Source organism: Lycium barbarum, chromosome 3 (assembly GCF_019175385.1).
Source record: "Lycium barbarum isolate Lr01 chromosome 3, ASM1917538v2, whole genome shotgun sequence".
Classification (NCBI taxonomy): domain Eukaryota; kingdom Viridiplantae; phylum Streptophyta; class Magnoliopsida; order Solanales; family Solanaceae; genus Lycium; species Lycium barbarum.
Window position 1 is genome coordinate 9458984 of NC_083339.1, and position 72089 is coordinate 9531072.

Genomic DNA, 72089 nt, shown 5'->3' on the forward strand with positions numbered 1-72089 from the left:
TAGAACCCAAAGGGTTTAAGTTCAATTTGAGGTATAGAAATTGGTGAAAGAAGAAAACCATCTAAGCAGTAAGAGAGCAAGCTACAGAAGAAGAGCCTTTAAGAGTTATCAGAAAAAAGTTTTCCCCAAGACTGACAAAGCTAATATGCCAGTTATGTACATTAGAAACTCGTTCATTTAAGTAATCCAATTTTCCCAGTAAGTAAGACTTGCTTGTAGTAAGCTGAAGAAATGAGTCGTCAGTATGCTAGAGGAAATTAGCAGAACCATTAGATGACCACTTATCGCTAACTCAAGGGATCCACAGGCTTTAAACGTCAGCTTTTGAACTAAGGGGGAGATCGTGTGATAAGGTGCCGATATAAACTATGTGTTTTGTAAGTTGATAGGTGTTAAAGAGATTATGTTAGAGGGTCACAGTTTCATGTAGCCAAGATAAGGTGCGTAGAATTTGATCTTTGTCATGCTGTTGAGATCAAGTACTAGGTAATTATGTTATAAGGTAAATTTCTAGAGCGAATAGCGGGTTTTAAGGGTATGACGGTTCCAATTCCAAAGTAATTCATGCATTATGTGGTACTAATGCCCAGATGTACTCTACTCGTGCCTTTCGTACCCATATCATGTCCATGTTAGAGCTCTACACTCTATGTTTAAGATACAAGAATTAAGACTTCATACGATAGTAAGCTATGCAAGGGAATGTCCTTTCATGTTTCGCACATTAGGTGTGCTCATGTCTAAAGTTAAAAAAAAAATGCACTCCTGTCTCACGTATCTATCATGCTTTTATACTCATGTCCATGTTTTAGCATCCAAGTGCTTTTCAAATCTGATGATGATCTTGACGACTATGATTATCTTATCCATGTTACCACATACTTGTGCCCCAATCCATTTCGCTATGCATCCCACTTATAGCGGTATCGTAACAATGATGTTATTAGATGATAATGAAGGTGAACCAAGATGGATGTCCTACCCATGATTCTATGTAATTCGTGCTTATGTTTCTTTGGCTAAGGTTTTAAACCATCTAGTAACTTGGCACAAAGGATGCCCTTATCTTTTTCGAAGTACCTATGCCATTTTTATGTCCAAAGTGACTTTCTACCCATGTCTTAGATGTTCGAGGAACGAATTATTCATGTCTATAATCCATTCTTTCATAAGTCACATTTATAACAAGGGAGTTTACTCACGGTGATAAGAGTAAGCCATGTTGAATCATGTCCCATTATTTTAGTATATCTAAGTTCTAAAGGTAATACTTTATCCATGCCTTATGTCTATGAGTACCCAAGAGTGATCCTACAATTGTACTCCACGCAAGACACACTTATGCTTTAGTCTTACTTCAAAGCTCATGAACTCCAGTCTATACGCCATGGTATGCAGATACTTATGTGAACGCCATGTTTTTATTGTGCCCATGTCCCACGTCATGCTATTCACGCATTCACATTTCATGCCATATGAATCACGTTCCCATGTACGCATGTTCCACGTCACGTCCTCCATGTACAATGCACCATGTCATGTCTGTGATTTAAAGAGAAGTATCTCATGTGATTAGTACCTATAATTCCTTTTCTCTCAATCCTTCATAATCCACTCACAATAATAAGCAGGGTATGCCAAGGTATTCCTATCTATGTTTCAGAGCAAACAAAAGTTCCTTTCCTGCCCCCTATGGTGCTTATCTCAGGAGTATTCTACTCAGATTCGACGTATTCATGTCATGCCTATGCTAGAAATTTATGAATACCTATGTTAGGATCATATTCTTGTTATATGACTCAAATCTGTCGCATTCACATTGAGTTGTGCTTACATTCAAAGCCTAAGTCATACTCCTATTTCATATTACCATGGTGACATACAAACGTCTGTGATCAAGTCTCTAAGTATCAAAATCCTACCTGCGCTTGGTATTCAACCCTCATGTTGTGACAATCATGTTTACGACATTCAGCTCCCATGTTACGATATCCATGTTTACATGTATTCGTATCTCATGACAGTTTAGCACTCATGTATTCATGTCATCCAGTCTTCATGTATTTATGTCCCACGTCATGCGTCTCACGCCCAGGAAATCATGTCATGTTCGTGCCTATTTCCAGTACTCATGTCATTCATGTCTACGGATTTTCTTCCAAACCACGTGTATAGTGATCATGTACTCATTCAGCCAATGTCCGTGTGTTCAAGCCAGCTCAGTATTTATGTTAGCTACATACAAGATGCAGTAATCACGTTATTTCACATCATGCGTATTAAGATACCGTGTGAGTTGTATGTTGGTACTTTAGTTAGCTGACAAGCATCTGAGAAATGTCGTGATGGTCCGAATTATGAAGGAAGTCCTACCATAAATTTTATAGATTCTAGAGTTAGTAGCGATTCTTAACCACTAGTCATAAATTGAGGACAAATGTTTCATGATTCTCATTCATGTAGGTGCTACTCAGTTTCATGTTCCCCATATACATGTTTTCATGTAATCACGTATTCAGTACTCATGATCCATGACCATGTTCCCACGTAACCATGTCAAGCTCTTATGTTTTACGTCATGTTTCATTCATGTTCATGTATTCAAGCAATGTCCAGCCACGTTCTTAACCATGACTCATCATTCGAGGACGAATGATCCCAAGGGGGAGATATTGTAACACCTCGTACCTTTAACTTAAGCTTTGACCATGATCCTAGACTTATAAATCAGATAAAGAATGTGGGAATTGGAATTTCCCTGTTCCGTTGTAGGATGGGAGTTTACGCCCATGAATAGTGATCGTATTTCACTATACGGGCCGTAAATCAAATCGTAAACTGAAACCATGGATTTCTAAGCATTCTGGAATTTGGCAATTTGATGTCAAATGGTTAAATACGGACCGTATTTCCAAATACGGTCCGTATTTCAAAACTTATTTGGAATTTGGGAAGACTTCCTTCATGAAAGTTGTATATCTTTGAAATACCTTTCCAACGGTATATTATGGAGGTCAAACGGACATTTGTGCAAAGAGTTATGGCCATTTTACTGAAGCGAGGCAGTGCTGTCCGTATTTCAAAATACGGCCAGTATTTCAAAATACGGCCCGTATTTTGAAATACGGCCAGTATTTAACTGGGCCGAAAAATTAATTTTTCTAGAACAGTATATATTCTTCCATATCAATTCAAATCATTATTTTTCCATTCCTTCAAGCCCTAGAACGACTTCCTACTCTCTTCCATCATCAAGAACATCAAGGTAAGCCCACTCTAATAATTCCAACTCAATTCTATCATATATCAGACTCTAATAATTACAACTCAATTCTATCATATATCCTTGTAATCTAAACAAGAAATAATCATTCCTAATCTAGGGTTTTCAAGAAAACCCATCTCAATATTCAAGAATCAAGATTTAGGAAATCTTCTCTAAAATTCAAGTCTTTAATTCAAGTTTTGGAGAAATTAAGGTATGTAGAACTTCCATCCACATGTGGGAATCTCTACGTTCTTCCCCATGCTCTGTTTCTTGATATTCATGAAGTTCAAATCCTAGGGAATTAAACCCAACATATTGGTAGCCCGTATTTATGTACATGAATCTTGTATCTGTATTCGTTATTGTAGTCCTAATCTTCCATTACGGTTATTAGGAATCCCAACTTAATCCATGAATCATGAATTCTTCCTCATGTGTTCTCATTATGTTTATATGAAACTTTATGATTCTATCTAGCAAGTTACAAGCATGTTTTCAAGTCAATTATATATATGATTACGAACTATTGTTATTACTCATGAATCAAGAACATGTTTGCAAGACTATGACAAGTTATCTTATGAAACTACATTTCAAGTTATTTCATGAAACCATGTTTACAAGTTATTTCGTGAAATCATGATTACAAGACAAATACAAGTTAATTCATGAAAATCATGGGTTTCTTAGCCAATTATATTATGTTCATATTTTTGGAAGTTGCACGAATTACCGAGAAGGCTCAGATAGCCTGAAACTATGTAGCCACCATAGGACAAGGATCGCTTCACCCAGTTAGGATGATACCTTAATTTTACACTGAATGGATCCATCATGCACGATACCATCTTATACCCTGGCAAGGTATGAAGGCTCTGCTGGTCGCGGTGAGGACCAGACTCCACGTACCCACGTGGTGATATCACATGTCGGTTTATGAAATGCTCTCCCTACTTATCATGTTTTACTTATGTTATATATATATGTACTCATGCTCATGCTCATGTTCATGTCTAGGTATTCAGTTTCAGTTCTTATCATGTTATTCCTTGTCTCATGTTATTTCTTTCAGTTGCTTTACATACCAGTACATTCAATGTGCTGACGTCCCTTTTTATTGCCCGGGGGCCTGCATTTCACGATGCAGGTACTGATATACAGGACGACACATCTGCTCAGTAAGACAGCATTCGTATCAGCTTATTGGTGAGCACCATCTCATTCGGGGTTTAGTCAACTTTTGTTTTATGATTAGTTATGCGTCTAAGGTATGCTGGGGGCTTTGTCCCAGCAAGTATGTTTTTCAGTCAGACTCATGATAGAGGTTTCATAGACTAGACAATTCAGTTATATTATGTCAGACATTCGGAGTCGTATAGCCATTTTTGGCTCATTCATGTTATTTCCGCACTCATGTTTAAACAAGTATTTTTATTAAGTATTATGACTTATTATGTTTTATAAAGGCTCATCATGCATTCACGTTATATTCTGCTCATGTTATGTCTTACGATGATTTAGCAAGCCATGTGGTTCGCTCGGTCACATGCAGTAAGGCACCGAGTGTTGTGTTTCGCCCAAGCCATGGTTCGGGGCGTGACACATCTTTAGCATCATTACTATCGTCGTTCTTTACATCTCTCCTTAGAGGATTACTCATCATATAAGGAATCTAGTAAAATTGTAACATATCGAGAATCGTGAGCTTAGTAGCTTTTGGAGAAAGAATCATTTGAAGAACATCATAGGCTCATGAAAGTATAAGCGTATAGCCGAAGAAACATGCCTTATTGAAAGAAGGGTTAACCTTACATACCTCTTCGTTCAACTATTCTATCGCTTGCTCGTTCTCCTTCGATGCTCACGTTTCTGCCTTCATTAGAGTCATACTAACATTAGAAATCGATAGCTTAACATACTTGACTAAAGCTAGAGAAATTTGGGCGGCATCTTCTTTACTTATACGACTTCCGACCTATCATATATCAACTCCCAAACACCTATAATAACACTCACAACATCATAGCAATAGCCTTTATTCACCTACATTATCCATACTTTTCAATTCACTTCCAAGCACCCATATTCATGGTCATAGCACACTATTTCGTTCATTCATACACAATGAACATACCATGTTCTTAACACCATTTATAACATAGTCATAATCACTACATATCAAGAATCATGAATCATCCCAAGCTACTACACACAATTATCACTATTCCCACATTCAAGACCCATTTTCTATGTTCTTTTACAATCCGAGTCTCTCTATGTCTCCACACCTTAAAAAACATGGAAATACCATAAAACTTACCTTAGATGATGTAGGAGTGGACCTTGAGTGGTAACACTTCACCGTAAGCAAAACCCTAGTTTCACCTTCACATGGATTCCTTGCCTTAGATGATATTTGATGAGTTTCTTACACTTGATTCACTTGGTTTGATGATAAAAACCTTTGATTTCCCTTGGATTCTTGTTCATAAAATGTATGGAATGTTCTAGAGACTTTAGAGAGAAGTGGGGAAGTGTTAGAATGAAAATAATAAAGTTGGGATCACCTTTATAGACTTGGAACATTTCAGCCCGTCGGGACTTCCACGGACACTTACACGGTCTGTGGAGCATTGTATGGTCCGTGGAACTGGTCGTGGTTCACCACCAGCCAGCCACCATCTCTGATGGGAGTTATACGGACCCTTCCACGGCCCGTATAAGGTTACACGGTCTGTGGAAGTGGCCGTGTAATCCACAGTTTCTCCGAAGTTGTTTCCGTCGTTTCGTTTGATCTCCAATCCTTGTGGAACCTTCTTAACACTTGTCTAGCACCTCATTAAAAATCTAAGGGATGTTATAACTCTTCTCCAAAGCATCATTAAACCACCATTAACATGTTACTCATAAATCCTTTCCTATACCTATCGTGTGCCTTACCTTCTCTTGGCAAATTTTCTTCTCTTATCTCGAATGTCTTTGGAACTTTAATTAGGGTCATCAAATTTCATTCCTTACTTATTTAAATACCGTATACCTCATGCTCTTCGATAGTATATTCACTGTGCGTCAACGGGGAATTTTCCAAGGTGTAACACAAATACTATTCGTTACGGACCGTAAAAGCAAATTACGGACCGTAATTCACTGGGCGTAAAAGTTGGGGATCAAATTGAAGTTACTGGAAAATGGGGGGGATCACATTTCACAGACCGTAATCTCACTTACGGACCGAATTGTCAAATCATAAAAGTTGAGGGGCTCAAGTGAACTTTCTGCCTCAAATCGTAATCAAATTTTACGGACCATATTTCTTGGGTACTGTGACCGTAAAACTCAAGATTAACAACAGTTCCAGGTGAAAACTTCTAATTTATTTCTTTGATTTTTCAAGTCTCAAATCTTGTTCTTAGTTCATTTCAATTTCAAAATTTTCCTTGGGATTGCTTGTTGGTTTGTGTCCCTAATCCTTTGGTAGGAGGCAAAAAAAAAAAGTTTAGAAATTTAAAAATTTTAATTGTTTCAAATTGATACCTTAGATCAATTGGGGCTTCAAGGCCGTGTTTTCAAGCTATCACCTACCCGGACCCGAAATTTTATTTATTTCCCGATTCTGGCATTCCATTTTCTTGGGTATCTCAACTAGTAGCCATTTAGTAGTTCTTCCTACTTGTGTTTACTAGTTCTTGTGTCCGCATTTTATTTCGTGCCAATTCTTTCAAGCTTTTATCATTTTAACCTCGTTGAAACTTCTTCGGGTCAAGTCATTTCGTTTAATCAAGTCGTCTATCTTTCAATTAACAAGAATATATTTTTCCACAAAGATTATCAACCTTGTGAATTGATTTGGGATAAGCGGTTCTTGGTCAACTTTGGAAGAAGCTTTAGGTTGAGTGGTAAGCTTGAGTGCAAATACGAGTGACGTAAGGAACTTTACTATTAATCTTGTTTGCTCATTTTGTAGGTATAATAAGGGAAGACATAATGAGAGGAGGGATAAAAATATCATCCCTAGCCTCGGGATTTTGTGGTGACGAATTGGAGAGTTATGCCTCTAGCAATGGAGGGTATGACTAGATAGTGACAAAAGCTATGAGGAAGAAGATATGACTCATGGCGATGATGGTGAGCATCACTATGCTTGCAATGATAGTGAAGATGATGGTGTTCATCGGTCATATGATGGTCCATATGATCATAACCAAGATCAAAGTGAACCTCACTATTCCGGGGATGATTATGAGGCGAGTGATTCTCATAGGTCTTATGAAGACGATGAAGGAGTAGAGGAGTTTGATGACGAGTCCTATGGTGAAGATGAGAGTTATGAAGAGTCTTATGCTACACACCATAGACATGGAGGCGACTTGAATTATATCTCTTCCTCGCACTTACTTATGAGCCAATTGATGGAAACTTGCATGAAATAGGAAGTTGTGATGAACGTGAGCCTTATGGTTATGTACTTTGTGGTGAATAGGCTCGTGAGGATAGTGAATTTGAACATGAACCTTGTGAGGAATCCTCTAGTAGATATTCACATACATTGAGTTGTGATACTTCTTAATCTGGGAAAAATGGTATAAGTGTGTGGGTTAAGGAAAGTCAAAGTCAACCTAGGAGAAGAAAAGAGTCTACATTTCCTACTTCACGAAAAACAATGAATCATTCTTCCTATCTTAATGCAAATGTGTCGTGTTCTCAATATGGTTGTGATGTTGAAGATAGGAGGGAAGTATTGATAGGTGATGGAGGCAAAAGAGATATAAGGTCTCAAGAAAGAAATGACCCGAAGAGGTGAACTCTTGAGACACAGGTGAATTTACTTGGTAGTGCGGGGTATGTCCTTGTGTTGGATGATAGTAGCTATGGAAACTGCCTTGCACCTCAGATAGTTGAGACATTGGGTATTGAATGTGTGATGAGACGAAATCCTTACTATCAAGGAGGGCACTTGGTTGATAGGAGTGCAAGAGTATTCTTTACCCATGGCAACTACAAAGAGGACATTTGGTGTGATGTGCTTTCCCTAGACTATTGTCACTTGTGTTTGGGAAATCCTTGGTTCCAAAAACATAAGCTTTCATATGGGCAAGAATGGTACAATTATGTAGCGGAAAAATAAGGGAGACTTCTCTTTCCACTCGTACTCCCTAAAGAAGAAACAAGCGCAAGTGAATGTATCAAAATGATGTTGGAGCATGCACACCTCTTGAAGTAATGCTTACTCAAGGGACAACAAATGAAGGAAAAGCTATCCAACCATTGTAAAGCGAAGGAGAAGATGGAAGTGGAAGGTGTCCCTAATCCTTTCAAAGAAGTACTTGGCACTTGTCCCAACTCCTATGAAATTGAGAGATAAAAGATTAAGAGAAGTGAGGGAGTGAAAAGTGACAACTCTAGAGTGGAAAAAGGAGAGGTTGTGAGAAGTGATGTGAGGGAGTTGTCACAACCCCATTCTAACTCTTGTAACTTTTCTTTCTTCTCTAGTTGTTTTGATAACGGTGCAGGTATTCTTGGAAGAAAACCGAATAATAAGCCTCGAACTTTGAAAGTTCATGAGGTAGTTGAAGGCTTCTCGAAGGAGCAAATGGGCTCCAATGTTGAGAACCACAATAAAGAAGATACTTTGTGTGCACTTCAAGGTAAAATAGCTAATCTTAGCACTCCAAATCTTGTGAATGAGCATGTTGACTTGAGTGTGAGTGATAGCTTAGCCTTACGTGAGCTTAATGAATCTTTACCATGTGTTGAGCTTAGATCTTCATTGATTGTTGACAATGTAGTTAATATGGGTGATCCAACACTAGCTGATCCTATTGATGATCATCTTGATTCTTCTTACAAGATCAATTTGTGTCCACCTAGAGTTGATCCCTATGATTTGCATGTTAATACATTGTCATATGATTTGTTAGTTCACCCACTAGTTGATCCTAGCGATGACCGAGTTAATTCTCTTGTAAGATCGATTTGAGTCCAACTAGTGTGGATATTTGTAATGATCAACTTGTTTGCTATGATAGTCCACTAATTGAGGAACCTTGTAATGTGCTTAATGACCCTCAATTTAGTGATGATATTGGTATAATTGATCATTTACCTAGTCGTGTGCATGAAAGTGTTGTGGAAAGTGACCTTTGTCTTTATGAGAAAGGAATTACATGCTTTGACTCTTTGTTGTTCATAGATTCTTCTCTCTTAAAATATAATGTCCTATTCGATGATAACAAGACTAGTAAGGATGATATGCATAGTGGATTGTATCGCAATGATGAGCACGTAGCCACCTTTGAAGGCTATAATGTGTTCTGTAACCCACTATGGGATGATGATGAGCTTAGTCTTTATGAAAAGCATGGGGTGCGTTAAGTTCTTGACCCCATCCCTAATGACGAGAAGTTCTTTTTGAGGGTTTGTGACCCATTTGATGGACCAATGTCAAATTTGGAAAAGGCTTCCGAAAGTGATGAGTGCTCTTTAAAGGAGGGGAGAAATTTGAAAGGAAAAGAGCACACTTCTTGAAAGGACTATGCTAGATCTTCTAACCTAAGGTGTGAGGAGATGCTACTCTTAGCTTGGCATAGGTTGAATAAGCATAATGGTAAAACTCTCTCTCTTGATGAACTTAATTATTTGAATAACTTGCTTATGAAGTTTTATCAAAAAAGGAGTCTTGAAGATGAAGACCATTTGAAGAGACCTCATTGGACTCCACTTGGGTATGAAGTCACATCTTGTACTTCCTTCAAGGACGGTATGTATTCGTGGCTCATGCTTATTCTTGGACTTTCTAAACCCATGAAGGTAACTTCTTGGTGTGTTGAGTATAGTAGTAACACTTCTATCCATTCATGTGATTATTTGCTATGTTATTACTTGAAGTCATGTTGGGCTTGCATGGAGAATGTGAGCAAATTAGTGTGGAATAAACCTTTGTATTTGACCCCAGTGATGACTTAGGAGTGATTCTTTACTTTAGGTGAGCTAGTGTGATGGTAGGACCCTTGACTTAGGTTGGGCTTATTTGTGATATTACACTTAGTCATGAAGGATTTCCTTTTTGTCAAAATGACTTGAATAGCCAATTGTCTTTGGCATTATTGGATACATGTTCTTTCTAGATCCATTTGATGCTTGGTTATATAATAAGAGTGAGCCATTTAGTATGGTGGTTGCATGCTTTGCTTACTTAGCCTTATGATGACTACCTTGCTTCTTTGGTGAACATTCTTAGTACTGAATCATGGCAACTCTGAAATTATGGATTCTGAATTAGCCACAAATAACATACCTCAAAAATTCACTGAAAAAACTAGACGTAAAACAAATAACAGAAGTAAAAAGTCACCTGAAATTAGAAAGATGAAGCATAAGCAAAAGAGGGCAAGAGAAACTTGAGCTTTCACCATTGTATGTGTTTCTCTAAATTGGTTTGAAGGGAAAAAAAAAAAAAAAAGTGAAGAACTGAAAACACGAAGGTGATGCGGGCACGGAAAAGAATGTGACAAAAACTAAAAACAAGAAGACAAGTTTGATGACGAGAATGTAAGATGCTATTTACACATGAAAAACAAAAAATAACTTGGACAATAAATCTGAGACGGAGGTAGTACTTCAAAAATACCATATATAAATTGGGACTACTAATAAGGAAATAACATTACCTCTCTTATTGTTTCCAAGCAAACACAGCTATCGACCTACAATACTATTGGTCTCGTTTTTTCTGAATGTCCTTCCAAAATAGTTTCTATAAATATCATCTCTGTTTCTTTCTTTCCTTTTTTTTTTTTTTAACTCACCTCTCTTAATACTCATAACTTCTGTAAATGTAGTTTGTAATGTGTGGGAGGAGTCCCACATCGATTATAAATGGCCATTGATTGGCTATATAAAGCTAAGCCCATTTTGCATTATAAAATGGCATATTTATAAGATATGTGCATCTATATACATTTAATTATATATTTAAATGATTTGGACTTGAGCTTGAGCGCGGACCGGGTCGGATTTGTAAATAAAGGTCTTATTTTTGTATTTATTTTGAACATATTTTTTGTTTATTTAATATTTAAATTTTAAATTAAATAGAACGTTGTGTCTGTTCAGAAAATGAGCATTTCTTCATAAACAGACAACAGTCTCCTTCTAAACTTCTATAAGAACGAACTCATCCCTGAAGAAGCGATACGATTTTCTATGTACGATCTCAAGCTTTGTTGTATCTTGATAGAGATTTGCTTGTAATCCCCAAAAAATATATACAGGCAATAACTCTTAAAAGATAGTGATCTTTTCACGCCTCAAAGCCTTAATTTTCTGTTATTCTTCTCAACTTTTCTAACAATTTCTACTTTTAATTTTGTTAATTAGTAGTAACCATAATCGCCACATGAATTAATATGAAAATTTATGAGCATATTATCATGTAACGTGGAAAACTAATGCAATGCTTGATATCTCTTGACCCCAAAATTTATGAGCACTTTCTAACTCATTTAAAAAAAAAAAACACTATCCATTAAACTTCTGGCTGTTAGCTTTCTCTAAAGAAACCAAAGCCAGCCGTTTTTTTCACATTAACAATAAAATTAATTTTACGAATCGGTGTTCTTCAAATAAATTTCAAATCATTCACCTCCCTTGTAAATTTTCATAACCTGATAGGCTCCAAACCGTAGTGAGGAGAGCTTTGGGTAAGTACCAAACCAAGGTATTTGTACGCCATTTGCTAGATTTTCTACTCAGTTCACTACAAATATATATGTCAATAGTAATCATGAGCAAGAGGCTCTACAGTATTCAAAATATAAATAGTTGAAAAAGATGGAAAAAATAGCATATAAAAATTCAAGTGAAGGTATCTCGATAATGAAGCGGTATGTCTATGAGATGAGGCGGTATGTCCATGATGAAACAGGATCATTAGTGCTTCAAGACTCAATATAATACAGTGCTCCTTTCTTCCATTTTTTAATCTAATAATTACAAAAGAAATACTACATCACTATCGTTTCTAAATACTTTTTTCCATTTTCTTGAATAGATGAGTTTCATCTCTTTATCTCTTTTAATTTTTGTTTGTTTTCCTCTTCTCAAGCATGATTCAGAGTCGCAAGTATTTTGGAGTTGTTGCAAAATATTTTAAATTCATGGCTTCTTGAACTAATGAAATGACTTCTTTTTTTTTTTTTTTTTTTTTTACTAGGCTACATACTCGACTGATGGCTAAAATTCACAGCAAAATTCAGAGAATGGAAATAAGGGCAAGTAACCAAATCACGGAACAAATTTATTGGCATCGGTCCTTCGCTGGATACATATTTGCCTTATTCGAGTCTCATTTATTGGCACCGGAACTAAATTATGTTGAGTTTTATGTATGGTTCTCTTATTCAAATTTTTCATACTTAATCTAAAATGCTTCTCAACAAAATGTTCCCGTCAAATAACTTATACACAATATTATAAGAATAGTAATCATTTATATTTTGATTCATTTTCTTACCATCGCCCGAAGCGCGGACAAGCACACTAGTATATATATAAAGTTATGCATAGACAATCCTATGTGGCACCTCTTTATAGCCTCTATTGACATTTATCTTTTTTCGACTTCTTCTTAACATTTCATCTTAAAAAAGCCATCTCAATAACTCACACTCCTTAATTTTCATAACTTCTCCTTTTTTTTTAAACTAATTAATTATATTCATAACTCCCAAGCTTCATAACCACCAAAATAATTATTGCTCAAGTTTATGGGCTCCTTTTTTGTCATCTAACCGAGAGAATGTCTTTTGACCTTCTTTATTGATTGTTTAGTTCAGATTCTTATCTTCTTTTTTATTTGTTCTTCAAAGAATTAAGAGATTCATATACTAATTCAAAAAAAATTAAATACAATTTAGCTATTAAATTCCTGCCCATTTGCTTTCTCAAAGAAAACCAAAATTGAGCCGTTTGCTTTGATGTTCAGTTACACAATCTATATATACTATAAAGCTAGACATAGATAAGGTAATGTGACACCTGTTTGACAACGATTCAATTTATCTTTGTTCTCCTTTTTTTTTAAACTTCTCCTCTTATTTTTTTTTTCATTTATCTTATTTTAAAATCTCACCTCCATGACTCACCTCTTCAACTCCTACTCTTAATAACAATTAACAACCATAATCCTCATGTTATTCATCTCCATAACTCCAAATATTTAATGTGAAAATTGATGACACCTTATGATGTTTCACCATGTATTCTTCTATTAGCTTTTTCCGTTTAAATTGTCTATGTTGGGATAACTTTGTCCAATTGCAAATTTTTCATTTCAAAATGTTAGGTTCTTGCAGCATATTTCATTTCGGTGGTTTACAGAAAAAGAGGTATGCAATTTGTTATGTTTACCTGCTTAATTCATGATAAATTAGTCTTTTTCATGACATTGTGTAAATGTGTAGAAGATTTTAATGAGACCATTTTGTAGAAATTATAAATATTGCTTGCCAAATAATGATTCGTCTTTTATATTAGTATAAATCATCATCTTATAATTAACTCTGTTGGATTAAACACAAAGTTTAAGATGATACCACGACTTGAATCTTATGTTAGTACTAATGAGGTAAGCCAACAGTAATCTATAAACATTTTTTTCCTTCTTTTTTTGAGCTTTTCTCTCATTTTCCTCATTTATCTTATACTAAAAATTTCACTTTTTTTATAACTCACACATTTTTATTTTCATAATAACCTATACTTTAAATTCCCATGACTTTCATGTCCTTCATGTTCATAACCTCAAATATTTAATGTGCAAATTTATGATATTTATTATGTTCATAGAGAAGAAGAGATGAATTTTTATATGTAGTCTTATGCTAAAGCCTAAAGGTCACCACTAATGTTTTCAAGGTTTGCAAGAGAAGTGCTCATGGAGGGCTTCAAACTAAGCACAGCAGTGTTTGACACTTAAAAATAGATTTCAATTTTTCCTCATAGCCAATCACTAAGATATCTTTCTGGTTGCTTATTTGAATTGAGATTAGAAATATATAACATTTGCTTTGACAAATATACCATACAAAATTTCATTTTTTTTTTCTTTTTTGTTGTCACAGTGAAGATCTTTACCAGCCAACCAAAGGTAAGTTTTTATTTTCTTTTTATTATATTATGCTAACTCATAATGTTTAAATCACTTATGGACCCAAAAAAAAATGTGTAAGCACTATATGTTTCTTAATATACTCTTAAATTTATAATAGTTGAACAAATCAATGAGATGTATCTGATTATTCAAGTCGATAATATTGTAAAGGATAGTTGATTCATCAAGAAACTACGCCATATGAATAAGATAAATTATTTTCTACCAAAACAATTGTCATTGTATTTTATCTTTTCTCATTCAAGTTTATATATGTGAAGCTAGAAAGTATGAATAGAATAATTATTTTATCTTTAATTTCTTTATTCAAATTATTTTGTATTGATTTAAATGATTGAGGAAGAGGCAGGAAATTAATGGACAAGAAAGTACTGGAAGACGTTTAGACAGAGTCTCGAATGAAATGACTATTCTAAAGGTTTCTTGCCGGAAAAAAAAGGTATAAAAGATTTATGCAAAGTAAAAAGTCATCCACTGCATGCATGCTAGCGAAAGTTATATAGTGTGTTTTAGGTTGTGTAAGAATTTAAGTTTTTGATTAACCAAAAGAATATGTATGTTACAAGATTAGAATTCGTTTCATAAGCTTTATAAATGTCTTCCTTGACAGGGGGAAAAGGGTGGACAGATTGATCTCACAAGAAAATGTTCTATCAGTTGAGATTTCTTGTCCCTTTTATACTTTAAATCTATGATATATTTTTGTCATGGACTTCTTTAATTACTTTGCTAGGGATTTTCATTTATTCATATATAGTTGAGTTAGTGAGCCTTTCAGAAAGAGTTTTATTGAGTATCTTAAAGGAAAATCAGTATTTTCTGAATTTTTCTTGACGATCAAGTTCGGTACAACGTACCGTTGTTTCTCCAAACAAACTGCTCAATATTTCGTTTCAAAAAAACCACGTCATCTCATTGATTCCACTGACCGGAATGTCAGGCCTAAAATTCTCATTGGAAATTCGAACATTGTTGAAATATATAAGGTTTATGAAGATGATAATTAGTTAGTGAGCTCTATTCTGACGGCGATCTTTCTAATGGGCCGTTAACTGAGAAATCTGCTGATTTGATTGGTTTTAGCAATTGGACAGCTCAGCTCATTATTTGTGTATATATCCGGCTTCATCTCCTCTCTTTCGTGTCTCTTCATCTTCAGTCTTTCTTTGGTTAAAACCCTAATCCATTTTCTCCTTGTTTATTTTTGCTGCAGAACTCAGTTTCATCGTCTCTGTGTATTCTCAGTAATTATTGTTGCTTCACAGCAGAGACAACTGGTGAAGAAGAGGACCATTCTATCGCCATTATGCAAGGGCCTTTTTTTCAATTCTACAATTGAACAACCATCATATCTTATATAAGTATCTAATTGAATTGATTTATATGATTCACATTGGATTTATTAGAAAAGTGGGAAAAGAAAGCATTATATCAAATAAATGAGTTTTGTTCAATTGACACTCGGTATTCTGCTTCCTGTCTATGAAGAGTGATTAAATTTGTGTCGTTTTCTGCTTTAGGTTAATGAGTTTTGTACATTTGTCCTATCTTTGAAGAAGAGGCGTGTGATAGAGACCTGAGACTCTAATGAAGATTTTAGTATCGAACACATTATTTATAGATGGATTTTTTTTCCATGGGTTCTCTTTAGTATTCCCCTATCCAATGTGACCTTCTCTCCGTGAAACTGTTTTTAAGATTCATTCTTGCGTTTAAATGTATTTCATTCCTACGCAATGTGAGCTTCTGTCCAGTTGCTTTATCACCTTTAATGTTCTTTGTGATTTTCTTTGCATCTCGACTTTAGTTACTTCCGAGAAAGTGTTCTTATTGTTTTTTCCCTCTTATGTCATGAGCCATTCTAGCCTTATTTGGTGTGCTTAGTTATTGGTTTTACTTAAATAGGGAGCACAAGAGAGTTCCTGGAGAGTATGAAAACTCAAGTAGGCCAAGCCATTTAAAGATCAACATTGCATATTCAAGGTAGGGAACATACTTCAGCCGGATTCTGTGATGTGATTTATTTCCTTGTGATTTCGAATTGTGTTTTTTATTTTTATTTTTTCCAAAGTACCCATATTTTCCTGTTGTGTGCTTGACGTCAAAGGTACATTGATGAGTGATGACATTGAGGTTATGTTGCCTTCTCTTGAATTTTTGGTTGGTTGGTTGGTATATTCATGGCAGTATCATTCATCCATGAGCATGAAAAAGATGTAAGTAGTACTCTAACGTGTATTCAATAACTGGTGGTTTTTTGTTATCATACCAAAAGAGTTCTGAAGCCCTACTCTATTGACCAGATAACTTTGATCTTGCTGTTGCATTGATTGATTGGGTATTTGGATAGGTCACTATAGATCCAGAAGTGATGATTAACTTTAAGAAGAGTTGAGATACCTGGTAGCTATTTGGTGTTTCTAATGTTGGGTTTTCTGAAAATATTATGTTTACCTAATCATTTTTAGTTATCTCGGTTAGAATGGAACAAGCTTCCTTATGGTAAGTTCCCTGAATTGGAACTAAGCCTTAAAAGCTTTGTATTTAAATCAATATATTCTCAATGAAATGTGAGGTATTTCACGACAACCTCCTTAGGCCCTCCTCCAAATAAAACATAGACTTTGAAAATCTCTAGCAGTATAGAAATTTGCCTCGATGTCCATGTTCAAGGAAGAGGTCTCAGGAAATGCCGTAGTCCTCTGCTGCTGCTCAACACAATGCCTTGAGGCTCATCACTGGTATCTGTTTGTCTTGCACTACTGCTTCTAATCCTATCAATGTATTGTGGGATGATTTACATGTTGCTTTGTTGGTTTTTGCATTAGTTAGCTAAGCTAGTTGTTGATTTTGTATCACAGTGCATGGCTGTTGTTAGTCATAGATCTGTCCTTTACTTCTGGAAATAGGTGGTCAGCATCTATTTGGTTTTGTAACTATCACTTTTGGTATGAACTAAATTGTTTATTTACCAAAAAAAGAAAAGGAGCAAATGTTTTCCCGCTGACTCTGACAGTCAACCAGCGTGTGCTCATTCAGTGTATGAAGGAGAAAGTCCAATGACCAAGGACCAGGGGCGGAGCCAGGAATTTCATCAGGGGATGTGTGAGGGAAAAAAAAAATAGCGCATGAAGAAAACACACAGCCAGGATTTGAACTCGCGTTCTCAACAAGAATTTGCACACTCTTAGCCGCTGGGCTATCCTTGTTTTCTATGTCAAGGTTGTTCATTACTAGTATATATCCACAAAGTTCTATATTTAATATAGGCATCCGATAATTTTTTTCGATGAAGAGTGTTCATATGACCACCCTTCAATGGGTGTGGCTCCGCCCATGCCAAGGACAACAACTTTCTTGGTAAATTTGAGCTCAAGAATATTCTACTAGCACCAGGAAGGGTGCCACAGATCAATGTCAAACGTGCCAGCAGAGGACAACATCGTTGGTGTCAAGAACAAGATCGTTATTACAAATGACAAAAGTGTATCCAATCATACAACATACATGAGTGAATATTTCATTCCAAAATGCATGTAAATAATGTCCAGGAATTAGCATATGTTGCTAATCTTACTATGTAAATAATATCAGCAATTAGGATACAATGTCGCCTTATCTTATTTCACAATATTAGGCCCGTGCTGGCGCGGCCATACACACCTAGTTCAATAGATAAAATGGACCATTATTTCTAAATGGAGTTAATCATGTTCCAATCAGTATTCCTTCTTAGTTCCTCACATAAATGCTCGTCCTAAGAAGTTGGGAAGCCAAATTGGCAAAGATGACAAAAACTTCCTCCAAACGTCTAACCAATATAAACCACAAAACTGCATCCATCTATTTAAAGAAATAACTCAACCAAAAAAGTCATTTGTTGTTGATTGAACGTTTCATTGTACCGAAGTCTTGTCACGTGACAAAATTATGACTTAAGAAAAAGATATTTCCCTGAAATTTTTGTAGACTTAGATGACACTCTAAAGTTTTGTCTGTCTCAAGAATTATATTTGCACAACTTTTAAAAATAGGAATAAAATCTGATTGGTAACCTAAATAAGAAACATTTATGTAAAATCCACACATTGCCGCCCCCACCCCCTCTTTTTTAAATCACGTTTCTTGACTCTACAACTTGAAATAGAGTATTTCAATAGAATATATGGAAAAATTAAATCTGACTGCCTGGCTTATTACCATTAATAATAATTCGATTTATTAATGTATCACTTTCTCCCTCTAAATGCAATTTAAAAAAAAAAAAAAAATCTTCATTAGGTAGGGATGTGAAGAAAATTTACCCTTCTTGACACAAAGTATAACCGATAATATTTAAATGCTCAAACAAAATCTGGTGTTAGAATAACTTTGTTTTTTAGTTAAAAGCCTATAAAGGAGGAAACCCCAGCTCAGCCAACTAGAAGGCCACTACAATTTGAACTTGTAAACTTCAATTCCACGTATTGCCTCTAGAGTCTAGACGACCAGCTCGTACCGTTTCTTTTTCTTTTTTATCATTTGAATTACTCTTAAAATATAAAATAAAATAACAAGATCAAATAAAATTTCACAGAGCGAATTACACCTTTCTGTTTTTCAGTGGTGCAGGTTTGGTTCTACACTTTTTAAGAAAGGTGTGAGTTCAGTTCTCCGCCTTATTGTCCACTCCCCTATTCTCCTTCTCATTTTCCCAATGTTATATTAAAAAATTTCTTTAAAACCTAATTTTACTAAATTAGTATACTATATTAAAAATTATGTTTTTTTCGATATCAATGGTGTTCAATCTTAATTTATGCACACTTATAATCGTTCAATTGTACATGTTACCTCCCACGAGTACAAATACTAAATAACTCGGCTACCTAGACTTAATTAGAAAGAAAAATAAAAGGACACGGAAAAATTAGTCCTAGACCTTTCACCTTTGAATAAATAAGATCCCAGAGTAAGAAGGCATATGCATAAAAGAAACTTGATTAGTATCCAAAAATAGTAAAGATCATTAGCCAAAAGACCTTCATATCGTTGACGTTTGAGCATCCCAAAATTGTTTTCATGATGTATGAAACTGAAATTAGAGTAGAACTAATAGTCAAATTTCCATTGAATCTAACAATGGCACTTTCAATAGATAAATGGACCGTTATTATTGTTTCAAAATGGATTAATCAAATCCAATCATTATTCGTCGTTAATCTCGCACATAAATGCTGGTCCTAGAAGTTAAGAAGCCAAATTGGTAAAGATGACAAAATCTTTCTCTAAACCTTCTACCTAATATAAACCACAAAATCTGTATCAACCTGTTCAAAAACTTAGAACGAACAAATCATTTGTGGTTCATTGAGCGTAACATTATATCGCAAACACGTGAAAATTATGAGCCTAACTTTTAACTTACCGATTGTTTAAAGCTTTTACATGATCAAAATCGTTTGAACACCAATTGTACTTAGTTATCCAATTGTTATGTTACTAATCCCCCTTCCGCCCCCCCCCCCCCCCCCCCTCCCCTCGCCTCCCAAAAAAAAAAGGAATAAACAACGGGTTGGGAGTAATCAAATTACGCGTTCAATCGTATCTTACACCAAACTGTGAAAAAAAAATACATCTAATTTTTATAAAAAGGAAAACTAAGAAGCAACGACACACGATTCTAAATTTGGTGGATAATTAGCCGGTCTCTCTGTCTTTCTTTGAAGCCGATTTTACATGTGCTAATGTTCAACTTTTATCTAGTGCTGACAAACATCATACTACCTCCATTGCATCACGATTTTGTGTTTTGTCAATGTATTAACTGATAGCAATGGAACGTATGGGAAAAGACTTTCGTGGCAAAACCAATTGTTTGTAGTTCAATAAAAATTAGAATCACCTTCAATCAAGGAGGTTTCAATAACAAGATCAAAGAAAATCTCACATCACAAATTAATTCTTTCTGTTTTTTAGTGATGCGGGTTCATTTCTACACCTTTCAAATTTTTGGTACTCAAAGTCTTATTCTCCACCTTGAAGTCATCTTCCCCATTCTCGTCCCATTTTGCCCTATATTATAATTAAAAGAATTATTTGAAACCTAATTGTATCAAATTATCGTACTACAACATATACTCCCTCTGTTTCAATTTATATGAACCCACTAATATTTGGAGAGTTTACGAGGTGGTTCTTTAACCATGTTTTTCTTACATTTTTTCAAAATTATTTGAATTATAAATTATCATGATTTATAGTATTTTTTATATAGTTTTCAAATATATAAATTTTAGCTTTACAAACTTGAAATATTTATGTCAAAATTTACGATCAAAGTTATAAAGTTTGACCCTCGTACGCCGAAGAAATTCACATAAATTGAAACAGAGGAAATATTATTTTTTTCTCCAATAATGGCGTTCAACCTAACTAATTGGCACCTCAATCATTCAATTGTACCTCCCACTAACACAAGTATCGAATAACTCTGCTACCACCTAGACTTAAGTTTGTCAATAAGATCACCATACACAATTGATTTAATTGAGAAAAATGAAAGGGCACAGAAAAATTAGCCCTGCACCTTTGAAGAAATGAAATAACATCCTGAGTAAGAAGGCATATTTGTGGAAGAAACTAGACTAGCATCCAAAATTAGTCCAGATCATTTGCCCAAAAAAATTCATATCATTGACGTTTGAGCATCCTGCTATCTTTTTCAAGATGTATGAGACTGAAATTAGAGTGGAACTAAGAGTCAAATTTCCATTGACGCTAACATTAGCGTTTTCAATAGATAAATTGACCGTTGTTATTATTTCGAAATGGAATAATCAAACCCCAATCATTATTTGTCCTTCATCTCTACATAAATGATGGTCCTTAAAAGTTAAAGCCAAACTGGTAAAGATGTCAAAATCGTTCTCTAAACCTTGTAACCAATATAAACCAAAAAAATTTGCATTAATATAGTCAAAATTTATTTAGACCAAACAAATCATAGGCGGCTCATTGAGCGTATCGTTATGAGCCCGGTTGGATTGGCTTATAAGTTAGTCAAACCAGCTTATAAGTCATTTTTAACCTATTTGAGTGTTCAACAAAAATAAAAAACAGCTTAAGAGCCTGTTTGGATGGGCTTATGCCTATAAGCTGTTCAGCTTATAAGCTAAAAAAAATAAGTTTGGATAGTCTAACTTATTTTTTTTGGCAGCTTATAAGCTGCTTTAGATAAGCTAAGTCAAATGGGCCCAATTATTTTTTTGAGCTTATTTTAAACACAAAATAACTTTAAGCTGGTCAGCCAAACACTCAAAAAAGCTAAAAACAGCTTATAAGCAACTTATAAGCCAATCCAAATAGGCTCTAAATTAAGTTAAAAAAATACTTAAAATAAGTCAAAACCAAAAAGTTGCTCAGCCCTAACGTTTTTTTTGGGGGGGCTTAAAAGCTATTTTGATTTGACCACCAACTTTATCCTTTTATCCCTTATACTTTCTATTAATTTCAATCCTTACTTCTAAAAATCCTTTAAGCACTTTTATCCAAACACGTAACTGTTTATTCATAAAATAACTTTCACCACTTAAAAGTACTTAAGCACTTACGCTTAAAGGTCATTTTTTTCCAGCTAATCCAAAGGGGCTCTATACCACTTATTTTGTGGCGTGTCAAAATTATGAGCCCATCTTCAGTCTACCGATAGCTTGAAAAATTTACATGATAAAAAATTAGTTGAACACCAATTGCACTTGGTTATCCAATCTTATGTTACTAACCAGAAAATGGTACATAAAATGTTGAGCATAATCAAATCATGCATCCAATCGTATCTAACACCAAACAGTGAAAAAAAAACATCTAGTTTTCAAAAAAGGAAAACCAAGAAACAGTGACGCGATAAACCCGGTGGATAACGAGACCTTCCCTCTACCTTTCTTAGCGGGATTTCACCAAGTAGCCAATTTTCAATATGGTAATATTTACTTTTCGCCAATTTTGACAAACGTCATTCCTCCTCCATTGCATAGCAATTGTGCTTTGTTAAAGTACCGACGGAGAGCAATGCAACCTATGGGTAGAGACAATTGATTTCGTGGCAAAATCTAATTAATCAATAAAAATTAGATTCACCTCCACTCAAGGAGGTTTCGAAGGCCGGCTTTGAAATAGCACGATTTAATAGGAAGGCCAAAGACACATTAACTCAAACACAGCTATACATTAAACACTTGGTAGTTTTCAGTTGTCCTAAATAGCGGTTCTCCAAGCTGCTATCTGTTCACTTGCACCCCTTTCTCCACTGAAATACCAGACTTCTGTTTGTAGTGCACCTGAAACCGACTATAACTGATGTCCGGTTGAGTAATGCTCGAGTAAGACACATTTACTCAACCCCAGATAAAGTAAAATCACATGCATTATGTATCTAGAGTTTCAAACCAGTACAAATACAAAAGAACTCTAAAGAGAGCAAGATCTCGTTCCCACAGCTTTTGCCTTGTCAATTTGTGACAGCAATATAAAAGAAAGAAAAACACATGGAAAATTTAGTAGGGAATGAAAGGTTGGTAACTCAAAAGTTGAAAGTGACACACACTTTTGCTAAAGGAGGCCAACTACTAAATCTCTTTGGCATTAACAAAGATGGGAATTGGGATTATTATGATAGATCACCAAAAGGCAGCTTATAATACTCCAATCTATGTTGCTTGGACCATTCAAAAATGCCGCTGGGTGCGTGTCGAGAGTCCTCCAAGAGTAGTGCAGTTTTGAAGGATCCGACACGAGTGTGGTAGCATTTATGAAGAGTCGGAGCAATATAGATTCCATTAGGTATACTACATTACTCTTGCCAGCAATTACAGCTCAAAAAGGATGCAATGAGAGCATATTAGGTTAGATATTGCAGTGAACCATCACAAAAACTTGAGAAAATGGAAAGTTCAACCGGCAATGTCTCTGCTACAATTTGAGCCTTGTCATCACTCCAACACTTAACGGCTATTTTATACATACTGTACAGACTGTATACACGCACCAGAGAGGAATCAACAAGATGGTGCTTGCTGTTACGGAGGCCAATGTTTAGGCTTTTACAAAGAACATTATCTAAAGTTTTATCTAAGTGTTGTCCTTAGAAAAGATTTTGCTCAAGATTTTGCTCAGTTACAACAATCAAAGAGCACTAATCAACCATTCAAACTGCCTCCAGATGCATTGCATAGGGGATAACATTTATATCCAGGAAACTTAATGTCAATGAGCACTGGCAGACCCTGCTATGTAGCTCTGGGTTCGGCCCAAGACAGTGGTGTTCAGCCAGAAATATGAAAATATTAAACTAAAAGTAAGTAAAAGAACCGGATACGAACCCATAGCATTACGTAAATATGTGGTTTGATAGTAAAATCCTTGAGACCAGAGGTTAACCACATGTTAGATGTTGCAACGAGTCTCACAACTCACAAGCTACATTCCTTTATATAGTTTTTGGTAGCTCCAACCATCAGTAGAAAACAAGATGTGCAAATCCTGGATCAGTCACTATCAACCGCTACACCACCATCCTCCAAAAACAAGATTCCCAAACCATTGTGCTCAAAAAACAAAAAAGAAAAACACGAAGATTCCCAAGCTGTAGAAGACGATATAAAGGTAATGTGGTAAGGGGTAGTTGTTTCCTTTTTAAAGAAACAAATATTTATAAGGAATTAGTGTGTTTCATTTTAAAAACTCAAGGAAAGGGATAACAAAATAAGAGATTAATGAAACTAAAGGAAGAAAGCAACTGAACAAGCTGTAAGCTGACAGATAAACACATGGTTATTCCAAGTGTATTAATTTCGTTAATGTGAACTTATTTAAAACTGCCAAAAGAAATGCAAAATTTAGCATTCCCAATGAATTACGTAACTCCAGGAAGTAAAAAACTCCACCTTACTTTACACTTCAATCACTTTAAGATCCAACATCTACAGAATTTCTGCACTGCTGGTCCAACTACTCACCGAAATTTAACAAGAGAGAGTACTATCTAGATCGGGAAAGTAAAACGGCACCTTCTTGACCATTTTCAATCACTTCCGTAATCCAACATCTACTAAATTCATAACAGCACTCAGCCCACCTACTCACCACTCACGAGTATTAAGCAATATTTCAACACTTGTCTAAATAATCCACCAACATTAATTTCATATTATCACGCCATTAAAATAAAAGCTGACGAGAAGTAACACAACACAAGGACAGGCATACTGGAAATATGACACGCGAATTCCTTACTTGATCTTCTATCTTCTTCCGTAGTATTTGCTTTTTATTTCATTATCTTCCCTTTTTTTTTTTGGTTGGGGGGGGGAGGGGGTGGTTAGGAGGAGGAGGATATTTCATTATAAGGGCCCATTCACATATCATTTTAACTGAAACACAGATGAAAATAAAAGGTTGTCAATTACATTGAATAACCACACCTTCTCAGATCTCTACTGAAGAAGGGGTGACGTAATGCTTCTGTAGCTTTCAGCCGTTCTGTTGGGTCATAACAAAGCATCCCTTGCAAAAGATCAATGAGATCTCCAGCAGAGCGATCCACGTGTTGCATTATCAGGTTCTGAAATATGATAGAGATAATATAACAACTAATAAAAACAATTCAATTAATGGAAAGGGGTTTAAAGAAAAAACAGAATATTAAAGCTCCAAAGCACTCATAGATCAATTATCCGTTTGGCAAATTTGGCTACATACTCAGAAATTAATGAATGAACCAACCAATTCTCCACGATATAAACTAATGGATCAGTACGCTAACAAATTACAATATCCAATCATGCATTTCTTTTAGTCAAAACTATTCAAAAATGTACAGGGAGTTGGGAAGCTTCTCGTATCAAGATATCACTCATATTACCCAAATTCAACATTTCCCTTGTAGAACAGGAGAAACCTAATCAAACGATCATACAAAAGGCCGAGCGTGAAAAAAAGAACACCAGAAAACATGAAAAGGTATTATTCACAGCATTCATACTATATCTTTTCAAACTACCAACTCAAAGGTATGAACATATATATATATTTGTCAATGCAGTTGCTAAAAGCTAGGGAAAACCAAAAACAAAAGAAAAAAAAGATAAATGAGTGAGATATATCCTACATACTAAAAGCAAAATTCACACATCTGCACTTGTGCTCGTTGAGAAGTTTATCGCAACAAGGCCTTATGAAAATTCTCACAGGATTAAAAACAGAAAGATTTGCACCACTGGCTATAGCTTAGACTCAGGAATTACCGGGAGACGAGGCAATTTCCAGACAGCCCTCATACTTTCACTTGAAGTTGCGCGTTCTGGCCAATCCAACCTTGCACCCCTTCTAAAATATTTCTCAGCACGGCGGCTACAAAAAACTGAGGCAAATAAAATTTGTTCTATTTGATGAAATAACATAAACAACCAATAAAACCAAAAGCAACAAAAATCTTACTCAGCTCTCACAGCCATGTGCTGAGGAAGAGGCCCTAGCACCTTTTCCATCATCGCAAGATGCTCCAAGTTCTCATGTGTTTGGAAAAGAGCCTCACCCTATATATGCATTGAGGTTTTGAGGGCTCATAAGTGAAAGTCAGAAAATCAAATGTCACAAAGCAATCATATCAGAGCCCGGGTAAAGTGCAACTTTTGAAAGCAAAACCACAAATAAATATAAATAGCTTACAGTGCAACAAACAGAAGTGTGGACTCCATGGCAAGAATGTTTGGCAAAGGAAAAGATACCTAGACCTAAATTAGACCCGAGATCACAGGAATAAAGCGATTCCAAGAAGAAGGATTTAACTCCTCCGCTGGCATGCAAAATGAGAATCCTTCCTTTAGAAAGAGAAACAAGAGTTCGTGTCAAGCATTATTGTCGTCACACCCAGTCTTTTTCAAATAATTTACCACATTTTCGAACAATGCTCATTATATTTGTTTTGAGAAAGAACAAGGGATGCTCATTATATTCCTGCAGTTGGACCCAAAATCTTCTAAAATATTAATAGGAAAAGGAAGTTAACTAATCCAATTAAATGCAGAAACCATGTAACAAATGATGAACATTTTTTCAATGTCTAACCGAATGGTCCGAACCTTTTTCGGAAAGCACCTGTGCATCACTGGATCATGACAGCCTTCTCAAACAAAAAAAGATAAGCCTATTGATTATCATGGAGCACACATTCAGGGGTTACAGGTCGAAAGGATGATTTGACCATGGATTTTCGTTGAGTATATCCACTGTATTCAAGAGGTCTGGGGTAGTTCACAGAAATCACTGTAAAACTGTGTCATAACAATTTTCTCCAGTCATACCTCATTGGGTACTCGTTAATGCTAAATAATCACTTCATAACCCTCGGTCTTGGGGTTTTAGGTGTATTATGGACAAAATAGCATTAGGAGCTATGGTCGTGTATTGTCTTGCCATTTAAGACGATTAGGACAGATCAGAGGGCATAATAGTACTAGCCTCAACCTTCACGTAACTAAGTTTGGTAGTAGTAGGTGAAGAAGATCATGATAAATATCCCAGCTTTTCAATAACATAGATGCTCTACTTAGGAGCAAAAAGAAAAAAGAGAACAAGAAAACTATAACAAACAAGATAACTAACAAACAAGGATGTAAAATCATACACATAATTAACTCTCACTTACAGAGCAAAGCTCAACAAGTATGCAACCTACACTCCACATATCACAGGGATAGTTCCATCCAAGACCTATAAAACAGCATAAGACAAACTAAAAGACTGACAAGATGCAACTTAAAGATGCAAATCTGAAAGAGATAGAAGCTACCTAAAATAACCTCTGGAGCACGGTAATGGCGTGTAGACACCACATAAGTATGATCCTGATGTTCAAATGTAGTACTGCCGAAGTCAATGAGCTTAATAGCACTTGACTTGGGTACATTCTTGAAGTAGGAACCATCTTTTGCAGGTCGCAGCAGGAACTTCATAGCAGGCAAGAAGGGGAAAATGACATCAGTGGTAAACACTTTTCATGTTGCAGAAAGCGGAGAAATCAAAAAACAATCACGACCTGGGCGATATGCCATTTCAGAAACAAAGGACATGCTATTTTTTTTCCCGAAAAAGAAGGTAATAATGATAACACGCTAATGTTATACAATCTCTGAGCTAGATCCTGGTTTCTACTTCCTAACCAACCAAGTAGATGGAACCATTGGTAAGTTTACAATACATACAAAGGCAGTTCGTATGAAAAAATTGAGCAGAAGGATAGAAGAACAAAAACAAACTTGCTCGATCTCCTGTTTCAGAGCTAAAACAAGAAAAACTGACAAAGCAGAGAAAATGTTACTTCAATAAAGTATTCTACTTTCTTTTTGGGTTATTCCAAAGAATAACACTATCTTCTTCTTCTTCTTTCTTTCTTTCTTTTTTTTTTTTTTTTTTTTTGATGACATGGGAACCCGCAGCCGCTACCCTTTGGGTGCGCACAGGGTAAACCCAACTCCTGTGCAATAGCTCGCAAACCACATAGGAGAGATAATCCGCACTAGGCAAGCCCCGTGCGACGAGCTCGAATCAGAAGGCAAATCCCCTGCTGTTGTAGGCAGGGGTTTCGAACTTGAGACCTTCATTATGAAAGCCCCATGCTCAACCAACTGAGCCACCCTTGCGGGTAGAATAACACTATCTTAAAAGATCAACATTTTCTCCCTGTTCTTTAATACTTTTCACTGTCCCAAAAAAGGCTAAATGGCAGCACTTCTATACACCACATTTGACTCTCCATTATAAACCGCAGACTCTTACATCAATGCAGGTGCTCATAGTAAAAAAAAAAAAAGAGGAAATTGGATGGAATACTAGGTTAAAGATGTCCATTTACCTCCCTACCTCATAGTTAATCGTACGCTTTATTACTTTTACAATCTGAACCGATCAAGCGGGTGCATAAAATATGTATCATGTATTCCTGTCATGACATTAGGCAAGAAGGTAGTGCTGTTTAATCTGTTTAAACGCTGAAGAGCACAGTGAAGTCAGAGACACTTTGATTATTTTAATCCTTTGTTCTTATTCCCTCATTCTAAATGGATGACTTAGTTTAACTAGGCTGAGTAAAAGCTTCAATAGATTATCATTGTAGCAGACTAGATTACAGTTAGACCTTCAAAGAGAAAAGTGAAAAATTTGTCACACCAAAAACAAGACTATAAGATTCAGTATCTTTTTACAAGAGCTGGAGTTATTTAAGGCAAAATTTTGTATTACAAGAAATGGCTCTATTTACTGACAACAAAAGGAGTCAGAAAAGTAGCACAGCTGCTGATGATATATAAAATCTGTTACTTTAATATATATTAAAAAAAAAAAAAAAAAAAAGAGGAGCCAGAAAAGTAACTTGAAATGAAGAAAATCCATTGCTAAAATTTGGAAAATAACCATCCTATTTTGAAAGAGTAAGCATTAGCTTTTACATGGTCCAGGAGAGAAACCATAGGCACAATGCAGATAGACTAAACACTACCAAGACATCTCTCTCCCTATCCCCTACATGTGCCAATTATTGAGAGAGAGAGACTAATAAAGCCAAAGAATTAGAAGAAAATGCCCAGAAAACTTCAGTTTGCATTGTCTACATTTATAGAAAGGCCAAAATGCTAATCCACAGGTTGTTCTTTAGCAAACCTGATTACACAAATATTGAGTTGATTCTCATAATCACAATGCTATTGAAAAGCAATTTAAATAAGACATAGTATATGATGGATTACCTTGTAATCTGGAACTTTGACATACTCTGATGAAACAAGGAGAATATTTTCTGGCTTCAGATCAGTGTGAATCAGTCGCATATCATGCATAACTGCAAGAAGAAAAAGGAATGAGCAAACTGCTAGAGTTTATGGACATCAATATTCCTAGAATAAATATTCGCAAGCATATAAGTAGAGATGCTCCCTTGCTCCGAAAGTAATCATATGTGCAACATAAAATCCAACTTAAAATGGTAACACGATCTGAGCCTCATAAAGCTTCTGAAAATTAACAGAAAAGTATGGTAAAGATTAGTTCACACACATGCTACAGACTCCAAAAGTTGTCTTCCAAACTCCCGTACAAGATCAATGGGAAATGAACGATAGCTGTTTTTGCGAAGAAAATCGTATAAGCTTGGACCAAGCTTCTCAAAAACCTGCTAAGACCAATTAAATCCATCCTCAAGTTTTTACACCCAGAATTATCATACAAGAAGGAGCTTAGCTGCCCCTCCAAATCCAATCAACTCATAAGCACTAATAATTACTTACAATACATATATGATTACGATAGTCAAACCAATTCCTTATTTGCACACAACTGCAAGAATAAAAGGAAGTGGTACTAGAATCACTTCAATTTCGGCTGTCAGTAAAGGAACACAAAAGGAAACAATAATTCCTACCGTTTGCCACCAAGATCATGCCTGACAAGTTTCTGTAGGACGTCTATCTCAATCATTGCTGCTTCTCGATATTTATGTATTGAACGAACAACTTTAATTGCCACAAGTTCCTTCGTTTCGTTGTCGAGGCATTCAAGGACTCGTCCAAAAGTCCCTGCAATTAGGTACCAAATAGATACAGCTAAATAAATGAACTAAAATATGTTCCACATGAGAAGTGCAAGAAGTGCACTATTAGAACTTAGAAGCTTCTCAAGAAGTAATTTAATATTCCTGTATCATTTGGGCAATCTGTCAATAGACACTACCAAAAGTACCAACCTTGATAAGCGGACACGTAGTCATGATCTGTCAATGCTCGGTGAAACTGAATATAAAAATACTGAGTAACAAAGATCACAGGCCATTTCTTTTTTTAACCATATTTTAACTCACTAAATGGAAAAATAGCAGGAAAAACCGACAAAAACATGTGACCATTTAGCCAAGATATCAAGAGAAAAGCAGTTTGGCAAAATGATCTTAATCAGGCTAGCAGGAAAAGAAAAGGATTTATTCAAACATAATTAAGATTGCTTCAATAACAGAAAGTACAACGACATTATATATGTATAAAACAAAATAACCACCCCCTCCCCAAAACATAGAAAGAAAAGGAGGCAAGATTCAGGAAAGGAAAAAAGAGAGGGGAATAACTAACCTTCCCCCATTTTGCTGAGTATCCTATCTGCAAATACAGCAAGGAGTGGATTAGGAAAGAGAAGCAAATGTTACGAACATAACTCTTTACAGGATAATCATTTTGGTGCAGTTGCATGTGATCATCCCGCTAATTTTAGATGTCAGTTCACTAAGCCGATTGCCAAATCTAGGTTAAGGTGATAATTGGAAAGAAACTGTGCCATCCTGTATTTACTCTGATAGAAAAGAATTGTTATGATGGTACTTGAACAAAATGTCCAAAACACAGGTATAATAACCCTCAAGAGGATAGTCAATTAATTTTCAAGGGACTGTGTTACTATGCCCTAAAGTATACTTAGTATCTCAGTTGTGGATAAGCCACATCATACAAATAATGGAGAGAATGATGACCTCAATACTTCATCATTTTGGACTAGAGCATATTCGATAAAAATCACCAGGGAACAAAACTAAGCCCCACAGAAAGCCAAGAATTCTCGCTCTGCCAGAACAGAAATTGGGATGATTTCTTTTATCAGTAAAAAGAAAAAATTCTAGTAACCAGTTGGTACAAAAAAAATTCTAGTAACCACTTGGTACCCTATATCCTTGGCCAAGCCTAATTCAACTTTGCAAGCTCATATCATAGTTTGCAGCATTACAACTCACATTCACTTATAAGAGCATCTCTCCATTCTCTTAAGACACTTACACAAGGACATCTAGAATGATTAGTACTACTTGAAATACTGCTAGCTTGTGCAATTTGTCAAGTGCTAGAATCAAGTTAAAAAATACAATTTAGATGCTAAGATTCTAAATCTTTTTTAATAACCACAAAATCATCGAAGGCCAGTGGCACACGGTTCAAAACATGGTGGATAATGGAGCCGCCCCTCTATAACTCTTCCCCGCCTAAATACCATGCTTTTATTTGTGGTACGGTTCGAACCCGTGATGTGCTATTAACCAAAACATCACAATCGCGCTCTTACCACTAGACACTAGACCAAAGCCCGAATACTAAGATCCTAACTCATTTGATCGAAGGGAAAGTAAGATGTAGATCTTAGGTACGAATGGTCAAAATCTGAAAGTGCAACTTCTAATTAAAAAAAATAGAAAGGCCTTTTTATTGTTTATAAATAATAGAAGGCCTTTTCAACATGGAAAGACAGAATCACTTGCCCGACTGTAACACATTAGAAATCCTGGTACACTTGCAATGTGGAGTTACCAATAGAAATAAAATAATTTACGAGAACAAAAAGGCAACTTACAGCGAGGAGTTAAGTTCTCCCCAATGGAAAACACATAGTGGCCATCTTTATCATCCGGTCTCCGAGGAGGGGATCCATTATGAGGGATCCCTTTGTAATATATCGAAGAATAAGCATAATTCAGCCCTGCTCCATTTCCAAATTCTTGCCCATAGTATATTGTTGGAAGAACCTAAATGTTTAAAAAATATTATATTCCGTTCCTTCCCAGTGCCTTTTTCTCAAAAGACATAATTCAGAGATTTCACTTATAGCATATTAAATGATACCGCATATTTATTGACTGATTTGGACTACATCATGATTTGCAACACTATGTCTATAGCATATGAACACCTTACTCCTATCCTATGTGTGATGATAGGAAATGATACGAGCATGATATTTAGCAGGCAAACAGAAAGGCACGGAATTGACATTCCAAATGGTATCTCCCCAGCACTTACCCTTGACAGATAAGAGAGTAATGTTATTAAATGCTCGATGAGATACAAGAACATGAAACCTCAAATGCTTGATAAGATATAGGAATATAATGACTGCATCCTGTTCCAGAATATTGAGATTTGCTAACTGATACACTCATCAAAAAAGAAATTTAAGAGACTCATCAAGAAAAATTGCTAGTTGATACAAGTGCCAAACTTTTCAGACCAAAACGCATGCCATGGAAATCTCTAACATTGTTAATTTGCGATGGCAATAGGATAAAAGATACTGCTAATTTCCAGAAAGCAACACCATATAACACATCTTATAGGTCTCCTTCTATCAGTAGATGGCCAGCCATTTTTCCAACACATTCTTCTATACGCTTGGTAACAATTTTGCCAAAGCTCCATTGATAGCCTCAAACATTCCATCTACGTTTAACATTCAAGTATGCATGCTACCTCTAAATGCCTCAAGTGCGTTCAAAATGAAAATAGCTCATAATAGACCATTCATTTCCAATTACCATGTAAGGTCTTTCTGGACTTTCAGAAATTTTAAGGATTAATTCAAGTTTCCAACGAGAAGGAAAAGAAAAAACCAAACATATTCTATGCATAAGCATTTTTTTCTCAAACAGATATTCACGCATAACTAAAAGCTAATGAACATTTAGTATCACCACTGTATCATTTCCTGAGATTTTGGTGCTTCTAAGCCAAAATAGCTTTTAAGCACTTTTCTAATGTTTGGGTGATAAAAAAGTGCTTTTAAGCACTTGTTTTTAAATCAAAATAACAAAAATAAGCCAAAAGCCATAACTTAGGATTCCTAACTTATGGCTTATGCTTTATAAGCCATAAGTTATAAGCCCATCTAATTTGCAAGCCTTATCTGTGTCAAAAGTGACAATACTCCAGTCCCTTATGTAGACACGGGAAGAGGACAAGGACAAGGTGACATCAGTTTCTCAAAACATAGGAGTTTACATGGTAAAGATTCCAAAAGCATAAATTTATTCTACTGCAACTATATAGACATACATAGACTTTCAGAGACAACTTTTGGAAAATAACTTTTGATTTTTGGTCTTTGAAACAAATTTTTTCTTTTCTGATCAAGTAATTTTTGGTCTTTGAAACAAAATTATCCTACAGTAGTTAAGGTTCCCGAAAAGAACACAAGCAGCCAACCACTAACCAATAGCTCCACCTAAACATGGTTTTTAAGGGTTTCATTCATTTATTTTTCCGTTTTGAACAAATTTTCTTGACTCAGTTTTCTAAAACAAATTTTAGTTCAGTTTTCTAAAACAAATTTTAGACACTCACTCTATAAGACATCTGGAAATGCATAGTTACCTTCATCCTATACAACAAAATTCTATTTACCTATAAAGTAAAAAAGCCAGTAGTAGCGCAAAAATCAACTAAAAATGGTATCAGTGCCCAAACTGTAGTCAAAGTTCGAGCCATGGAGGATGTTGTCATAATAAATAACCCTTTCAAGCAAATTTCCTTTTGCTGGGTTTACCCTGTGCGCACCCAAAGGTAGCGGCTGCGGGTTCCCATGTCATCAAAAAAATATAAACTTTATGCCCACTACCATTTTACGAAAACGACCTTGTTTTCTCCCATAAAACTCCATATTGAGTTCTGATCCTTATTCCCATTAAGAAGTTTGACTTTGGACGCAATCCTAGTCTAAAAACTACCTCAAGTCCCGTAATTTTTTTTATTCTTTTTTTGGAATAAGCTACTCAAGACCCATAATTTTTAGCACCCTTTTAATGGCAAGAATGAACTGCCTTACTAAACAACCTACATCTTCTCATAAAGAAGGTACTTCAAATTCAAGCTTCTAGGCCTAACATGGCTTTTATCAACATTCTTGATGAACGTTCATGTCTAGCTCATCTTTCACAAATACCCCTCCAGCTACCTTATGATTCTCACATTACAAATTTCAGTTCCAACTAAAAACAAATGAACTCTGAATTCACATGTTATACCAATGGGTTAATAGCATTTTTGTTCTCTAAATTATAGATATACTCTGATTTTGATAAGCACATTTAACCTTCACTTAATCGAACTGTGTGTTTTTAGTCCTTTTATGTAAGAAGTATGTTGTAGTTGAACCACTTTTAGAACTATATTACCCTCAAATATGGAGTAACAGTACAAGCTTAACATAATAAATTGGGCAATTAAGTGGCAGAGCGACTAATAATTATGATAAATTTGTTAATATTCACAAGCAAAGGGATCAAACGTGCACATTTCTATTAATTGATGGTTAAATGTGCTTAGTCAGATATTACAAGGATCAAAATTAGAATTTATCAATAAACAAACAAACTTCACAAATCTTTACCTAATAAAACACAATAAATAAAATACCAGCACAAACTAATACTACATTTTTAACTAATTTTCAATTCTTTTTCAAATGAACTCCAAATTCACATATTTTAGCAATTTTCTTGACATAAACAAACTTCAAAAGTGGCGAAGCGACTAATAACTATGGTAAATTTGTGAATATTCACAAGCAAACGGATCAAAAATGCATTTTTCTATTAATTGAAGGTTAAATGCGCTTAGTCAGATATTACAAGGATCAAAATCAGAATTTTTCAATAATAGAGGCACCAAAAATGCTGCTATTAACATAAACAAACTTCAAAAGTGGCGGAGTGACTAATAACTATGGTAAATTTGTGAATATTCACAAGCAAAAGCATCAAAAGTGCACATTTCTGTTAATTGAAGGTTAAATGCGCTTAGTCAGATATTACAAGGATCAAAATTAGAATTTATCAATAATGGAAGCACCAAAAATGCTATCAACATAAACAAACTTCACAATGCACCAATTCATTTAGCTAAAGTTAAGTCCTAGTTGATAGAAAAAAACTTCACAAATCTTCACATATAAAACACAATAAATAAAATTCAAAATGCAATAATTCATAACTAGTTCAAAATTGAGGCCTAGTTGATACAAATTACAAACAAACTTCACATAATCAAAACACAATTAAAAAAAAATACATATTTAAGTAAATAATTTTCAAATAAAATACCTTAGGAATTGGAGGTTGAATAATTGGTGGTCCCACATCCCATGTTAAACGAGGTCGTTTTCGAGGTCGCTTGTTATCAATATTTCTCCTTTGAGAAAATTCCATTAATGGTTGAGTCTCCATATATAATCACCAGTAAACAAATTATAATTAAAATATTTGATGAATTTTATTCGAAAATTTAACGGTTCGAAAACCCTATGGATTGTAACAGATCTTTGAAATGAAATGAGAGAGAAAAGTAACCATGGTTAGTTAGTTAATCATTAGCCTTAGTTAGAGGTAGAGTTGGGCTTACGGGTTTGCTTAGTTGACCCGACTTTGTCCGGCATGTATTATAAAGGGCTTAAACCCATCAGGATTTTAAATAATTTAGGGCAAGTTAAATATTTTGTCAATCGATCAAAAATAATTTCATGCGCTGCCCAAATTCAGTATTATTTTGTGTCAAAAAGTATATTTTATGTAATCATATATTAATATACAAAAAATATACATTTGATGGCTATTATTTTAGTGGGTGGCTATTAATGTTAATTTCTCAAAAATTTATGGGGCGTTATATTTGGGTATTTATTTTAAAAAATTAATTGGTATTTCTATTTGAGAAAACTATACTCTGGGAGAAAATATTTATTCGCTTTAGCTCGTATTTTGAGTTTGTTGCCCGGATTTAGTTCATATCTGTGTGTAAACACCTTTTATGCACTTTTATATAAGGTAAATATTATGTATAATGTTTTCCCCAGCTATTATGTTATATAATATTGTATAAACTGAAAATATGACTACATAGCGTAATATTCTATGTTGGGTGGAATATTTCTAAAAAATTCAAACTCTATTAGATGAAAGAGTGAAATATGGGACGATTACAAACATAATTATAATTTAACTGATTTGAATTGAATTCTTTTTGCTCTAATAACATGCATGTTCTTACCGACGTTCTTCATCTAGAATTTTGTACAGCTTCCGGTCCTTCAACTAGCTTTCTTTCGTTGTTATTTTGTTAAATTGTATTATTAATATTGCTTAAACCTTTCTCTCTAACCTTTCTTACTCATCTGTAACACTTCGTGCCTTCGGTCTAATGTTGACTCGTAAGATGGGGATATAATGGAGTCAAGATGGGAAGTAAAGGAAGTGTTTTGAAACCTATAAGAAGTTATAAGAAGAGTTTTTGGGCGAAGTAAAGTCGGAAGTTACTCTACGGTGCATGTTTTCAAGTAAGTTTGCACCAGGACTCGCTTAAAGTGAGTATTCAGAAAAATATATAAGCTATTTGAGAAAACTTAAAACATGAAAATTGTAGCCTTTTGAAATACATTTACATTCATATACGGTGGAGCCCATACGAATCTGTGTACAAAAAGTTGTGTACGCTTTGCTAAGGAGCAAGAGAATGGGTCTATATTATCCAAGTTCGGTCAGTGATGAGCTTTTGTACAACACAACAACAACACAACATACCCAGTGAAATCCCATAATGTGGGGTCTGGGGAGGATAAAGTGATAAGCTTTTGTAATGGTCTTTAAATGTTGGGAAAATACATAAAAAACCCCTCAACGTATACTCGGATTAATTATGACGCACCCAACCTTTGCGGGCGACCTATTACCCCCCCCCCCCCCCGGTCTTATTTTTTCTGTATTTTTATACCCCTTTTTGACTGACGCGGCAAAAAAAAAAATTGATGCCCAGTTGCACACTCTCCGCCACATTGGTGTCACGTCACTACCACTTTTCCTTTCTTTTTTTTCATTTGATTTTTCTTTTATTTTTTATTTTATTAATTATATTTACACTAATTAACCTCTAATTAACCATTAAACCATTAATTTTGTCTTCTTCATCACTAAACCCTTCTTCTTCTTTTTCATTTCAAGAAATCCATCACCCATTTTCTTCTTCCATTAACACACACATATTCAACCCATTTTCTTCAAAATTAACAACACACATTCAACCCGTTTTCTTCCTCCATTAACACACACACACATTCAACTCATTTTCTTCCTCTATTAACAACACACATTCAACCCATTTTCTTCCTCCATTAACACACACACACATTCAACCCATTTTCTTCCTCCATTAACACACACACACACACATGCAACCCATTTTCTTCCTCCATTAACACATACACATTCAACCCATTTTCTTCCTCCATTTACAACACACATTCAACCCATTTTCTTCCTCCATTTACAACACACATTCAACCCATTTTTTCCTCCATTAACACACACACACATTCAACTCATTTTCTTCCTCCATTAACACACACATTCATTTGAAGGCAAATCAAACACCAAAATATCTCCTCCACCGAAATGGCATTATGTTTTAATGGGTCAGACCCATTTTCATATTGGTCTGAAATCTCACTGTAGATTTGCATCACAATATTGATGTAGAAACGAATTACTCCAATTATTTTGGGCTAACATATCCAGTGTTTTCTGTTGTTGTTGTTGCTGCCCCCTCCCCAACCTGCTCCTCTTGCCCCGCCCATTTGAAGAAATTGCCATTGATACCCATTTGAAAAAATTGCCATTTGAAGGACAAACTGTGCAATTTCTTCCTTTCTGGGCTATGTTCAATCATGGCGACGTCGGTGGAGGCGGTGTGGCAGCGGCGGTGGGGGTGGTTGAGGATAAAGAAGAAGAAAGAGAAAAAGGAGAAAGAAGAAGAAATAGAAAAATAAATTGCAATTTGTAGCTTTAACAATTGAAATGTGAAAGAAAGGGAGGGTGGGGATGGGTGAGAGGATAAAATATAAATAAATTTTTAAAAATATAAAAAATATTTTTACTGCTTTTACTCGCTATTAATTTATTTATTTTTTTGCCACATCAGCCAAAAAAGGTACAAAAATACATAAAAAATAAGGCCAGGGGGGTAATAGGTCGCCCGCAAAGGTTGGGTGCGTCATAATTAATCCGAGCATACCTTGGGGGGGGGGGGGGGTTATGTATTTTCCCTATACTGAAAATTACTATATATAATAAGGGGCAATCCAATGATTTTTGTAGTTATTAGTTGCATCTCAAACTATTTAGTTGAGCATCTATCTAATCAAAAGAAGAGCTCTTCCAAATTTGCCCTTGTACTTGCTATTTATTGCATGATATACTAAAGTATGTTTCAAATAAATCAAGTGTCACGCCCCGAACCATGGCCTGGGCGAAACACGGCACTCGGTGCCTTACTGCATGTGACCGAGCGAACCACCTGGCTTGCTGAATCATCATAAGGCATAACATGAGCGGAATATAACGTGAATGCATGATGAGCCTTTATAAAACGTAGTAAGTCATAATACTTAATAAAAATACTTGTTTAAACATGAGTGCAGAAATAACATGAATGAGCCAAAATGGCTATACGACTCCGAATGTCTGACATAACATAACTGACTTGTCTAGTCTATGAAACCTCTATCATGACTCTGACTGGAAAACATACTTACTGGGACAAGACCCCCAGCATACCTTAGATGCATAACTAATCATAAAACAAAAGTTGACTAAACCCCGAATGAGATGGGGCTCACCAATAAGCTGATACGAATGCTGTCCTACTGAGCAGATGTGTCGTCCTGTATATCAGTACCTGCATCGTGAAATGCACGCCCCCGGGCAATAAAAGGGGACGTCAGCACATTGAATGTACTGGTACGTAAAGCAACTGAATGAAATAACATGGGACATGAAATAACATGATAAGAACTGAAACTGAAAACCTGGACATGAACATGAATACATATATTTATATATAATATGGTAAAAATATCATAAGTAGGGAGAGCAATAACTTGTAACCGATCCATGGTCTGGTGCTTGCGTCCCGCCAGCAGAACACTCAGTCCTTGCCAGGGAACATGAGATTTAATAAAATATGAAAGGATCCAGTCATTATGAGAGATCGTCCGGGACATGGGTGGAGCGATCCTCATCCTACGATGGCTACGTAGTTTCAGGCTATCTGAAGCCCTCCTCGGTAATTAAAGCAATTCCCAAAAACATGAACATGTAAAATAAGTGGCACTTGCTGCCCATGGTTTTCATGAATATAACTTGCTTGTACATGGATATCATGAATTATAGCTTGCTTGCATGAACTTGTAAAACATGTATAGTATTTTCTTGAAATAGCATAATATATCATAAACTAGCATGCATGAACCCATGGAATGAGATATATGGGTTTTTCATAGATTACAGACAGATTCTTAATAATCATAAAGACATATTAAGAACTCAATGATGGAATTATAACAATTCATAGATAATATAAACATGGACATGGACCTAGGGTTATCATGAGCATGGTATAGAAACCCTAGTTTTTCGTAAAGAATCATAATTTATGGATTATGAGGCATGGGGAAGAACAATGATGTTCCCACATGTAGATAGTAACTCTACATACCTTAATCGTTCCAAAACTTGAAGAAAATTCTGAATCATTGAAGAAGAATTCCAAAAGCTTTGAATTTGGAAACCTTGAGAGGATTTTCACTGATTTTCGTAGCTACTGTTCGTGGCTCAAAGAGTACTGCTCCGGACTTCCAAATCCAATCTTCACCGTTCATATTTTAGACTTATGTGTTATGAACACTCAGTTAAAATTTGGGCTTGATCCAACGGTTAGATTATTGGTAAATACCAATTAAATATGGCTGGTCGGAGTGAAAGTCAACAGAAAAATACTAAGGGTTTCTCTAACTCTTTACAACTCTTGATTTTATAGGTACCGGGGTGGATGGATTTATTCTAGTGTTTAGAAACTATGTAACCTTGTATAATTCAGAGGTTCTTGATTGAATGATTTACCTTAGAGGAAACCTCAAGAAACAAGATTGTCAAACCAACTCTTGAAGGTTTCTTGATAGCAAGAATGATTTTCTTGCGGTTCTTGAAGGATTGGAGTGCATAGGTTCTTTAGGTATGGAGGTAGAGAGAAAACGAATAGTCTCTTAGGGTTTAGAATAGTGTTAGGGACGTTTTTACTTCATACAATAATAAAATAAGGAGTCCCAATTCGAGTAGGAAAAGGCTAAAAACGTAACCCAAAATTCAAAAATTCTGCTCCAACCAGTGATAGTAAAACAGGCATAACTCTTAGCACAGTACTCTATTTGAGCTCCATAAGATACCGTTGGAAAGATATTCCAAAGGGATACAACTTGCATGTTTAAAGTTTTCTCAAATTCACAATGAATCAAGGGGTTATGGGTGCTCGAAGTAGGCCTATTGACCATTTTCGCAAAACGCACAAACTTTCAAATTCTCTGCTAAACTCTAATGATATAAGTCTAACCTTTGTTCTAAGATACGGGGTGTTACATCAAGACACTTCCAAATCTTTTTGGTAATTACATGGCCCTTTAGTTAAACTTTTTGCAAGTGAGGTATGTATCGTGACTTTTTTGGTGTCATATATTTAGCCCTGTTTTACTTAGATTGCCACTTTCAATTTGTAAATATAAAAAAGTTTAAGACTCTTTAAAATGCTTAAAATTTTGTGAAGGGTGATGATGTCATTTAAAATAAACAACTATTCACAAAGACAAAAACAATACGACACTAATAACTTTGAAGACCTCATTTGGTATTGAGAGAGAAGTCTTTAAATGATATTTTCACTTTATAAATTCTAAGCTTATAATTAAATTTCTCTTGATCTTATCTCTTACTAATAATAATAATCTTTTATTTTGAAAATATAAATTTAGTTATGGTATTTTAACATAATTTTGTATAGTAGGAAATAAAATCAAAATCGATCCTTTAGAAAAATATAAGCGGGAACAAATAAATTTTTTAGGTACATTGTTATACTGAGACATGATTTAATTTCTTAAATTTAGTTGATCCTAACCTTCTTGGGGCTGATAGCAGAGTTATAATATTATTATTGACGTAAAGTTTACATATTAATATTCCACTTAGACTTCAAGAAAAAAGGGAGAAAACGGTTATTCCCACTCATGCATTTTTTGAAAGAAAAAAGAAAATTTAAATTAAGAAATGTAGCTACTTTTTGTATTTTAGATATATATGATTTAAGAATTAGGATATACTAATATCAGTATAAAGTGTCAATTTCTTAAATTTTAAATTTTGTCTTATTCATAAGTAAGTTCACTAATTCCTCAACAAAAGAATAAATGTAGAATATATAGTTTGATACTTTTTTCTTGAACCAGATAGTTCATAAAACATGGTTGTTACTAATCGCACATATGTAAACCACAAGTCTTTTTAGCAACTTTTTTTTTTTTTTTTTAAGATTTTGCACTGAAGTATATTACTATATCAAAAAACTTTTTAAGAATTATTATACTAAGATCTCCGGAAAAAAAAAAAAAAAAAAAAAAAAAAAGATGATCTATGAAAATAAAAGAAAAAAATAGTTTACATTTTATTCAATTTGCTTAATTAAGTTAGGGGTGGAGGAGAATAAAAGGGAAAGTGATGTAACCGTGCCCATTCAATTTGCATTTATTTTTAATAACGTTTAATCTTTTAACAATTTTGTAACTTTTGAAGTTTAATTTTGTTATTTATCTTTTCTAACTCTTAAACCATTTTTAGTTTATCTAAACATCGGCTTTTACGGTGATATGATATCTTTTTAAGAAAATAAAGCAAGAATCTATGATGAAGAAATAAAAGGATCATTCTATATATCGAAATCTTATCTGAAATATAATATATCCTTCATCGTAATTTAAGTGTTTTACTTTTCTTTTTGGCATGTTCCAAAAAGTGCATATTTCTATATTTAATATGTTTTTCAATTCCAATATTCTACATGTCAAGTTTAAGACCACAAAATTCAAAAGTTTCATTTTATTTTTTAAATCTCTTGCGCAATCAAACTAATACACTTAAATAGAAACAGAGGGAGTAGAGTTTTTTTCTGAACCATTGTGAAGAAAAGCAAAACTAAATGGTCGACTACTCTTATAGTCATACGCATCATCCTAGAACCACGGTTCTAACAGAAAAGAAGCTAGTTCACATCTAGCAGAATATCCATATATAGAAGTGTTGTACTCTCGGTGCACGCTAGTAAGCTTCCCATTGCTGCCTTCTGATAGAAAGAAGCCATCAATTTATATCATTCCCTGTTATAACAAAAAGAAGGGACCTAATCAAACATCCGTGTATATTTGTCAATTAATTGATATTCATCAGACGTATACTATACTTACAAAATCTGAGGGTAAACTTAGCTGCCATGCTCTCACGGGTTTTATTCCACTCCTTAAGACACACCAAGAGTGCATTGCGTAGTAAAGATTGCAGCAGCTGCTAGCATTGATAATGGAAATCAAAGAAGATCAGTGAACAGCCTTTTCAGCAGGAGCCAAGATGCACAACTGAACAATAAAACCAAATTAGAGAAATTAATTATCAGACCAAGAAAGCTATAATAGTCACTATTTTTACATAAACGGTTACTATAATACTTCGAATGTGAATCCTAGAAACAAACACTTGGGAAGATATAATTACAGTTAGAAGCTACATCCCATGGTAGCCTATTTACATGTATTAGTAAAAGGGTTGGCTCATCATAAAACAAAAGAAAAGCCACCAGCTTTCGTCACAAAGGAGTAAACCACCCACAAACAAAGATTAATGAAATTTAGATTATTCCATAAGCAACCATTGTTGCGATTAATGGAACTACTGAGTCATTCCATTTAGGCATAGCATGCGACTGCATCATAATTAGATGCCTTTGAACGGATATTGAGAACAGTAGAGAAGTACCAAACTAATATTAACCTTCAAAAGGATGGGCGAGAAGAATTGAGCGAATAGATACCGCTTTTGCTTTTTTAACTCGTCAGAATCATACAGACCACCTTACTATCGATCTACACCTTACTCCTGCATTCATATGTGAGATGCAGGAATAAGTAAAAGTCATAAGGTGTCAATTCACAAATCTATCATCAGATTTAAATGTGTGACAAAAACAAAATCAAGCGGAAGTTGATTCTATAATTTTTTTACCAGAAAGTCCTTTGTCTTCTCTTATTCCACCTCTATCAATGGAGCGTTTTTTTTATTTTTTGGTAAACCTCAACATCCTTTGCGATAACTCTGTTGTGAAAGGTTAGACACGTTTATAAGTTGTTTGTTAGTATATTTAAAATAGACATGAGAGTTTATTAGCACAAAGTAAATCAAAATTGAAAAATCTAATGTTGATCAGATAACTTATAACCATACCAATTAAAGTTTTCAACTATTGCTTCTGAAGTTTATTTCCAAGATGGTTCAGCAAAGATGGGAGCATCAGTAGCACAGTCGTGCTGAAATTTCAGATCAGATTTGCTTTCATTCTCCAAGTAAATTACTGAAAACTTCTTTGTACACTACATTTGTTGCTTCATTTGAGATTTCTCCATCATCTTCATACACCAGAATCTTTAATCCCTTTCTGCTTGTCACGCATGATAGGGCAACATAAAGCTGTCCATGTGTGAACACTGACTTCTTCAAATATAACCCAACATGAGATAATGATTGCCCTTGACTTTTATTAATATTCATGGCAAAAGATACAATTAATGGAAATTGCCTTCACTGGAACTTAAAAGGTATTCTTGGATCAGATGGAGTCAACGACATTCTCGGAATGAACACCTTTTGTCCAGCCATATTTCCAGATAAAACTTTTGCTTCGACAACCCGATTTCCAAGTCTAGTGAAGATTAATCTTGTTCCATTACATAGCCCTAAAGATTGGTCTATATTTCTCTAACTTATGTTTTGTCGTGTTGAACTTCTCCTTATTTGGATAAACAATAAAGTTTGCCATGTGATATAATCCAAGCTCATTAATTTTTGTTTTGAAATTATGCACCGCTGGCTTCCCAATAGTAGCTTGTATCCGATCCCCCTACAAAGAAATCACACTAATTTCTAATATATATATGTGTGAAGAGAGGACGACCAATGGCAAAACTAAAAATTTAGCTCAGTTAGTGCAGGTAAAATGATAACTTTATTATTAGATATCATCAAAATTCTTGCGTATTCACTCATAAGCATCTTTCATCTCTCATTCCAGAAAAGCTCTTTCAATATGTTGTTTCATCTCCAGGTCCAACAATTTAATCTACTATTGGGTGTTAACTCTAGAAGCTATTTCACTGTTCATACTATATTCTTCAGACATTCAAGACTACTCTTTTCAGTATGCTTCATCTTATTTGGCTGGGTGTCACCATTCGGGTAGGCTTTTAATCAACTTTGGTACTTTTATTCTTCCATTGTCTGCATATTTTTCTATTTCATGGTTGAAGTTTGGCTGATTTTGTCATTATTTTGCCCAACTCTCTCTTCAATATTCTCCCGTTCTAATTATTATTTATTTGATTTCTCCGTTTTACTCTGAATATGTTTCTTTTGCATGATATTACTTGTCTTTAGAGTTTCAAGGGCTAATTCATTATTTAGACTAAAAATTTTTCAATATCATTCTAAAGCGACAGATAAACGCCCCTATCTAAAAGTACTGTTACAGCATATCGAACCATGGGAAAAATCTTTGAATGAAGATTGGGCATTTAGGATAATGGAATGTGGTTAGGCATTTCGTAAAAATAGATGTTACATACAACTTCTTTTTTAAAGAGATTCAAGAATATAGTAACACCAAGCGAATGATCGGCTATTTTGAGTAAAGAAGCAAAATAATTAACATATGCTAAAGAAATTATTCACCTTGCAACTGAAATGCTACAAAAAGTAAATTTTATTCCATATACATAACTATTAGATGTAGAAATATTTATCTAACCTATCATACTTGGTAGTCACTCTCCAGTGTACTATAAATATATACTAGACGCCCTATGCCCGTGCTGCGCACGGGCCCAACACTTTAGATTATAGTGCATTTATGTGTATGTAGTTGTTTTTGAATAGTGATAAGTTCAAAACACAATTAATATAACATTATAGTTTGTACTCCGTATCTAAAATTTTATTATATTAATGTTTGCTATGAACACAAAATCGGCAAATTTATTAATATTTTTTAAAAGAGAAGACTTGTTTAAAAGGAAACTATTTTCTTCTCTTTAAGATAAAACAATAGCAATATTTAAGCATCAGTTGATACTTTCAATTTTAATTCGATTAATTTAAAGGTGTAAAATACTTATTATTTTTTATCAAATTTTGATTTGGACAATTCTAATTCAAATTATTAAATTAATTTTACATGTTTAAAACGAAACAAAGTAGAAATTGATTTTTATTTAAACGAAGAAATACTATTTTTTAATTTTTAGTAAATATTCTCGGTTTAGCTCATTTTACTTGTCATGTTGTCTTTTGCATGGGTTTTTAAGAAAACGTCGATTAGAATTATAATTTGACTAATTTACCTTATTCATTATTTGATTTGCATTTGATATATTTTTTTTACGACATTAATTTCTTTTCACATTTATTAGAGTAAGAATAAAAATAAAAAAAGTAATTAAATTCTATCTTATTTTAAAATATAAATATTTCAAGTATATTTATTTTAGTAAACATAACAAATAAATGACATGGCGGAATAGCAAATACAACAGTTTAATATCTAGATTAGATCTCAGGCTAATATAAAAAAAAATTGTATGGTTTGACTGACATTATTAATTTGCACTATTTTTATGTATATATATATATATATATATATATATTATGTTCAAAACACGATTAATATAACATTGTAGTTTGTACTACGTATCTAAAACTTTATTATATTAGTGCTTACTACGAATACAAAGTCTGCATTTTTTTTTAATATGGGGTTCACTTTTTTTTTCTTTTTTTTTTTATATTGCTTGATGTCGTTTAGTATGGGGTGCACTTTTTTTTTTTTGGACATTATTAGTTTGTACTATTTTTATGCATATAATATATATACATATACTATGTTCAAAACACGATTACTATAACATTGTAGTTTGTGCTCCGTATCTAAAACTTTATTATATTAGTGTTTGCTACGAATATAAAGTCTACACTTTTTTTTTAAACGTTATATTTTTTTTAGTATGGGGTTCACTTTTTTTTTTTTTTTTTATATTGCTTGATTTTGATAATATGGGGTCCACTTTATTTTTTCCCTTGAGTTTGGAGATGGTGAGTTCCATTTCCCTTTTGGACATTATTAGTTTGCACTATTTTTATGCATATAATATATATATATATATATATATATATACACTATGTTCAAAACACGATTAATATAACATTATAGTTCGTGCTCCGTATCTAAAACTTTATTATATTAGTGTTTGCTATGAATACAAAGTCTGCACTTTTTTTTTTTTTGATATTATTTGTTTTTTTAATATAGGATTCACTTTTTTTTATATTGCTTGATTTGGTCAATATGGGATACTATGTTCAAAGCACGATTAATATAACATTGTAGTTTGTACTCCGTATCTAAAACTTTATTATATTAGTGTTAGCTACGAATACAAAGTTTGCACTCTTTTTTTTTGACATTGTTTGTTTTTTTAATATGGGATTCATTTTTTTTTATATTGCTTGATTTTGTTAATATGGAGTCCACCTTTTTTTTTCCCGTGAGTTTGGAGATGGTGGGTTCCACTTTATTTACTTTTTTTTTTTTTAAATATTGGTTGGTGTTTTTTTTTTTTTAATATTGGTTGGTGTTTAATGTGGGGACCACACTTTTTTTTAAGTGCTTAATTGGTTGGTGTTTTTTTGAATTTCTTAATATTGGTTGGTGTTTAATAGGGGGACCACACTTTTTTTTTAAAAGTATTTTAAGTATGTTGCTGTACAATAATTTCATTTGCTCCCACTAATGGGTTGATACGCATGTGGCAATAAATCCATCATTATTGATTTAATTGTTTGATTTTCTAAGCACTTTTGTATTTTAAGTATGTTGCTATATAATAATTCTATTTGCTTCCTCTAATGGGTTGATACGCATGTGGCAATGAATTCATCAGGCTATATGGACCCACAATTTTTATTTTTTTTCAAAAATTGGAAAACGGATATATATATATATATATATAAGTATTTTAAGTATGTTGATGTACAATAATTCATTTGCTCCCACTAATGGGTTGATACGCATGTGGCAATAAATCGATCATTATTGATTTAATTGTTTGATTTTCTAAGCATTTTTATATTTTAAGTATGTTGCTGTACAATAATTTCATTTGCTCCCTCTAATGGGTTGATACGCATGTGGCGATAAATCCATCATTATTGATTTAATTGTTTGATTTTCTAAGCACTTTTTTTTTTAACATTGTTTGTTTTTTTAATATGAGATTCACTTTTTTTTAATATTGCTTGATTTTGTTAATATGGGATCCACTTTTTTTTTCCCGTGAGTTTGGATGTGGTGGAGTCCACTTTTTTTTCTTCTCTTTTTTTTTTTATTACTGGTTGGTGTTTAATATGGGATCCACCTTTTTTTCCCGTGAGTTTGGATGTGGTGGGTTCTACTTTTTTTTCTTCTCTTTTTTTTATTACTGGTTGGTGTTTAATATGAGACCCACAATTTTTTAAAAAAATATTAGTAGTTGTTTAAAATATGTGGCTCACAATTTTTTTTTAAATATTAGTAGTTGTTTAAAATATGTGGGCCCATAATTTTTAAAAAAAAATATTAATAGTTGTTTAAAATATGTGGGCCACAATTTTTTTTTTGGGCCCACAAACGGACGACGAAGTGCACCATCCGGTGCTTCTAATATAGTAGAAATATAAAAAAAATACAATTAACCTTAAAACCAAAGTAATTTAATACAAAAAATATTTCATAAAAGTGAGAACTTGTCTACCAATTTGGCTGAGGTTATAGCAAAGTTGTTAAACACATACATATTGTTACACCCTGTACTTTTATATGTAAAATTTCGTCGTGAGTTAACTGACGAAGACTTAGAAGGCGAGGCTGTCGTCAAGGTCATAAGGAATTATTCATGTTCATTCTTCATACATGAGAGCTTGGCATCATGTTTATTAAGTATCGGGAAGGTTGGATGTTAAGCGGATCAAAGAAATTAAGTTTGTTGAAACTTTGGGAAAATTTGGCAGAATTCCGGACAGAAATTTGGGTCATCTTGTGAGGGCCATATCTCCTAGAATATGAGGAGTTACGGAACCCATAACCTATGCATTCATAAGTTCAGCGAGTCTACTTTCCAATGAGACTGACAGATCTGAGTTTGCAATTCGACGGTGGAATTTATGGGCCGTCGAAGTGTCGATGACCCGTCGATGCACATCGACGACCCATCAGATTTCAAACGCTGTAGCTGATCTATATAAGCACCTATTTCGTGATTTTTTTCATTCCAACCCACACCAACAGACCCTAAACACTCTCGAATATTTACCAATACTCTCCCAACCTTTCTTTATCATCCAAGCAAGATCCGAGCCCCAAAAACCCGAGCTAGTGAAAGAGAAGTTGTTCCTAGGGTTTCTATTTGAAGTTGTTGAGCTTAGGAGTTGGATTTGAAGTTTGGTTCTTGGTATTCCAGCCCTTTTAAGGTATGCATACTATTATTATCTTTGCTATTAAGTTGATTACCAAGAGTTTTAGTGATTTAGAGTAAAGGAAATATAGTTATGAAAGTGGTGAGTTATTTGAATCAAACTAAGATTTGGGGCTGTTTTGGGAGATGTTTTAGCATGGATTTGGTTATGTTGTGATATGAAAGTATTGACATAAGTTGGTTGTGAAGGAATTCCTTAGTTTAAAAGTAAAGGAAAACATGATATGAAGGACCTAAACTAGCTTGTTGATGTGATTGCCTTGAAGGCTGTTTCGATAGGAATTTTGGAGAGATTTCTACTTGTTTATGTTGTTGTATATAGTTGCTGTTGTTGTTGATGATGTTTTGGGTGTTGTGCACCGTTTGGGAGTTGGATAGGAGTAAGAATTATAGGGGAAATGCTACCCGAATTTCGTTAAGTTTCATTCGTACTTGGAATGGGTAGTAAGGGACGTATATGGCCTAATTGTAATTCGTGTTATCTTGGTTGTAGTGTTGCAAGCTTGGGAAGTACGCATCGGACTTTAGGTAGACTCCAAGGTATGTTAAGTCTGTCCCTTTTATTCTTTTGGCATGATCCTTATTATTTGAACGAACAAGTAAGCGAGCGAGTTCCAAAGACTCTACTCTTAGATGGTACAGGATTCATCATACCCTTGATTCCTTATATCCATGTTCATGACTTCTATAGACCCTTGTATCTAGAGTAATCTGGAGTATGTCTTTCACGAGTCTTTCATGTATTTTATATATATATATATATATATATATATATATATATATATATATATACACACACACACATATATACACAGCTATTTTCTTATACCGTGCCTAGATGGTCGGACATGTCACCGCTAATACGGGCCGCTTATGATTATACCGTGCCTGGATGGCCGGACATGTCTCCGCTAATGCGGGTTGCTTAACGATATATGAATCAAGCTGTACGTTCCACAGCACTATCAGTTATATTATTTTTACAGAGTGCATACATATCATATACCGCATAGGTATCTTCAGTCATACAGATGCATTCAGATAGTCAGTTTGTTATGAGTTTCAGATCCCTTTCATGATTCTTATTTATATTCTTATGCCTTACATACTCGGTACATTATCCGTACTGACTCTCCTATTGTTCGGGGGGCTGCGTTCATGCCCGCAGGTACCGATAGACAGGGAGACGATCCGGCTCAGTAGGACTTCCCCTCCGCTGTAATTGGTGCGCTCCACTCGATCCGGAGTTGCGGTCCATTTTGATATGTTATTTTGAGATGTATATACATGTATATGGGTATGGCGGGGCCCTGTCCCGTCCCTTCTACAACTTTCTGTTCCATTAGAGGTCTGTAGACAGTGGTATGTAGTTGGTACATGATGTAGCCTTGTCGGCTCTCATTCTTTTGTGTATAGTATCTATATAGCAGCCTAGTCGGCTTGCACTGTTATTTCGGTATTTTGCATATATATACAGTTAGATATGAATCAGATTTGGGTCACCCTATTGTTATGTGATAGTTAAGCAGGTATATGGGTGTCTAGTCATCAGAGGTCAAGCACTCGTTATGACTCATCGGCTTGGGTCGTGACACATATAGAAATTAAGAAATTGTACGAAGAATAGAACAACTAACGCAGATTTGCAACTTAACAAACAAAGGAGCAAAAGGACTTACCTGTTCATCTTGTAGTGCAATTCAACGGACGAAGTAATTCCTTCATTGTATCTTCCCACATACGAACAACCCGAACCTTCAGCTTCCATTGCATTTTTGAAATGGTGATATCCTTCAGCCATACTTTGCAGAAGCCGTATATTGATAGCAGTAGCAAGATTTGAAGATGGTTTCGAATATGGGTGTATTTTGATAAATAGAAGTTGGTTTGATAAATAAAAAATGACATCGTCAATTTGAGCAGTTTCTGGGGAGAATGTGAGTTGTGATAGTTGAGCGACGTGAGTTGCTTAGATTTTGCAGAGGAAATTTAGGGAAAGTGGGATGTAAAATTTATTTTTTAATTAGGATAATTTGTGAAAGGAAAAGGAGTCCAGATACTTATACATATTAGTTTTAATTAATTTTATTATTATTTTTTTTAAAAAAAAAGAGAAGTCCAGCTTTGAAACGTGGAGGACTAAAGTTTGGCACCATTTGTGCAAATCTGATTGTTTTTTTTTTTTTTTTTTAAAGTTTTGAAAAGAAAAAAAAAAAGAGGAGTTCAGCTTTGAAACGTGGAGGAAACTTTTGCATCATCCGTGCAAACCTGAAACGTGGCTCTTTTCTTTTCTATTTTTATTTTCTTCCAAATGTTTTGGAGCTTTGTCCTAAAATGGGACAAATGTCAAAGTCTGCTTATGCCACTTGGCTGAATGTGCTGCTTTTTTCCTTGGCTTATAATAATAGATAGATTCAACTTAGTCACAAATTTATCTCTCCAAATTCATAATAAAATAGGAGAATGACACCCCTTTTACATTAAAATATAAGGGTATAACACCCTTCCAAATTTGTAATAACATAGAGGAATCACACTCCTTTCGCATTAAAAAATAAGGGAATCACACCCTTTCAAATTTGTAATAAAATAGAGGAATCACACCCCTTTCGCATTCAAAAATAAGGGAATAACACTCTTCCAAATTTATAATAAACTAGAGGAATCACACCCCTTTCGCATTCAAATATAGGGAATCACACCCTTCCACATTTATAATAAATTAGAGGAATCACAACCCTTTCGCATTCAAAATTATAAAAAAGTGTTCATTACCATCTATTGAGCTCGAAATTTAGTGCAAATACAATCCAAGAGGTCCAAAACTTTACAGCCGCAGTGCAAATGGTACTTCTCCTTCGAAACAAAATGATGACTCCAACCTAAAAATGAAAATTTGTCAAATTCCTTAAATCCCATAAACGCTAAAATTCAAAAGGACCAAGAAAATAAGCTTTCAAAAGTCAAAAGCCATAAACCCCAAAATTCAAAAACTAAAAAAAAACAATAAAATTCAAAAACCCAAATTCAAAAATCAATAAAAAGATCAAAAGGGTGTTCGAAATTCGAATTCAAGACTTACCGGACACCTTGTTGTTCTGAGATATTTTGTTTTGGGATTAGAAAATAATATTATAATAGAGAATAACTATGGGAATGGAGAATAGATTTTGTCTTTTGAAACTTGAGACTTTAATTTTACTTGATGGATTTTGGTGGGTTCATTGCAGGCTTGCAGCTTAGCTATCAACTATGGGTTTCTAAGTTTCTTTAGTTTCTTGATTGTCATGACTCATCAGTTCATACCACGGAGTTTTTTTTTTTTTTTTTTTTTTTTTTTTAACTTTTTGGGACTTGGTATAATCTATATATAATATAAAGTTAGGCATAGACAAGGTGATGCGACACCTCTCTATGGCCTAGAATGTTATTTATCTTTTTTCTCTTTTTCTCTTTTTTTTTTTTTTTTGAATTTTTTCTTACTTTTTTTCAATTTATGTGCTATGTTAAAAAAAGCTCAAAAGACACTCCTTTAACTCTCTTAAATAATAATTAATTTTAATTTATCTATATCTGATTTACCTAATAAAGCGCAAGCAGCCAATAAAGGCTGATAATATGTTTTCTGCCCACGTAGCTATAGCACTTAATTATACTATTTGCAGTTATTTTTTCATTAATATTCAGTTACAAATCCTTCATTATTAACCTTAAATAACACTAAATTCTAGACATTTAAAGCAATCAGAATTTTTATTTCTGTTGGCTCTTTTTACGATCCTAAGAGGGAATTTGAGCAGGCTAAAGTTATCTTTGTTTTCTAATTAAACTTGATAATCAATGTGTATAAATGTCTATGTTTCTTGATCTTATCCCACCTTCCAAATTAGCAAGAAAATCCTACTAAGGATAGATGCAGTTCTTTTTGGTCAAATGAAGGAAGGTTAATTGTTCCTCGAAGGAGCCTTTGATAAGGCCTTCTACATGAAGCCTTTTTAGCGATTTTGAATGTTTTGATGTCTACAAATACCATGGTAACATAAAGCTACATTATTTTTCTCCTCAATCCCTCATAAGTATATCTTCAATTATACAGTATACTAGATAGCTCGTGCCCGTGCAAAGCACGGGCAATATGCCCGACATTGTCTTATGAAATTGCCAAAAGGTTCAACGCCGAAGAAGTAATTTATACTTGTTACTATCATTTATCAAGATTAAATGTCCACAACATATTAATGCTCCACTATATATTCACCTATTGAGGAACAAAATTTTACAACATATCCAAAAGATTAAGAAATACTATGTTGCAACATATGTACATTCTTAGGCTGCTTCCCACATATTTACAAAGTGGCCAAAAAAAATGCATTCCTTTTGAAAGTCCATCATTCCAAGCCTTCTTTTGTTGCAGTATACAATAAAAATATTAGAACCTGCAATTACAAAACTTAAGTAATGCCAAGAAGTAAACGCAGGAGGAGAAAATAAGAACAAGAACATAGGCTAAAAGCAATCTTTGATGATTGAAATGAAAAATCTGGAAGAGGGGATAAAGCTGAAGAAAATTTTGGACGAAGATGAAAAGCTCACCTATTCTATGGACACATAAATAGCGGTGACTACCGGATGCCAGCAGATGTTTGACTTGTTGGTACAACTATGCATAACATAAGAATTGAAATTTACTATGATGCTCTTAAAACGAAATTTAAAGATGGAATTGTCACTATAAATCTATATATTGTACTCATTCATCTCCAATATCATGATAAATTAATCAGTTCTCTCTCTGAGTTTTGGTTTATGGGCATCAATTTATTAATAGATTGATGCCTTCTTTTTTATCAAGAAAATAGATTGATTTCTTAAAAGAGCACAGTTTAGATTACTTTTCAACGGAGCAGGAATAAAATACCATTATGAGAGTAATGTAAGAACATCATACCACAACCATCCAAGAAAGGCTCTGGAGTGTGTAAACATATCTTCCAAGTGAGAAATAAGCCTTTTATGTTCTTCAACTAATACATAGAAAAATTCGTGAACCTGAAAAGTTAGACAGAAGAAGCATATATTAGGCTATTCAATTCCAGTACCCTGAATGCAGTATGGAAAAAAAAAAAAAAACTTTAGCTTCACATAGCTCAACAAATTTAGGACAACAATAAAAGCTGGATAGCAGATCATTCTGTAGTAAACCACATCAGCAAAAACAAGGAAGAAGGTAGCAATAAGAAAAAACTGCAATAGTAAATTACTATCAGTAAGGTGTTTGGAACTGAGATTCAATTTGAAAAAGGATAGATGCCTATGTTATGGGAAATCAAATGGAATAAAAAATATTCAATTATTTCATGCGTATCGTCGAACACCTTAGTGCACCAATATTCTTCCTTATTTAGATTTTTTTGTCCAAATGGAATTCGATGTACTTAGTGTTGTTGCAGTTTGGGCAGTTGAGAAGAATTTTTTTATTAAAGCGTCTAAACAAAAATAACCACATGCATCAAAGAATCTACCCAAGAAAATTTCGAGGAAAAAAAAAAAGAAAGCAAAACAAGATACGTGTAAATCAAGAATCCAAAATCTTCTTTAAAACGAAAAAGAAGATTCTAAATCAACATTGCATAAAAAATAGAATGTTCGCACCAATAAACACAGATATTTCTGATTGAGAACTGAAGTTGTGTACCTGCAAAGAATCTTCTGTTTCTCTCCTTTCTCAAATAGATTAATCTTGGCCAAGTTATCTTATGTTGAACTCTGCTGCTTGGAATATAAATCTTGTTTATGATTTTCTCCCCAATTCACACCTCCAGTTCCAGGTCTTACTTTGTTTCCTAACAAAATAAACGTAAATTAGAAAATAACCATACGCAGTTTTACATAGCATCTATAAATACCTCGAATAGGCAAAGAATATATGCCCAACATTCTGACATAACCCAGCAGGATTCAACTTTGTTCACCAATTTAAGTTTTCATGCAATACTTTTGTAGTATGAAGTTCTAATGCAGTCCATGCAGTCCAGAGTAATTTACATTCAACTTTCAAGTCTCAACTTATTCATAAAAAGGACACTTTGCAGGCCGAAGAAAAGGCGCCCCTGTTTCTAGGTAAATAAAGTGGTTGATGCATATCATCTTGCAAAGTGATGAACTGGAGTGAAAATTGTACATATGACTTTCAAGAATGAGGAGTTTGAGATTTCTCGGTCTCTGACTTAAGATACCTTCTTGATTGGGTTATAACTAAGAAGAATCGCGCAAAATTTGTATAAAGTTGCAACGACGCCACAAGAGCAACTGACATTGCAAGCCCTATCAAGAAGACAGTAGGGCTGATAATTGTAAGAATTTACCGTCCCTAAAATAAGGATACACAATATGCAACTGCCTGATGTTTAAAAGAACAACTATATGTTAGAACGTAATGCAAAAATATCTTGGTTTGTGTAGCACAATCAACAATTTCTTACCACATGGACCTTGACCGGGCAATTGTTGTTCTCCGAAAGTGTCTATATCAATATGTTTGTCCAATAATTGTCTTGCTTGAGAGAAAGTGATAAGATAACACCCAAAAAAAAAAAAAGGAAGGACAGACCTTGGCTGCGAAGATCACTCTACATCAGAAAAAACATCATCACTTTCTGGCAAATTCTTCATCTCATGCTGCTTGGGGTTTGTACATGCACCTCGACTATACCAAATAACAAAATCTGGTGAATATAACGGACACACCAGTTTTACTGCCTGACATTGGATATCAAGAAGGTTAAGAAAAGTGGATCTATAATGTAGTAAAAGAAATTGCAGATAAATCAGATATAGACATCATTCACGTAGCAATTGTTAGATGTTACTTATATACAATTTGGAGCAAAATATACGTCGATGGCTACATCATATACTAATAGATGTAAGAGTTACATTGTTTATATCAACTAATCTTACAATAGCAATAAGTGGCTGACGTGCATGAACTCAATGAGAAATGAATTTGTTACAAAAATCAATCATGCACCACCATATCCAAGTGCATCCCTTCTCAAATTTATAGGATTCCCAGTTTTATTAAAATTCACAACTGGTCAAACCAAGCAGAGAAGACAACATGAAACAATCTCTAGTACGTGATGAGAATATCAAGTAAAGTGAAAAGGGAACGAAGGGGAACATTCATGAGACATGAGCAAAAACACGAATATGCTCTAACTCTTAAGTGCTCTAAAAGGAGAATGCAAGGAACTAAGTGATTTTTGTTTTGCTTTGATGATGGTGTCAGCAATATGGATTAACACGTACCTTTGGTCGGGGAAAGATCAATATTCATAAGCGGATACCAAACTATTTTATATATAGTCATCGGTAGATCACAATTGAGTTCATTTCGGTTACAAAGAAGAAATGATAGAAAGAGTGCAACCAAATTACTCACACATTATATGGAGCAGTGAAAGCACCTGAATTTTCTGAACATGAATGACCATGAATTTTCTTCATGAAGGATACCTCGATCACCTGCATATTGTCAGTAGCATCATGTTACCAAAGAGCATTAATATATTTTTGAGTATGCTATTGAACAATTATAAGAAAGTTCTGCAATCACCCCAACAGCGCAGATCAGTTCTACCTGAATGCATGCACCAAAATATCTATTTCAAGACATGTATGTGTAGAGCAGACACAAGTCAGCAAGAAATAACCAGCAAACAAGTGCAAAAAAAACCAACCTGAAATTGAGAGCTGAGACCAGAAACAAATTAGAACCCCGTCCATAACAAGCATTGCTGCAATGCAGTCTAATGGAACTAATGTGATCTCACTCCTACAGCCTGCACCAAAAACTTATGACTTATTTGATGACATAGGTCTTCTATCAGATGGATAAATTGTTTACCAAGATTCTCGTGAAAACGTTTTAGAATTTAGAGTTCCTCGAGTACATGAATTCAATTGCCCTGAAATAAAAGGAGTAGCTGATTTCTTACAAGAAGTAAGCCTCATTTACAGCTGATATTTTTTAGTATTACTAATAGTGGAATATTTCAGGTTTCTGATTGAGTCTTTTACTGTATCGATAACTGGTGAGGTAACGGAAGGATCAAGAGAAATATTGAGCAAGTTTTGTTATTGAGAGGGAATTTTGTGAAAAATTCCAGTCATTTCACATTGGTCAGAAGCTAAGAGATGAGCTTGTGTCTCTTTTGACAAATCCAAAAGCCACCCTGCTGCTCTCTAACCAAACAAAGTTATGGTGTTAACAAGAAGGAACTACTGAAAGCTTGGTCAGCTAGAGAATTCCTTCTTGTGAAGAGGAATTCATTCATATATACACACACACACACACACATTTTTTCAAAGAATTGAGTTTTTTTTACCCTTTTCTAGAGGTAAACAAAGTGTTTTGTTTTGCTCTCCAGCTTATCAATGGCTTAGAAAACCCTTTTCTTCTGTAATGAATAATAAATCATGTCGACATATAATTAAAATGCAAGCATGATAACCATGAAAATAATTCCAATTCATAGCATCAAGACAACATACATAGCTAAATGGAAGTTAATAGCTTTTAGACTTTTGAGTCCTTTTAAGAGCTCCATGGAACTCCTGCATGCCGGAAAGAAGATTTCTTTGGAAAGCACCACAGATGAATTTGTGCAAGTATATTTATGCTTCTGATGTGGATCAAGGTTAAGGGAAAATAAATTAATTTTTAGCAACAGAGTGTGAAAGCAACTTTATCTTTACTTCTGCTTATATAAGATTCTGTAAGAAGATCACTAATATGACTACACACAAAAGGTAAATTTTGAAAAGGCATTTCACATATGAAGCTGCTACCATCATGTGAAAGACTTTCCAGAAAAATGAGGTGAAAAACTGCAAAGGCATAATAGAGAAAAGGAACAGAAAGGATAAATTTTATGCTTAGGAAAAAATGAGAAGATGCAATAAAGGTAAAGCACAAAGGTCCAGTTAAAGTGGAAAGGAACTAACCATTTATGCAACTTATCATATATATAAGAACATGCAACTGGAGATATGCACACCATTGAAACTTTGTTAACCTTTCTAACCTTGATTAGAAAGGCATTGGGCGTACCTGCTATTTATTACTATTCAAATGATTAGGCATACATGCTAATGCTAATAGCAAATAGTTCGACATATGCAATGTGACATTGCCCATTATATTCCCACATGATTTACACCCAGAGAATGGTAAAATAGAATGTCGTAAGACGCACTGGTTGTATTGCACACCAAAAGCAGTTAATAAATTCTGCGAAAAAAACAGTAATTCCACATAAGTTGGTTGACCTTAGAAATTAAAAGGTAATTAACCAAAAATCAGCCGGGCGTCAAACAAATATGAACTTCATATAAAAGGTCAAAGAAATTACCTCAAATGAGTACTCGCACAAAAGAAAAATAATTTTAATAGACTCAAAAATAGCCCTACTACTTCTGGCACAAAATCGGAGTAAAAAATACTTTAATAGACTCAAATCATTCTCTTTAAAGAAATTCTATTTACATACTTTACCTTGCCCAGAAATTCCTCAGAGAAGAAGGGGTTGAGAGGAGCCACTGCCATTCCTCTGTTGCAAAATTAGAGATCGAAGGTTCACAATTTAGTTTCACTATACCCTGAACTAAAAGAAAAAACATTAAAAATATAGTTGTGAATATTAAAATATATATACTTGTACCAAATCTAATCTACTGTCATAGAAGTAATTATGGATGCAATGTAGTCCGTCTTACCTTTCTTAAGAAGTCATTTATTTCGGAGCTTAATCTACTGAAGCTGATGTTAAAAAAAACCACAGAAGAATCTTGATTGTATCTTACTCGCTAAGCCACTATTTGCAGAGCAGTGATGCTGCAGAAGTTGGAATATTTAAACTATCATAACTATAATAAGAAGTCTGCAAATCTTCAAACCAATGGGAAAGAGGCCTTCAGAATGCAAATTTCCAGACACCAACTCAAATAATCAATAACTTGAAGCTCTAAACTTGAACTTTTACTTTCCCACAAATTCACATTGGGATTTTCCTTTTTAAATGTCTTCCTGAATTCCTAATTGCGGTAGCATACATGACCATTTGTCGGTTACATCACACAACTATAATACACCACTGAATCTAAACTTATTATAAGAAAACAAAGCCTAGAGGAATATGAAGAAGGCACTGGTAGGCCTGTTAAGCTTATCAGGATCTTTCTTGGCCTCTTTGTCTTTCTTGACCTTCCTTTCTGCATTAAAGAATTGGAGTGCCTGCTTCTCTTTAAGTTCCCTCATATATTATTAGTTCATTGAGGAAACTTTCAGTGATATCTTTCACTCTCTAGCAGCAGGTTCTTGATTTTTCTGAGTAATCGAGCCAAATTAGAAATGAAAAGTTAATTAATGTCTAAGTAGAGGGCATATATTTTTGTCAATTTCCTCCAAAGTTTCTACTTTATAAGCTACTTTCATAAAATTTCTTGTTTACACTTTGCTGCAAAAACTTTCTTACTGTAGTAATAATAATGCTTCATGAATTCAAAAATAAAATAAGAAACATAATCACTTCAATTTATTGCAACATATTGAAGACTAAAAGGAAATCTAAAAGCTCAATAGGGAAACTCTTTTTCTAGAATTGAACTTACAACAGATAAATAGGAGAGTGAAGTGGAGGGATATGAGGGTTAAATGCAAGAACAAATGTTGATGACCATGTAGAGAAAAAACTCTGTTAGTGCACCAGCTATCATTTTTTCCATCTTTTCCTTGGGAGTTAATTTTCATACAAAACCAGTTAGAGCATAATTTTAATCTACTAACGTAACAGCAGCCTGTCCTCTGCAATACCAGAATTTTTTCCGTTATCTTCATGTTCCATCCTCTGCAATACCAGAAATTGCTATCAAATAATGAACAACCTTGTTAGCTGAACTATGGCTAGTAAACACAACTTTCGAATATTAAATTCATTTTCAGAGATTATCTCAGCTGGAGAATGAAATTTTCAAGCTGTCATAGAACAGCGCACCTTTAATGGGAAGTTGCCCATCATATTCAAAGCTATTTTTGATCAGACAATCTGGATTTAAGAGCGCCCTAATAGAGTCCAAAAAGATTAGTAGTTGGCAATTTCTCAAACACCTCTGGTGCAAGTACGGATGCAGTATGTCAAATAACAAACTCAAATCCATTCTTACTGGAAGACCTAAAACAGATAAAAATGAAGAATAAACCATGAAAACAGCAAATCCAAATACGCAGAATATAGGTGTAACAATTAATAACTATTTAGCTTAAAATTTTAGGTGAAAGTAAGCTATATTTTCCATGCAAGATTCAAAAAATCAGTAAAAACATTCTTCAAGTTAAACCTCAACACAATGTTAAGTCTAAATAACACTGATAATCAGAAAACATGGGATAAAGAAACCTCACCTAGTAACTCTACAAGCAACGCACCTAAACCGAGCACAGAAAAGAGTGAAAAGACGAAGCAAAACAAGGGAAGGCGAGAGAGGAGAAAAGGAACAAATTCATCCATAATGTTTGCATTTGGATCAAAATCATACATATTCTTTCACATTATGTTTGCATAAGTGGTGCACTTTTAGTCACAATCCCAAATAAATTTAACGGAAAAGAACAAAAATGTCCCTGAACTTTTAGAAAAGGTATAAAAATACCCTTTATTCATCTATTTTGCTAAAACTACCCCTCAATTCAACTTTTTGGCTCATTTATTCCCCTTGACTAACGGACAACACTATTTTTTTAAAAAAAAAAAATTAAATTGCACATGACATTTTATTACTGAAAAATTGATTTATTCTTTTAAAAAGAAATCTGAAACCTTGGAATTTTTTTAAATTTGGAAAACTTTTTTTTAACGAGTAAAACCTTGACTAACGGACAACACTAATTTTTTTTTTCTTTTCAAAATGTGAAAAATTGGATTTTTATAAAAATCTGAAAAAATTAAATTTTTTATGGAAAAACTGTGTTTAAAAAAAAAAAACCAGAAAACTATTTTTTTTTAAATCTAGAAGAAAATTATGGAGTATTAGTTTTGCACATTTTACTTAAAAAAACAATCAGTTTTTCAGATTTAAAAATTGAATTTTCTAAAAAAAAAATGGGGTTTCCACCCGTTAAATTTTTTTTTCCAAACTTAAAAAAATTCCACATGTTTTAATGAAAATCCAATTCTGTTTTTTTTTTTTATATATATATATATATATATATATATATATATAAAAGGCTTACTACATTTGTTTTTTTAAAGAAATGGATGTTGAAAAATTATTTTTCCTTATTCTACAAATAACGATTTTTCAGATTTCTTTTTAAAAGAATAAATCAATTTTTCAGTAATAAAATGTCATGTGCAATTTAATTTTTAAAAAAAAAAATAGTGTTGTCCGTTAGTCAAGGGGAATAAATGAGCCAAAAAGTTGAATTGAGGGGTAGTTTTAGCAAAATAGATGAATAAAGGGTATTTTTATACCTTTTCTAAAAGTTCAGGGGCATTTTTGTTCTTTTCCGTTAAATTTATTTGGGATTGTGACTAAAAGTGCACCACTTATGCAAACATAATGTACTATTAGTGCACCATGTGAAAGAATATGTATGATTTTGATCCAAACCCAAACATTATGGATGATTTTGGTCCTTTTCTCGGAGAGAGAGAGAGAGGGAGAAAGTTGCAGAAGATGGTAGAAAGGGGTGAATATGTGGGCTGGTTTAATTAAATGGGGGAAGGGAGTCAAATGACTGTTTTACCCTTCACTTATTAATAGTAGAAATTATTATTTCCATCCGGCTGTATTTTAATAGAGTATTTTGTTTTAAAAAATATATGTTCTACCTTGATCCGTTTCACCTCAAATTACACTATCATTTTATAATCCTATAGATGGTTTAAGCTCTTATATTTATGTTCCTATTTATTCCATGATTCCTGTTTTAAAGGTTACTGCTAATTTTGAGAAGATAACGGAGCCTGCAACTTACTTGAACTATGGTAAGTGCACCTGATTCTTAAAACTAAATATAAATAAGGTATTACTATAAAATTGTATCCTTCTTTTCTAACGGAGGTAGAGACAAATAAGTACTAAAATAAATAATGGTGGCTGGGAAGATAAGTTGACTACTGGAGAATTTTTAGAATAATTAATTTGATCTTCTTACATTTGTATGAGCAAGATTTTGTGAAAAAAGCATGTGAATGCCCTAAGGTTGATATATGATGGGTAGCTAAATTGAGACATTTATAGCTTTTGCACAAGTGAATAATGAATCAACAGATTCCTTCCTATCAATTCGTGTTGCGACGAAGGTTTTACTAATTAATATATAAAGCTAAAAATTAGAAATGTGATGTTGCACCTCTATTAGCTCAAGAATGTAATTTATGTTTTTTAATCTTTTTGCCCTTTCTTCTTATTTTTTCTACTAAATATATGTTTAAATATTTCTCCTTTCAAAAGAAGGAGCGCAATAGTTGCAACAATTATAATGGTGAAATTACAAGGTGATAATATCTTTAAATTCTACCTATAACCGGCAGGCGGTAGCTATAAGAACTATTCATATCCTTTTTGTGAGGGAAAGGATACATAAAGAAAATCTGATTCAAGTCCTCAGTAATTGTCATTTTTTTCACATAGATAAATATGATTCTAGAATTTGCAGAAAAGGCTTAAGATCTTGATCATTAGCAACTGCAACAAAATGACCATTCAAAATCTTATACTTATTGTCAAAATTAAAAAAGAAAAAACAAGAAAATTAACAATTATAGTACCTATGCAATTATATTATGTTAATTTTTTTTTCTATTCATTGTTAACGACAAGTTATTGGTTCATTTTGTGTGGTTTGGTATCCTTTGTTTTCATTTTTCTCCATATTTTCAATAAATCTATCACTTTTATATTTATTAGCATATTAGTGTTAATTTTTGTGAATTTATATTGTAAAATTTCCTTTCCTCGATAGAAACAAATATTTTAAACTAAATGTCGACATAATGTGTAAATACACCTCTATTTACTTATCTAACTTTTTTTAAAATTTATATTCAGTTTTTATAATTCTAAAAGAAAATATATTTCAAACTGCTCGAAGCGCGAACCATTTTTCACTAGTTAGAAATAAAGGAAAGAAAAGTATATGATGCAATACGAAGTAAAAACACTTTTTTACTTGAGTAATAATATAAAAAAGAAGGTAAAAAAGTAGCTTTAGAAATTAATAGCAAAAAATTAAAAAGCTGCCTGAGCTAGGTATTGAACCTGTGACCTTGAGAATAAAATGATAACCTTTGACCAGTGCTCCACTCAGTCTATTATGACCATGTATTCACTTAGTTAATATTCGATATATTTTCAGAATTATACACATAATATATCGAAATTACCCGAGTAACCATGTGTTCACATGACCCAAAATTTACATACAAATTCGCTCCTGTATCAGAGGCATGTAAAAAAAAAATGGCTATGCACTCTAAATTCACATATTATAGCAATTTTATTGACATAAAAAAACTTCAAAATGCACCAATTCAGCCCGGGCTTCCTAAGACTATTATATATATATATATATATATATATATATATATATATATATATATATATATATATATATATATTCTTCTTGTTTTCCCAAATCTTCTTCAATATTTCATCCTTTACTGTTCTTTTTCTCGGCTAGGTATTAATGGTAACAGATATATGAAGATTGTGTTCAGTTTCAACTTTAATTTTCGCTCCTTCCGATTTATTTTGGGTGAAGTTGTTAGTTACCCAGATCAGAGGCGGACCTAGGATTTGAGCACAACGGGGCCACCATTATCTTTAGTACGCCAATTACTAGCGATAAAATTAGGCGTGGGACTCTTAAAAAACTTATAGATTACAATAGCAAAGTACAAACTTCAATATTATCAAATATAATTAATTTGGTACTAATATAACAAAAGTACATCATCAACTCATATTTGAACCCGACGCGTTTTCATTTGAAAAATAAAAATAAACCTGACTTTTCAAGACCTTTAGTTGATTGTATAAAATCCCAAATTTAAGAATATGATAAGATTTTAGGGGTTAGTATAAGATAATACAAAATTAAATTTATAAAGTTATGTATACCTCAGTCCCTAGTAATTAAATACAATTATATAATAAGTAATCTATATTAATCACTAAAAAAGAAGGGAAAGTTTTACCGTAAGAGAAGTCCGATCGTTGGCTCGAATTCAATTAATTAATGAATATCAACAATAGATTTGACTATGGGTGACGTTCCTAACTCAGTGATTTGTGAGAAAACTTGATAATGGAAGAAGGGTTTGAGAATGCAGAGAGCCAAAGGAGTTTCTTTTTGCTTATTACATTGGGAAAGATGAGTGGGAAGTGGCAAAAGATCTTTTGGAATTTGGGTCTTTCGGGGGAGGAATTTAATGAAAAAGTAAAATGGGAGGGAGACTAAATAATAAAAACATAAAAAAAAAATTGCATTAAATGTAGGTTTGTACAGCAGTTTACTGTACAATATTTTAAAATAAAAATTGTAGGAGCCGATATTCGAACTCGGGTCACGACTAGTGAGCATCGCAGGGGCACTCTTACCAACTGAACTACTTTAGTAATTATATTTGAGGGGTCCTTTTAAAATATATGATAGTTTTTTAAGATATATAAATATATGTATATAGGGTTTTTTCCGAAGTTACAAGGGGCACGTGTCCCCCAACTCTTCAAGGTGGGTCTGCCTCTGACCCAGATTGAAATTTATTTTCCTGGGTAATGTTGGTAGTGACATAGAATTGGATTTTAAGCCTTAATTAGAGGAATTGATTTGTGGGTGTAGTTCCCCAAAAAGTTAAAGCCCCTGTAAAATTTATAGGCAGACAAAAAGTTCAATGAACAAGGTCACAACCTTTATTTCATTCTCTCTTTTGAAAATAATGGCAATCACCAATATTATCAACAGACATGGATCTGATCTTATAATTGTGTTGCCTAATAAAGTTTGAATTTTTCCTCTTCATTTTCTTCAATTCTTCAATCAATATAATATATATAAAATATTTGATATTAGAGGCATGTCAAAAAATTGGCTCTGATACCAAGTATGTTTAAACGAATATATATACCAATTGGTTTCTCCTTCCAATCCTTATCTTCGATGCTATTCTTTAGGACTGGGCATAAATACCGGAAATCGAAAAACCGGACCGAACCAAATTAATTCGATTTTTCGGTTCGGGTTCGGTTTCAATTTTCAAAAATTTTGGAGTTCGGTTCGGTGTTCGGGGTTTAGTGTTCGGTTTTTCGGGTTTTCGATTTTAAACCGAAATTTTATGTATTAGCCCAAAAATATTAAATAGTCCAGACCCATGCCCATTAAATTTAATCCCAAAAGAAATAGAACCCAAGCCCTCTTTCAATCTTTCTTTTGTATCTCTAATTAGTAATTACCCAAGCCCACTTTCACTCTTTTGTATCAATCATCAGACATCAATGTATACCTAATTTTCACTTCTCACTGTCTCAGAGCTTCAAACTTCAGAGCTCAAAGTTTGCACTTCACAGCAGCGGCGGCGACTTCTTTTCGAAGTTCGGCGGCGACTTCTCTTCCAAGTTCCGACGGCGACAGAGTAAGTATTTCTCTCTCTCAGTTCTCCTAATCCTCAGTCCTCACTTCTGGCAGCGAATTCTCTCTCTCACACTTCTCCTAATCGACTTCATATGTTCTTTCACTAGTATATTTCTTAGAAATGTTCAGACTTAGTGTGTGCTGTTGTGTTTTGGTTTTTAAATAAAATAGTGTACTTATCCACTAGTATATTTCTTAGAAATGTTCAGACTTAATTTCTTAGAAAGCTGACTTTGGTCGTGCTTTTTAAGTCTCTTCTTGTTGTCAATTGGGTCGTTATTATTTTGCTCTTTTAGTTGTGAATTTATCGTTATTTTTGGTATCTTTTGTTTTGCTTGTTATGTCGTCTATGGTGAATTTATGGTGTTTCACTGCTTTGTGTTATTATCTTGTTGATGTGAGTTTCTTGCTACTGTTTTGATTGCTGTAACATGATATGTGGTGGTTGTGAATTTGTTGTAATTAAATGGGTAGTTGTTTGAGATCTCTATGTATATGGAAAAAAGAAAAAAGACTTTTATCATACCTGGTGGTTGTGCTGTTATTTTTCGTTGAGCTTTTGGTTTTAAACGTGTTGGCCTACAATGCCTTATATTTTTTCTTTAATTTTCGTAGATGGCGGATGAAACTAAATTAAGTGTTGCCGATTCAACTGGTAGCATACCTAATACAAATGATACTGATAGCAATGATAACTCACTTGACACCCAGGTAACAAAGAAAAGAAAAGAAATGCAATCTAGATCTGTTGTTTGGGGTCATTTTGAGAAGATTGTTGTACAGGGAATTGATAGAGCGAAGTGTAAGTATTGTAAAAAAGATCTTGCTGTTGCAACTATAAATTGGACAACGGGATTGAGACAACATTTATTGAAGTGCAACGCATATAAATCCCTTATTAAACCTCCCACTCAGAAAAAGATACATTTTTCCATCTAAGGATAAGAATGAGATAGAGGAGCATTGGGAATTTGATCAACAATTAATTAGGAGGGCTTTAGTTGAGATGTTAATTATTGATGAACTACCATTTAGCTTTGTAGAAAAGGAAGGCTTCAAGAAGTTTATGAGTCAAGCCCAACCTCTGTTTCAAATTCCTTCTCGTAGAACAATAACAAGGGATTGTTACGAATGTTACAATGAACTGAGACAAAATTTGAAGAAGTCTTTTAGAGAAGCACATTCAAAAGTTTGCCTTACCACAGACACATAGACATCATTCCAAAAAATTAATTATATGTGTTTGACTGCTCACTTTATTGATAAAGATTGGAAGGTGCATAAAAGAATACTGAATTTTTGCCCTGTCACTAGTCATAAGGGTGAGCACATGGCAGAGACTATTAGTAATTGCCTGCTTCATTGGAACTTGGACAAGGTATTTACTATTACTGTTGATAATGCTTCTTCAAACGATGTTACAGTTAGAGAATTGTCTAAACAGTTAAATATGTGGGGAACTAATATAATGGATGGTAAGCATCTTCACGTGAGGTGTATGGCTCACATACTTAATCTAATTGTGCAAGAAGGTTTGAAGGAAATTGATGCTTCTGTTAAACGTGTTAGCAAATGGTAAGGTATATTAGAGGATCTTCGGCAAGAACAAAAATCTTTAAGAAATGTTGTGAAGTTCAAAATGTGGGATGTACTAAAATATTAATTCTAGATGTGCCTACTAAGTGGAATTCCACTACGCGATGTTGAACACGGCACAAAACTTTGAGAAGGCATTTGATAGGTTTGATTTTTTTGATGAGAATTTTAAAACTTATCTTGCTACTCATGTTTGTGAAGATGGAAGTGTCGCAGGTACGCTTGAATGTGATGATTGGGTGAATGTAAGGAATGTGATAAAGTTTCTTGAAAGATTTTACGAGCTCACCGTAAAGGCTTCAGGTTCACATTATGTTACTTTTAATGTTCATTTTGAGGATATATGTGAGCTTGATGCATATTTTAAAGCGTGTGTAGCAAATGAAGATCTTAGTTTGAGTAAAATGGCTGACCGGATGAGAGAAAAGTTTAGGAAGTATTGGGGTGATCCTGAAAAGATGAACAAAATGATTTTTATTTCTTCCGTATTGGATCCTCGCAATAAGTTTGTATATGTTAGCTTTGCACTTGAAGAGCTATTTGGGGAGGAAGTTGGAAAGAAAGTAAGCGAATGAGTGTACGATTATATGAAATCTTTATTTATAGAGTATCTAAAAAATTATTCATGAGCATCTCATCATCAATTGTCTTCTTCTGTATCTACTTCATCTCATGATACATCTGATGTAACTTCTAGTTCCGGGTCCTCTTCAAGTGTGAAATCAAATGCTTTGAGAACTAAGCTTCACTTGAAGAAACAAAAGGAAGATTCTGGAAGTGGGTATGCTAAATCCGAGTTGGACAAATACATTGGTGAAAAACAAGAGCCAATAGATGAAAGTGAAACTGCCGTTGAGTTTAGTAGCTTAGGTTGGTGGAAAGTTAATGCTCCTAGATTTCCTGTTCTTTCAGAGTTGGCTCGTGATGTGTTGGCTATTCCGATTTCTAGTGTGGCAACGGAATGTGTATTAACACCGGTGGTCATGTACTTGATTCGTTTAGAAGTTCGTTGACTCCTAAATGTGTGCAATCTCTTATTTGTGTTCAAGATTGGCTTAGGAAAGAGACTAAATCTGTTAGTGTGGAAGAAAGTTTGGATCATCTTGAGGAACTTGAACTTGGTAAGATTTTGTAATTTTTTTATGTGTTTTAGTGAAAAAATAATATACTTTTTTATGTTGTATGACATATTTGATTAAATTATCTTTAGACATGGCAAATAGTGGAAGAGATCCTTGCATTGTTGATGTATGATTGCAATTTGCTTCTTTGTTACTAGTGGTAAGTTCAATACTTTATTTTGTAGTTTTGTTCTTTTATCTTGAAAGTTATATTCTAACTTTTGGTTTTATCTATTTTTTGTTATTTTCAAGTTCAACCATGCCTTCTAGAGCTCGCTCACAAGTTTGGGAACATTTTGTGATGGTTCAAAACAACGAAGAAGGGCGTAAAGCTAGGTGCTTAACATGCGGTGCGATGCTTAATTGTCATATAGCAAATGGCACATCTAGCTTAATGAATCATATTGAGAGTTGTCTTGAAGATAGGCGGATTCACCTTCAACTTTAAGCTTATGTTTTGAATTTGGTGACTTTCGGACTTAATTATGATTGTTATGTGAGACGATGGATTTAACACTTAGTGTTACAACTTATGTTTTGTATTTGGAGCTAAAATTTAGGACATTTATGTTGTTTGGCCGTTTGGGTGCTGCTCATTTTATCGTTATGTTGTTTGTGTTGCTTGTTTTTGTCTTGTACGTTGTTTGTTGTTGGTTACTGGTTTTGAGCATTTAGATAATTGTTGTTGCTATTGCTAGCGAAACTATGTTGCTGCTGCTGCTGCAGTTCCTCCCCAACTTGTTGTTGTGAACTGTGCTGCTGCTGCTGAACTGTGGTGGTGCTGCTGCTGAAATTGTGGTGCTGCTGCTGAAACTGTGGTGCTGAAAGCCTGAATTGAAAACACCGAATTGAAAAAATCGAAACCGAACCAAACTTCAAAAAACCGAAACCGAAAGAACCGAACCGAACTAGTTTGGTTCGGTGTTCGGTGTCCACTTTCAAAACACCGAAAACGAAATAGCCGAACCGAAGAGAAAACCGAACCGAAGAACCGAACGCCCACCCCTACTATTCTTATTATTAGCAACGGTATTGTCGAGGGACATAGTCTATGATACATTATTAACTAGGACAGTTTCATATATTGGTGCCAATATTGGCAACTTGGGATTTGGTCAGTTATAGCTGTAAACACACTAAAGTCGGGAGTATTGTGCTCCCCATTATACAAATACTCTGTATACAGTCAGACTTCTTTATAACAGCACCCACATATAATAACACCTCTCTATAACAAATAACTTTTTTCAGAACCGATTTTTTAGATCTGGTTTATTAGTTAAGATCTAGCCCATAATTTGACACCCGGTTTGAGCAGAACTAGTCAATATTTTAGCCCATAACTTGGCCCAAAGACTAATGATTTAGACGGATCTGGTTAATATTCAAGCCCATGATTTATTTTACGGCTTGGGCAGATTTGGCCCAAGATTTATTTCACGGCTTAGGCATATCTGGCCCATAATTTATTTCACGGCTTGGGCAGATCTGGCCCACGATTTATTTCACGGCTTGGGCAGATCTGACCCACGATTTAGATCATGGCTTTGGCAGATCATGCCCATGATTTATTTCAGGCTTGGGCAGATTTGGCCCACGATTTAGATCACGGCTTTGGCAGATCAGGCCCATGATTAGGCCTACAACTTTGGCAAATCTGGCCCATGATTTAGCAAACTTGATCTTGATAGAAATAATCCATCACTCGACCAATTGTCACCACTACTTCAACGGTGGCATCTTGGGACCTTCAAAGACGACCTCGAGACCTGTTAAGGTCTTTGAGAAATTAAATGTTTTCATAGGGAAAATAAATATTATATATATATATATATTGCTTCGTTGTAAAGAGTGAAATTAAGCTTAGAATTTGGCAATTAAAAATGAAAATTAGATTTTATGCATCATTTTGCCTATAACAATGAAATATTATTTAAATGTCAATATTGTTATAGGTGTATAACAGTCATTCCCTAAAACAGTTGAAATTTTTTGGACCCAACGATGTTATTATAAAGAGGTTTGACTGTACATGAAATCTAAAAAGGTTGTAATAGTACAATGGGCATACAAGCTCAGATGATGTAAACTACATTTTTCGTCAAAATGCAAAGAAGAAAAATTATCAGTGACTTTTAAAAGAAAAACGATTTATGTATTTTTAATTTAGATAATGGAACATATATATCATGAGTTCTCACCTGTTGCTTTCAATCATATCATTGTCAGTGCAGTTCAGTAAATAAATGATGTCTCTTAGTATGTTTTGTCCAATAATGGCTCTTAAGATATGTTGCATATTTTTAACGCGTTAAGTCTCTTATCTGTAGACATTAGTTTTTGTTGTCCACTTCAAGTATCAAAACTGACACACCACGCCTGATATATATATCAGCCTCCGAAACTTTGTGCTCGTCAAATAGATCATAAAAGTATTTTTATATTTTTTCTACAAAAATTCAAATTCAGTTATATGGTTGGTCAAGTATACTATTGTATGCATTAATAACACTACCATACACTAGTATGAAGAAATTAGTGTTGGATTTGATGGTTGTAATACACCATCTAAACAAAATATTATTGGAAAAAAGAAAAAAGTTAATATTCACACTCACTGAAATACCGCCGTAAACCATTACAAAGTCGATATTGTGCCAAGTCTGTATTGGACACTTCCGGTAGTAATACCACTTCTCCTAAATCCTTCTGGATTAGCTAATGGGATAAAGGATCAGAGTTCTGTATTTGTCTGTTTTTTCGCATTTCCTTTCATGATGAACTCATCTTGTAACTAAAGTCTGCATATAAGTTCTTATAATCAGTGTCCCAATCATACATAAGTGGAAATGTCAACTCAAGTTTTTGAATATAATCATATCCTAATAACCTAAACACACACACTTAAGATTGCCATGAATATATGTACTTACCTTTTTGCCATAATTTCACCTTAGATAAAAGTAACATCAACTTATGATTTTTATTCAAAACAACTTTTATATGACCCTCACCCCTAAATCTGTCAACGGGGTTGGATCGTACCAACCCGACTCCCTAAAAGTGAACCCAAAAGGCTTCGTGCTCGACTAGGCTCACTTATGGAGGAGCAATCTGGTGGCGGAGTTGAGGTGGAAAAAGGGTGTCCAGCAGTCCCCATCACATTAAGAAATACAAATGTTGGGGTATATGCATTTTAATATTTTTTTTTTAAAAATGTACATTACCTTGTCATGCATTAAAATGCATATACCCCAACCTTTATATTAAAGTGTATTATCTTGAACATTGTGATCTTAAGTCACTTTTTACTGAGCCTCTCACTCCTTTAATTGAGTTGTATTATCCATTGAAAACAAGTGACATGAATGCACGTAAAAATTTCCTGGGCTCTATTCGCTGCGTCGTTGGTCTCTCCCAACTTGATACATTGACGAATATTGTAATGTTCCTGTTCTATGGAATCTCTCCACAAGAAAATTCAAGTTATTAGCTAATCCTAAACCTACATCCAGGCACTGCTCCAAAATATATGATTTTGGATATGTTGACGTTGAGGATGATTATAAGCTCCTCAGTATTTTTAAGGATTTTAAAAACTCATCAGGTTAAGGTCAAACTTTATAGTCCAAAAAATGATTCATGGAGAATTCTGGATAGTGATTGTCTCATTGAGCTGCCAGTTGGTTCGGGTTCTTCAAGATT

General features: G+C 34.1%; 1 protein-coding gene and 2 long non-coding RNA genes across 33 annotated transcripts; 1 reads left to right on the forward strand and 2 right to left on the reverse strand.

Moving 5' to 3' along the window:
* Positions 1-22330: 22330 nt before the first annotated feature.
* Positions 22331-35676, reverse strand: LOC132630204 (serine/threonine-protein kinase AFC1-like). Of its 7 annotated transcripts, none has more exons than XM_060345786.1 (13): positions 35374-35672; positions 31854-32025; positions 30590-30616; positions 29890-30043; positions 29756-29804; positions 29526-29643; positions 29219-29310; positions 27268-27424; positions 27124-27188; positions 25914-26011; positions 25721-25826; positions 24899-25038; positions 22331-22756 (listed from the first exon to the last, which is right to left on the reverse strand). In XM_060345786.1, the coding sequence occupies exons 1-13, from the start codon at positions 35494-35496 to the stop codon at positions 22705-22707; spliced, it is 1353 nt and encodes a 450-aa protein (XP_060201769.1). In that variant the 5' UTR covers positions 35497-35672; the 3' UTR covers positions 22331-22704. The 7 variants fall into 7 exon arrangements, with proteins under 7 accessions (XP_060201769.1, XP_060201768.1, XP_060201766.1 ...); XM_060345785.1 differs by having other exon boundaries at positions 22331-22766; XM_060345783.1 differs by having other exon boundaries at positions 22331-22772.
* Positions 35677-47743: 12067 nt separating this feature from the next.
* On the forward strand, positions 47744-50470 carry LOC132630205 (uncharacterized). The gene is made up of 3 exons (XR_009578522.1): positions 47744-48963; positions 49462-49508; positions 50137-50470. It is a non-coding gene; the product is annotated as an uncharacterized LOC132630205 (long non-coding RNA).
* A 2667-nt stretch (positions 50471-53137) lies between these two features.
* On the reverse strand, positions 53138-60516 carry LOC132630206 (uncharacterized). Of its 25 annotated transcripts, none has more exons than XR_009578543.1 (10): positions 60436-60516; positions 60029-60205; positions 59646-59881; positions 58752-58869; positions 58531-58634; positions 56714-56815; positions 56441-56498; positions 54667-55730; positions 53920-54020; positions 53138-53407 (listed from the first exon to the last, which is right to left on the reverse strand). It is a non-coding gene; the product is annotated as an uncharacterized LOC132630206 (long non-coding RNA). The 25 variants fall into 25 exon arrangements; XR_009578541.1 differs by adding an exon at positions 57528-58266 and having other exon boundaries at positions 58531-58585; positions 58752-59881; XR_009578540.1 differs by adding an exon at positions 57528-58266 and having other exon boundaries at positions 58752-59881.
* Positions 60517-72089: the final 11573 nt, after the last annotated feature.

Excerpts from the sequence above, each read along its gene's own strand:
- LOC132630204 (XM_060345783.1), bottom strand. The coding sequence starts at position 35,496 with ATGGAGACTCAACCATTAATGGAATTTTCTCAAAGGAGAAATATTGAT. Across the intron at positions 26,012-27,123 it reads TACTTGTTGAGCTTTGCTCT|GGTGAGGCTCTTTTCCAAAC; the intron begins GTAAGTGAGAGT and ends ATGCATATATAG. Across the intron at positions 25,827-25,913 it reads CACATGGCTGTGAGAGCTGA|CCGCCGTGCTGAGAAATATT; the intron begins GTAAGATTTTTG and ends AGTTTTTTGTAG.